This window comes from Macaca fascicularis, chromosome 17 (genome assembly GCF_037993035.2).
Source record: "Macaca fascicularis isolate 582-1 chromosome 17, T2T-MFA8v1.1".
Lineage (NCBI taxonomy): Eukaryota > Metazoa > Chordata > Mammalia > Primates > Cercopithecidae > Macaca > Macaca fascicularis.
Window position 1 is genome coordinate 59,625,877 of NC_088391.1, and position 72,089 is coordinate 59,697,965.

Here is a 72,089-nt window from a genome sequence, read left to right on the forward strand (position 1 = left end):
ATTTTTCCCTGGACTTGTTAAATAGAAGATGCTTGCATTTTGAATATTTTTGTTGAATTAGTCCATATATATCTGTAAATGCTGAATGATGATTTTTACCACTTCACCATCAATTATGGCTAAAAAATTAAACTCAAGATATATAACACTGTTTGTCTGAGTAAAACTAGAAAGAATTCCATAGGTGATCCTTTCTTCTAAATTAATTTTGTTATCATTGATTACTACTGAAGCATTGTGAAAAAGTGTATTTTCATAAATTTATGTGAATCAAGTGATGCTTATCTTATTAAAGTAAAAATATTAATTCTATGTCCAAAATTGACAATAAATTTAAATTTAAAATAAAAGTGAGTTGAATAAAATTAAAATAACTTTGAAAGTAACTTATATGATTAATATTATTTTCTCAGATTTTCAATCATCTTCGATGTAACTGTGTCAAATCCAGATTTCCTAACTAATAAACCAAAATACCATGCATATTTATGGGGTCTTACTGTGATACCACGACTTTGATAACACCTGAAGTGACCAATATCCTCTTCAATGACTCAAATCCGCTGACTATGTTATTTGATATTACAGTAAATTTAAATTGTGGTAAATATATCTCACCCTCTACTGTCAATTTGTATACTTATGATGTGCTAACAAATAATTCTCTAAGCTGGCATCTGTTGGAAGTTTGCATTTTGGGTCACACTAACCTGGGTTAATTTATTTGCCTTCTCTTACCTTTTTTTTTTTTTTTTTTTTTTTTTTTTTTTTTTTTGACAGAGTCTCCCTCTGTTGCCCAGGCTGGAGTGCAGTGGTGCAATCTCGGCTCACTGTAACCTCTACCTCCTGGGTTCAAGCAATTCTGCTGCCTCAGCCTCCCAAGTAGCTGAGACAACAGGTGCGTGCCATCACGCCCAGCTGATTTTTGTATTTTTAGTATAGATGATGTTTCACCATGTTGGCCAGGCTGGTCTTGAACTCCTGACCTCGGGTGATCCACTCACCTTGGCCCCCCAAAGTTCTGGGATTGCAGGCGTGAGCCACTGCACCCAATCTCATTAGCCTTTTGATCAGTAAAAAAATAAGCTACATGAGAGTGAAGTATTTGATTTTGTTTTTTGTTTAATATTCTGTATCCAACTCCAGTTAACACATAGGTAAATTAATTAGAGATTTAGGTTCCAGTTTTATTTGTCAATCTAAAAATTACTTATGATCATTTCTCTGCTTCTCTCTCTCATTCTAGATTAAAACCTTCCAATAGGCTACCACTGAGCTTTGTTCTTTTCACGTGTTATAAACTTCTCTACATTTGACTCACTCCTAGTTATCTTTTAGGATCCAACTTTCTCTGGTAAAACTCCCATAGCCATGTAATATGTGATTAATCAAACTTATTGTGTGCTTCTAAAACACTATATACTTCACATTATCACAAAACGTAACACGTCCTACTGTAATTAACTATTGTTTATGTATAGCTCTTGAAAGACAAATAATTATTTGTAGCATTTCTGTATGTCTAGTTTCTATCACACCATTGGGCACATAAAACTGGTTGAAAAATAATGTCTGTTGCATTAAATGAAAGATTTCATATAGGAGATTTTACAGAAATAAGTAGGGATGTGAGCAATATAGTATAGAAAAAATAGGCCTAACTCAACAGCAAAAATAGAACTAATGAGAAATACTATTATTCTCCAATATCTGTGTTAACAGAAGAATGCCATGTTTTTTTCCTACCATTTAGAAAATGGAATCCAGAGAATTGTAATTTTTCATACACTAAGAAATTTAGTGTGTGAAGGTATTCAAAAAGCTTAACCTCCAAATTAAATCTGATCTCACAAAACTCTCTGCTTTATTATTCTAGTCTATTCTTTATAGAAATTATTACAATTTGTTATAAGAACTCGCAGGGCTCAGAAGCCATTATGCTCATACAGTTTATTATAGTAAATAAATGCAAAGCAAAATTAGCAAAAAAGGTAGGTAGAGTAATGTCTGGAGAAAACCAAACACGAGCTTTCACATGTCCTCTCCCAGTTGTTTCACACAGAGTACTTAATTCTCTGAAAATGAAATGTGACAATGTCTGCAAAGTGTTGGTTAGTAGGTTAGCTAAATGCAATCTTAGGGTCCAAGGTTTTTATTTGAGCCCACTCACATAGGCGCCCTCTACCTAGCCATCGAAGAAAGAAGAAAAGCATGTTCAGCACAAAACACACCACGTATGCAAACAGTTTAGGGACAGTCAGACACACTTGTTTAATCAGCATTTTATATCAGTGTAGGGAATGGATTATCAGCCAAGTTCCCAGAGACCAAACAAGTACCAAACTTGTTTTTTCTAAGGATAGTCAATCTCAGGCTTGCTATGTTCACTTTTTGGCACAACTTTACACACTATATTAGCACAAATCATAGCTCTAAAAGGGAAATTAAGTATTTTTAGATTAAATAAATGAATGGGTTTTAGGAATTTTCAATTTAGGTGTCTAATGAATTTTTCAAATGTTTTTTTGCATTTGAATGTATTCTTATTCTGAAATGTCAGAAGAGTAGCTAGTGGCAGGAATGCATTATACAACATAGTCTTAGTATATCAATAGAACCAAGTGGAAAAAATAATTTTCAACTATGGGATATGAAAGAAGTTGCTCTTCTATTTTGAAACAGAATTGAACATGTGTTTTATTTGACTTCCCAAATTCCTGGAAAAGCAGCCAAAGGTACCCCTGCATTGACTTATCATCTAAGAAAAGACAAAGTTATATCTACTTTTAAAATAATTATTCTATGAAATATTCTGAACACTATCATTTTATCATGCTCTTAATTTTTAAACTATGGGTGAAGTTCAGCTGCATCTGTCTTCAGAATCCATGTGAAATATTTCACATGGTTCCAAACTGGAAGATGAGGAGCTCAAATGGCTGTAATGCCAGTGAATCAGTAGGAAAAAAGGATACTACTCCACATTTTTGAGTTTCAAAGTGACACTGGATTCCTACTACATAATGAGAATAAGTAGGAGTATGTCTGAAATGGAGGGGATCTCCTGGATGTCTTATTGTATTTCCGTTACTGATTATGAAGCCAAACGAAAATAATAGCAACACAATACAGGCAAACCTATTGATAGTCTTAACCTTTTGGAATAAAAATGTGTACCACCCAACATGCAAGGAACCATAATACTCAGCTGAGTTGCTTGCTTAGTGCAAAAAAACATAAATGGATAGTCAGGGAAGGCAGATTTAATTACTAGTTGTAACCACATGACCACTCAAAGATACCAGAACTATAATAATTATGAATATCTCTTATTTTGAATTTTATGTGGTTATATTATCATATGTATTAATAATTTTATTTTCTCCTCTTCCATAACCCTATCATATAACATGAGTAGTATTATTAGTAGATAACCTTGAATTTCAGTATTTAAGTTAAGGTACATCAAAGAGGGCTAGCGTAAATTAACTTAAAAAAAGAGACAAGGCCCATGGATAAAGAGACCTTGGGAGACAAGTTTAAGGCATCTTTTAATGAATGCATTTTTGTTGTTGTTGTTGTTGTTATTATAGTAGCCACTTCTTATCCATGGTTTTGCTTTTGGCAATTTCAGTAACCTGCAGTCAACTGTGGTCTGAAAATATTAAATGAAAAATTACGGAAATAAGCAGTTTATAAGTTTTACATTGTCATTGTTCTGAGCAATCTGAAAAATCTTGTCTTCCCACTCCACCCTGTCCAGGATGAGAACCATCTTTTGTTTTTTTTTCGAGATAGACTTTCACTGTTGATGCCCAGGCTGGAGTGCAATGGTGCAATCTCATCTAACTGCAACCTCGGCCTCCTGGGTTCAAGTTATTCTCCTGCCTCAGCCTCCTGAGTAGCTAGGATTACAGGCACCTACCACTGTGTCCAGCTATTTTTTGTATTTTTTTTTTTTTTAGTAGAGATGGGGTTTTGTCATGTTTGCCAGGCTGCTCTTGAACTCCTGACCTCAGGTGATCCACTCGCCTCAGCCTCCCAAAGTACTGGGATTACAGGCATGAGCCACTGTGCCCAGCTCTTTTTGTCCAGCACCTGCACACTGTATAGACTCCCCAGTTAGTCACTTGGTAGTCCTCTCGGTTATCAGATCAGCTACCCCAGTATTGCAATGCTTGTGTTCAGGTTGCCCTTATTTTACATAGTAATGGCACCAAAACACAAGATGCTGGTGGTTTGAATAGGCCAAAGAGAAGACATAAAGTTCTTTATTTAAGTGAAAGGTGAAAGTTCTTGACTTAACAAAGAAATAAAAAAAATTGTATGCTAAAGTTGCTAAAATCTACATTAAGGATGAATTTTCTATCCATGAAATTGTGAAGAAGAAAAAAGAAATGTATGCGTAGCATATACAGAGTTCAGTACTATCCACAGTTTCAGTCATGCACTGAGGATCTTGAAACATATCCCCCACCGATAAGGAGGAACTACTGGTTATGAGGAAAAGATGCATTTTCTTTGGTAGAGGTATGTTGCACCCATGTCTTTATTTGGAAGTTAAACATTGCTATATGTGGGATATATACAAGCCCACAGACAAGAGCTGGACTGTAGTAAGTTTACAGTGTGTCAGCATAGCTAAGTTGGGTGTATATTTTTCCAGTATTCCTTGCCCTGTGTATATCTAAATTCACGTAGTTACAAGGCACATTTTCTGTAAGATTTGGTAGGTGCAAATGAAATATCAGCCATACTCTTACACTTCCAATTTGGGGCAGGGCAAAAATGTTTTAGCTGACGCCGATTGCCACTTACCCTCTGGATTCCCATTTTTCCCCCTTAGTAGACCCAGAAGATCTGTTGGAAGTCCAGCTCCTGCTGACTCTCCTCCTTCAGCTTCTTTGACTCTGCAGTTATGTGAATTATCAGACCCACAGTGAAAGTTTCAGCTTTCACTCATTATCTCCTCATAATCAAAGCTGAAAACCTTAAAGTGGAAGAAAACAATTTTGATTCCAATCTATCTTCAGTGGTCCCACAAATGATCACAGTTTTATTTCTCCCCCGTCTCTATTTTCCTATTTCCCAATTTCCTGACCACCTATTGATTTTGATTTTGATTAGACTCTGACACAACTAATATGCAAAAATTATATGTGCATAAAACAAACGAGTGTCATAAACCTTTCAACTCTAATTATTAATGAGCTATCTATTTGGTAAAGTTGTTTAAAATTCTTAACACCTCAATTTCCTTTCCTGAAAAATGAGACTAATAATATCTAGCTCAAAGAATTGTTTTGACAAATAAATGAGATAAAATATGCAAAATGCTTTTGTTATTAAATAAATTATTCAGAGAGCACTCAGACAATGTCAAATATAATATATTATGCTAAAAACAATGAAAATAATTTCTTTTCAATTAAAGTGAAAATAAAAACTCTTCTAGTGGTATTTTTCCTCAACAGTGTTTTAAATGTATATGGTTCAAATATATGTGATTTCATGAACACTTAATAATACTGTTGTATATAAAAATCAATTTCTGAGCATTTTTTCAAAAGGTAGATTTGGAATGAGAGAATATTAGAAATATGAGAAATCTTTCAAAACTAGTAAATGTTTTTGGTTAAAAATGCAGGATTTATCTCCTTTAAATTTATTAGTACATTAAAATATAAATATTATTTCATTTAGAGAATAAGTAGGGTCAGAAGTCCTGATAATTTCAAATGAAAACATCAAACTCTTTTGAGAGAATCTATGATGAACATACAGAGAAACTATTTTAAAATACTACTTATACTCAAGGAATCATCAGAAAAATTCACTAAAATGTGAAATATTAAATAAAATCATCAAGTTACTTTAGAGACCTAACCATTTATTCATGTGAAAGTCATGACTTATCCACCCAGATTCATTATTATGTAACTGTATCTCAATATCTCTGTGGCTATCTTAAAATGCATTATGGAAATTATAATATGTCAGATAACAGTTTATTGTCAAAATTTTCAAATACTGTAAGTAGGAAAATGTTTTCAATATGTCAAAAAACAAAGAGAGTGGCCTTTAAATTGAAACATATTCACAACAATTTTTACACAAGTAAGGGGAAAAAATCAATAGGCACTTTTTGAATGACTCCGAAAAGTTATGCTATCCAGCATGTGTTATCTGATTTACAAGTAGACTGACATGTTTTACAGGTTGGGTGAGTTTGTGTTAATGTCACATAAAGATGTTGTACTAATTTGTTTGTGAATTCTCCCTATCATTACTTCATTGTAAAATACAAAGTGTAACTAACTTTATTTAGGTGTGTGGAGAATCACCCTCTGTCTTCTACCTATTGGTGTTTCTCCTAGGAGTCAGTCTCATTCTTCTCCGTGTACTTAAATCTACTGCAACTCCAGCTGTTTTACCTATTTTGTCATCATCTCAATCAAATAACATCAAAAAGAAAGAAACTTAAGAAAAAAATTCCAATCAAACAATATGCTAAGACTATTATGCTGAGGCTATAACTTGAGATTTAACACAGTAATAAAATGCCAAAGTTCAGAAAAACTAAAAAAAAAAAAAATGATATTGCAATTACATGCTAGAAATAATTACCGGTGAGAGAGAGGCAGAGGCAGTAATTGAGAAGGGGGTGAACGGAAAAGTGCGAGTGAGCTAAGGGTGATTTAAAAAGGTATAAAAACCTAGTGCACACCCATGATTTCAGAACTGCTCTGTGTAAGTAATATGTTTTTATAAACATTTTATTAGTACTTTTCATATACATTCTTTCATTTTGAAAGAGATAATCTCTTTCTCTTTTGTTTTAAAGATAAACATCTTAGCAACTGTTTTCAAAGTTTACTATGCATCTCATTCTCTGTAAAACTGAAGAAATTCATCCAATTATCCTATAGTACACACTAAAATAAGTCTGAGGTAGAACTTTTCCATCATAACTTTCAGGGATAATTAGACATTTAGAATCAACAGAAACCATATACATTTTTATCATCTTTATATTTGGCTTGGTAAAAGATCATTGCACTCTCATTTCTAGTATAATTTGACTGCATGAGAAAATGCTGTATTTTATTGTCTTTCTTGATACTACAAGAACATATTAAATTTTGACAAACAATAAAAACACTGCCATATACAACTTATCTTTGAACACAACATCTCAATTAAAGAATGTTTTAGTTCTGATACATATTTCTCTAATAAAGTTTATTAGTGAACATAGCAAAATAACTTTAGGCAAGAATATAGAAAAATTATAAAATGTTGATCATAAAAAATATAATTACATATTGATTGTCTATGTGGTTTTTCAGCCTCTTTTCCCTGTGGGGAGTAAATAGGAATAATCCATTTGAGAAGACAACTCAAGGAAAGTGATACTAAATTGTGTGTGTGTCTGTGTGTGCATGTGCAGACACATACCTGTGCGTATTAATAACGCTTCACTATACAGCAGAGCGTGTAGAAATATTTTCTATCCATTTTCAGTTTTAAGCCTCATGGACCATTCAGAACGTATTGACATTGTGTTACACACCAAAACCTGAGAATCAAAGAAACTATTTTGCCTTTTTAAGATCATACAGCTAGTAAGGAAGTTGGGAACTGAAAATTTAAAACATAATTTTTATGATACCCAAGCTACTTATTATTATCCCACTAAATTTTGCTCCATGATCTGTATATTTTATGACTTATTTCAGGAGGAAATAATTGAAATAGTCATACTTCAAAATGTTATTTTTATTTTATTGATAAATAATATTTTGCATATTTATGGAGTAATGTGAATGCTTTTAAAAGTAAAGGATGTGTAATGATTAAGAAAAGTGATTGAGGCTATTCATCACATTGAGTACTTATCTTTTCTATGTGTTTGTAACATGTCTTCGACTCTAGCTACTTTGAAATATATATTGTTGCAAATGACAGTCACTCCATTATGCTATTAAACACTAGGACTTATTTTATTGCTTCTATATAGCTGTAAATTTGACTCACTCACTGATATGGTTTGACTCTTTTTCCCCACCCAAATCTCATCTTGAACTGTAATCCCCACATGTCAGGGTAGGGACAAGTATAGGTACCTCTTTGAGATACCTGTATAAGAATGCTTGTTTTGTGAATAGATAATTGGGAGTGAAATTGCTAGATTGTATGGTAGTTCTTTTATTTGTTTTTCATATAAATTTTCATACTGGTTTCCACAGTGCTTGTATTAACATACATTCCCACTAGGAGTGTATAAGAATTACCTTTTCTCCACTTCGTTGCCACCATCTGCTAATTTTTTTTTCCGTCTTTTTAATAACAGCCATTCTAACTAGGGTAAGGTGATACCTTATTGGGGTTTTGACTTGCATTTTACAAATGATAAGTGATGTTGAGCATTTTTGTATATACCTGTGGGCCATTAGCATGTTTTTTTTTAAAAGAAATGACTATGCGTATTCTTATCTTATGTTTTAATTGGATTATTCTTTCTATTGTTAAGTTATGTGAATTCCTTATATATTCTGTATATTAGTTCCTAGCCAGATGAGTACTTTACAACTTTTTCTCCTATGAAAAATGTTTTCTCATCACTCTGTTGATTATTTTCTTTGCTGTGAAGAAATCTTTTGGTTTAACATCATTCCAGTTGGGTATTTTTGTTTGTGCTTTTGAGGTCTTAGCCATAAAATCCCTACGTTAATGTCCTAAAGTGTTTATTCTATGTTTTATTTTATTTTATAGTTTTGCATCTTACATTTAATTATTTATTTTATCTGAACTTAATTTTTGTGTATAGTGAGAGATAAGAGTCCAGTTAAATTCTTCTGTATATGGATAGCTGATTTTCCCAAAACAATTTATTGAAGATGATATCATTTCTCTAATGTATGTTCTTGGCTCCTTTGTTAAAAATCTTATATATTTGAATTTATTTCTGGGTGCTTTATTCTGTTCCATTGTGTCTATTTCTATACCAATATCATGCTGCTTTGATTATTATAGCCTTGTAATATATTCTGAAGTCAGGTGGTGTGAGGTTTTGAACTTTGTTCTTTTTGCTCAGGATTGCTTTGGGTATTCCGACTACATCTTGGTTCCATAAAAATTTTAGGATTGCTTTATTTTTTATTTTTTATTATACTTTAAGTTCTAGGGTACATGTGCACAATGTGCAGGTTTGTTACATATGTATACTTGTGCCATGTTGGTGTGCTGCACCCATCAACTCGTCAGCACCCATCAACTCGTCATTTACATCAGGTATAACTCCCAATGCCTCCCTCCCCCCTACCCCCTACCCCCTCCCCATAATAGGCCCCGGTGTGTGATGTTCCCCTTCCCGAGTCCAAGTGATCTCATCATTCAATTCCCACCTATGAGTGAGAACATGTGGTGTTTGGTTTTCTGTTCTTGCGATAATTTGCTGAGAATGATGGTTTCCAGGTGCATCCATGTCCCTACAAAGGACACAAACTCATCCTTTTATATGACTGCATAGTTTTTCATGGTGTATATGTGCCACATTTTCTTAATCCAGTCTGTCACTGATGGACATTCTATTTCTGTGAAAAATTGCAATGGTATTTTGATAGGGAAGGTATTGAATGTGCATTTTGTTTGGGGTAGTATGGTTGTTTCAATGATATTAATTCCTCTTATCCATGACTATAGGATGTCTTTTCATTTGTTTGTTCAATGTTTTCATCAATGTCTTATAGTTTTCCTTGAAGAGATCTTTTACCACCTTATTTAAATTTATTCCTAGGTATTTTGTTTTTATTGTAGCTATTGGAAATAGGATTACCAACTTGATTTATTTTTCAACTATTTAATTATTATATAGAAATGCCACTAACTTGTATATATTAATTTTGTCTTCTGCAACTGTACTGAATTTATTTTTAAGCGCTAAGAGTTATTTTGGTGTAGTCTTTAGGTTTTTCTAAATATAATATCATTTCATCTGCAGATAGAAACTACTTAACATTCTCTTTTCCAATTTGGATATCTTTTATTTTTTGTTTTGCATGATTGCACTGGCTAGCACTTTCTAATACTAAGTTGAAAAAGAGTGATGAAAGTGAACATTCTTGTTTTATTCTAGTGCTTAGAGGAAAGACTCTAAACCTTACCCTATTCAGAATGACATTAGCTGTGGATTTGTCATATGTAACCTTTATTATTTTGAGGTATGTTTTTTCCTATGTCTAATTTGTTGAGATTTTTTGTCATGAAGAGATATTGAATTTTATCAAATGCTTTTTCTACATCTATTGTGAGTATACGTTTTTGTCCTTCATTTTCATGACATGATGTATCCCATTAATAGATTTGTATATGTTAAATCATACTTGAGTCCTTCAGAAAAATTCCAATAGATCATGATGTTATCTTTTTGATATCCTGCTGAATTTTATTTGCTATCATGTTGTTGAAAATTTTTGCATCTACGTTCATGAGGAATATTGACCTGTAAGTATTTTTGTTGCCGTTAGGCCTCTGGTTAGTTTGGTATCAGGGGAATGTCAGCCTCATACAATGAGTTAGAAAGAATTCCCTCCTCTTCAATTTTTTTGAAATACTTTGAGAAGGATTGGTACTATTTCCTTTTTCTATGTTTGGTAGAATTCCATAGTGAATCCATTCAGCCATGAGCTTTAATTTGTTGAAAGATTTTTTATCAGTGATTTACTATCACTACTCATTATTGTTCTGTTCAGATTTTCTATTTCTTTCTCATATAATCTTGATAGGTTGTATGTTTGCAGAAATATACCCATTTTCTCTATGTTTTCCACTATTTTAATATATAGTTGTTCATAATCTCTGTTGATATTTTGTATTTCTGTAGTATTCGTTGAAATGTTGCTTTTTTCATTTTGATTTTGTTTATTTGGGTGTTTTTCTGGTTAGTCTAGCTAACATTTAATCTTTTTTTTAATCTTTTCAAAGAATCAACTTTTCATTGAACTTGTGTGTTTTTTAATGTCTTTTTCATTTAGTTCTGCTTTGACCTTTATTATTTCTTTCCTTTTGCTAATTTTTGCTTTGTCTGGTTCATGCTACTCTAATTCCTTGAGGTGCATTATTAGACTGTTTATTTGAAAATTTTCTGCTCTTTTGATATACATGTTTATTGCTACAAATTTCCCTCTTAGTACTGCTTTTGTTGAATCCCATAGGTTTTGGTATGCTGTGTTTCCATTTTCATTTGTGATAATTTTTTTATTTGTATTTTAATTTATTCATTGACCCAATGGCTGTTCAAGAGTGTGTTATTTCATGTCCATGTATTTGTATAGTTTCAAAAGTTCCTCGTGGTGCTAATTTCTAGTTATATTCCATTGTGTTCTTAGAAGATACTTAATATAATTTTTTAAAAATATGTTGAAAAGGCTTTGAAGAATAACATATGGTCTATCCTGGAGAATGTTCCATGTAGTGAAGAGAAGGATGTGTAGTATATTTTACAGTTATTAGATAAAATGTTCTGTAAATATCTGTTAGGTCCCTTTGGTCCAAGATCCAGTTTAAATTCAATGTTTCTTTTTTCATTTTCTGTCTAGATAATCTGCTTAATGCTACTGGCTCTTTGTTGATGTTCTCCACTATTATTGTATTGCAGTCTGTCTCTCTCTTTAGATCTAGGAATATATGCTTTGTTAATCTGGATGCTCAAGTGTTGGGTGCACACATATTTAGACTTGTTATATCCTTTTGCCAGATTTTTCCTTTTATCATTATATGATGCCCTTCATTGTCTTCTTTTTCCTTTTTTTTAAACTGCTTTTAACTTGGAGTCTGTTTTATCTAATCTAAATATAGCTAGTCATGCTAGCTTGCATTTACATGAAGTATCTTTTGTCATTATTTTATTTTCAGACTTTATGTGTCTTTACAGGTGAAGTGCAGTTATCGGGAAGCCTTGCTTGCTGCTGAGTCCCAGGTGTGGTCAACCATGGTTGCTTGCACCTAAGCTCTGGTGGCAGCAGCTGTCACATCTCTTGCACCTCAGCCCCAGTGATGTTGGACTCTAGCACAGTGAGCAGTCTGTTGAGGACGGGGCTCTAAAATGGTGCCTTGTGTAGCTGCTCTGGTCTCAGAGAATGTGTGGGACTCAGTGCTACCTTCCTCATTGGTGCAGTGCCTTCACACAATTTCCTTCTAGCTCCTTAAGCTCCTTATGTTAGTTTCAGGGTCCTCAAGGGTTAAGGGTCTTTCTCATGGTTAGGATTGCCAGAGTACATGATGGAAATGTAAACCTCTGAGGGTATTTCACTCATTCTTTCTCCATACTGGGGAGTATCTCTCAGCTCTCAGTCACTGCTGGCCTTGCAAGCTGTCTTGCTTCATTCTCCTTTGCTTTAATTATTGTCTGTCATGTTTCCATTGAATTTCCATGTTCTCTTGTTTCATTGATTTGAAGTGTGATAATCTATTAATAATTTTGGTGCTTCTAGTGGAAGAGTTGAGTACAAAATGCTTCGTCTCAGCTATCATTAACGCCCCTTGAAATTTTTTAAAGGAAAATATGTTTTAAGCTTTAATATTTTTTACCATTTCAAGTTTTATTCAAACATTTTAATCTGCATTGCATAGATCCTATGTGTATTAGAAATTGTAAGTTTTAAGATATTGAATATTTATCTAAAAGTAAACATAATTTTGAGGTAGCAATTAATTTAATGCTTGATATTTGGCTGGTGACTCTTATGAATTTATGCAAAATTACTTAAAACAAAAATTATATTTTGTCAAGATGACTTACTAGAGATGTTGGATACTAATTTTTCTCAAAAAGTAGAACCAAAGTTACAGGGGAATAATTGTATCTCAAATAGAATGTCAAGGGAAGGGTGGAGACTAGTAAGGAGCTAATGGTAACAAACTAGGGTACAGAGGAAGACAGAAGCATGAAGCTGGCAGAAGTTAGATAGGAACCATGAGGGATTTGGTAATTTGTTGAAAGGTTAAATGGGAATGTTTTTATCCCCTCATCCCTGTGGCAGACTGCCAGTACCTGCACTGACAGAGAGCTCCTCTGCTCTCATAAACCAATCATCACTGGTATGGGCAACATCTTGGGTTCTTCTTGAGAGCATTACACTGGACTACCAACATGTATCAGGTCCATCGCTCTCACTCTGGACCTAAGCCGTGGTGGGGGGCATTATACTGGGAAGTACAGTCATCAGGAGACTGTTTCCTAATTAGAGAATCTCTACCCTTGTGTCTCCACATCACCAAAGCCCCCACAGACCATCTCCACCACCCGCTCAACTTGCAACAACCACACAAGGCTCCCTGAGCACAGAGGAGTGCAGGGTTCCCAGTGTTCTAGCCCTTAGGGAGTGTTGCTTCTAAGGGAGATGGAGTGCAGCACACCAAGGGAGTAGCTTTTGGGACAAAAGAAACCAGAGCATATAATTTACTGTGCCTGAAAGCTCCCTGCTTAAGAGCTGAGAATGACTGTGCCACTTCCAATGGAGATGTGGGTGCTTTAGTTGGCTCTGCAAAGGAGTATTGAAATTCTCTCCCTGTGGCCAAGTGACCTCAGTATTTGAGAACAGCCTTGGGGATAGGCATTTCTCCTCCCACCTCCACCCACTGCTGCAGAAACACCTGTTGCTGCTCCAACAGGGGATTGACACAAGCATGCCAGAGGAGGATCATTCTAAGGCTCTTAGGGGCAACAGCATCCCAACTGGACCAAGGCTTGCATGAAAGGTTTGGCCCTTCTCCTTTCTACACAAAGTAGCAGAATTTCTGTAGTAGAGGGAACCTACTAGCCTGAAGGTTGAACTTCATGACCCAATACAAAAATCTGCTGACATGAGTACATAGCACTAGAAAACAAACTTTCTGACACCTCCTCCCTCCCAGCCCAGCAGGAATTTGCAAGCCTGTTCACAAGCCCAGTACATAGCTTGCTACTACAACCAATCTGAGGAAACCATCACAGTAAGGCTCTCAATAACCAAGGAACACATATACAGAGAGTGTTCAACACTGAAAGCACTTAGAACCAAAGACTAACAACCCTAGACAGCATACATTGTAGCCATGTTCCAAAAAGGGAATTTAAAAATCCCATCCAAATGTAAGCAAATTCAAATTCAAAAGTAAAAACAGATAATTTATCTACATGCACACGTATGTTTATTGTGGCACTGTCCACAATAGCAAAGACTTGGAACCATGATAGACTGCATAAAGAAAATGTGGCACATATACACCATGGAATACTAGGCAGCCATACAAAGGATGAGTTCATGTCCTTTGCAGGGACATGGATGAAGCTAGAAACCATCATTCTCAGCAAACTAAGACAGGAACAGAAAACCAAACACTGCATGTCCTCACTCATAAGTGGGAGTTGAACAATGAGAACACATGGACATGGGGAGGGGAACATCACACACTGAGGCCTGTTGGGTGGGGGGCTAGAGGAGGGATAGCATTAGGAGAAATATCTAATGTAGATGACAAGTTGATGGGTGCAGCAAACCACCACGCACGTGTATACCTATGTAACAAACCTGCACATTTGGCACATGTATCCCAGAACTTAAAGTATAAATATATATATGCAGAATGGAGAAAAAGTACAAAATCAAACCATATGCAGCTTAAAGACACCACACTAAATTATACATTCAATAAATATTCTATGTAAACAGAAACTGACTGCCAATAGGAGTAACTAGACTTTTATCAGATAAATGTACTTTAAATCAACAGCAGTATATATAAAAAAAAGAAAGTCATTATGTCATGATAAAGGGATCAATTTATTAAGAATGCATAACAATCCTAAGATATATGCAACCAATACTAGAACATCCAGATTCATTTTAAAAAAAAATTACTACTAGACCAAAGAAAAGAAATTTATTGCAACACAATAATAGTAGGAGTCTTTAATCCCCTACTCATAGCACTAGTCAGATTATTGAGCTATAAAATTAACAAAACAATTGGATTTTAATTGGACTTAGACCGAATGAACATAATAGATATTTGCATAACGTTCTACTCAGCAACAGCAGAAAATACATTCTTCTTATCAGCACACGGAATTTTTTTTTTTTTTTTTGAGATGGAGTCTAGCTCTTTCACCCAGGCTGGTATACAGTGGTGTGATCTTAGCTCACTGTAACCTCTGCCTACCAAGTTCAAGGGATTCTCCTGGCTCAGCCTCCTGAGTAGCTGGAGGTGTGCCACCACGCCTGGTTAATTTTTGTATTTTTAGTAGAGATGGGGTTTCACCATATTGGCCAAGCTGGTCTCAAACTCTTAACCTCAAGTGATCTGCCCACATCTGCCTCACAAAGTGCTGGGATTACTGGCTGAAACATTCTTTAGACTTGTTCCATGTGCTGATAATAGATCATATGTTGGGCCACAAACATATGGTCTATCTTATTAATAGATATTATGTCATATTTGATTGACCATATGTTACGTCACGAAACAGTCTCAAATTTTTTTAAATCAAAATTATGTCAAGTATCTTCTCAGGTCGCAGAGGAATAAAACTAAAAATCAATTCCCATAGAAACTCTCAAAACTATATAAATGCATGGAAATTAAACAATTTGCTCTTGAATGATCTTTGGGTTAATAACAAAATTAAGCTAAAAATTAAAAATAATTAAACAAATGTAAATAGAGATATAACATGCCAGAATCTCTGGCATACAACAAATGCAGTGCTAAGAGGAAAATTTATAGCATTGACTGCTGACTTTGAAAGAAAGAACAATAATAAATTCACAACTCAATGTAACACCTGAAGGAACTAGAAAAGGAAGAACAAGCCAGACCAAAGAGAAGAAGAAAAGAAACATAAAGATAAAAGCTGAACTAAATGAAGTTGAGGGGACAAAAAGTAATACAAAATATTAACAAAATTAAAATTTGGTTATTTGAAAAGATAAACAAAATTGATAGCCTACATGCTAGATTAACCAAAAATGAAGAATAAAGATTAAAATAAGCACCACCAGAAATGAAAAAAGAGACATTAAAATCACTACTACAAAAAATACAAAAGACCATCAGAGACATCTATGAACATCTCTATACTCACAAACTACGCATCCTGGAAGAAATGAATAATGAACCAGAAAGAAATAGAAATCCTAAACAGACAGTCACCTAACAAGTAGTGATACTGAATCAGTAATAAAAATTATTTTGTCCCCAAAAGCCCAAGATAACATGGATTCACAAATTCTACCAGACATACAGAGAAGAACTGGTACAAATGGATATGTATGTATATGTAAATGTATATGTATGTATACACATACATATATACACACACATACATATGTATGTATGTATATACATACACATTTACACATGCATACATACATGTATATGTAAAGTAAGGACTTAAATGACCTTTATAAATTGTTATGTAATATTTTGTTATATTTTTATATTGTTTGTATTTTATAAAGGTTAAAATTACATTTATTTTTGTTTTCTTTTGAATATTTTATTAGTTCTGACTTCTCAAACATGGATGAATTATTTTGCATTCACAAATGTTATAGTGGAATGAAGAAAATTCTTGCAATATAATACTTTGAATCATGCTGAAGCTGTACTCCACTTTTCGGAACCGTAATATTACAGATTAATAGTTCGTTACCGAAGGATTCATGAGTGTGAAAGAAAATCACATAAAATACACTTATCCTAAATAGAATGAGGTGGAAGCTAAACCATAAGTACATACCAGGATATAATAATGAGTACTTAAAATGAGGACAACTCCAAATAGTACTTTGAAAGCTTAACTAGAAGAATACAGGTAAGAAACTCACCTTCAGAAATATTTCTAGAACCCCAATTCCCATATGGCTTAAAAAGATTTTTAAAGTTATGCTGCAGAATCTAAAGCAAACAAGCGAGGGGATACAGACAGATAAGAACTTAAGGGAAATAGAAAATGAGAAAGAAAATAAAAGTCTAACACCTGGGATTAGGATAAAGAAACTTAAGAAAAGAAAGCTAAAAGCTTTTTATCAACACAACCTACTCTGGAAAAATCAATGAACCCAAGAGAATAATATATATGTTTTCCTGTGTGCCTCTCCTTCGTAAATTAACTGTCGTATTTTTAGCAAAATGTAATCACCCATCCTGCACCAACAGAATACAATGTACAATGAATCGTACAAACACACATGTGTACATTGTATTTGTAAAATAAGCGTGTAAAAAACAACAGCAAAATAATTACTTTTAGCTATTCAGGAGAATTGAGAGAATAAGCAATCCTCACAAAAGGGAATATTTTACTATTGCAAATGCCTTTGAACATTATCATCCTAATTATTGAACATGTTAATATAGTAATTCAAGTGGACACATAACAATTTTGCATCAGAGAATACTCAATGTATTTATTCCTTTAATATGATCACAATCTAATTTGATAAATTAAAAGAAACATTTTAGACTCATTGTGTTAAATTACTAAATCAAAATATAATTGTACCCAGACAAAAGAGGAATGGTTTCTAACGGTTGTGAGCAATTAGAACATAACTTCAAAATATACATATGTGAGATGCATAGCACCTTTAAAAATAATATATTTCCCCCCACTTTAAAACATGTTCAAATGAAATGTGGTATGTACAATATAGCAAATTCTAATTCCTAGCAACTGTTACTCATAAATCCAAGTTAATAAGCCTGCATATTGTAATCATTAGAATTACTACAAGTATTTTGGATCTCCTCTTTGTGGACACACAATAAAATTGCACTTTCCTGCACACCATAATGTTACATGTGGCCATATGACCTGCCTGGACATTGGAGTCTGAGTAGAAGAAATTCATGGCACATTTGCTTATAAACTTTCCAGGGTTAGTGCATGATTCTTTATATCCATTTTCTCCCTGCTACTGTTTCTGAAAGGACTGGTCAAGATATATACTCTCTGTCTGAATCTCTGCCAACCTGAGATGGATATTTAGCAAGAGCAAAATTAAATGTGTTGGGAAACACTTAAGGAGCAGGTTAGTACTTCAACATAACAAGTTTGTTCTTAATCATACCAATCTAATACGATGTATTATCATCAATGATAGAATCCAGCTTTAGCATCATATATCCCAAATGCCACCCCTTGGACTACTATTGTCTGCAAGTCTCTCAGAAACCTCTTTTTGTTCTGAATCACATAACATTCATATTTATTTCTGGGGACGATATTTGTAGTCACTAATAAGATACCCATTGGAAGAATATGTGTCAATCAAAATAAAAAAGCCTCATATAACATTATAGAACTTCATAGTCAGAAAAATGCAGTAAAGCCAGTATATATTTCATATTTTTATTTAATGTCTCTTGAGGCCCATGCCCAGAATATCCCTCATGATTTAAAAGATTGACCTGAGGCCGGGCGCGGTGGCTCAAGCCTGTAATCCCAGCACTTTGGGAGGCCGAGACGGGGGGATCACGAGGTCAGGAGATCGAGACCATCCTGGCTAACACTGTGAAACCCCGTCTCTACTAAAAAAATACAAAAAACTAGCCGGGCGAGGTGGCGGGCGCCTGTAGTTCCAGCTACTCGGGAGGCTGAAGCAGGAGAATGGCGGGAACCCTGGAGGCGGAGCTTGCAGTGAGCTGAGATCCGGCCACAGCACTCCAGCCTGGGCGACAGCGCGAGACTCCGCCTCAAAAAAAAAAAAAAAAAAAAAAGAACAAGTGTTCAGCGATCTTCAAAATTAAGACAGAAAATGAAAGAAAACCTTAGCTACCTATATGACCGCATAACAATCAACTTTATACTTTAGCGTGTTCATACCTAGAAACAGAGGCCATTGGTGGAATTAATTTATAATTAAGATATTATGCCATAACATGAACATTTGCTTTTCAGGAACTATCTACTTTTTTCAATTTGTTAATTGGTACATAATAATTGTTATATTTATTGGGTACATGTGACATTTTGATATTTACATGCAAATGTGTAATGATCAAATCAGGATAATTGGGATAATCAATCCTTCACCTCAAAAGTTTGTCATTTCTTTCTGTTGGGAACATTCCAAATCTTCTAGCTATTTTGGCATATATAATAAATTATTTTTAACCATAGTCACTCTACTGTGCTAACTTTCCTTAGAATCTCACAGGATTCTTGTAATTGGAGATGTTTTGAGTGTAAGTGTGCCTACTTGTACCATTCTTTTATTAAATACAATATTTGTAGTTTCAACAGTTCTAAAATTTTCCTATTTAAAAATTTCCTATTATTTATAATAATATAACAAATTTCAGAATTGCCCCATATTCAACTATAGGCCATCAATAGTAATTATTCCCATTTATACTCTCCTTCATCCCAATTATGCGTGCTATTGCAGGTAATGCTACCATACCATGATACAGGTTAATGTATAGATATGCTGTAACCCTGGTGACTGCGCCATAGTATGAATGTGGCCTCCATGTTTCAGTTTAAGTCATCTAATTGCTTCCTCTTGTCTTCCAGTATATTTTGCATTAAAATCTATTCTTCTCAAAATACATTGTTTTCTATCACAGACTATTTAACTTTAACCATAGCACACAGTCTTAGAGTCTTAGATAAAGGTTGGGTGAGATAACACTAAGCCTCAAATCATTCATCCTTTACTATTACCACATTAAAAGATTGAGTTTAATCTCATTTTTTATGTAGTTTTTGTTTTTGATATTGTTTTCAATCCATTTTTGCATTATTGGATTTTAATTTTTCCAACATAGAATAAAGGGAACATATTTGACAGGTTATTTAAGCTGGCATGTTACCTGACCTACCTATATGCTGTCATATAGGTAGTTATGGTTTTCATTTTCTGAATGCTGAACACTTGTTCTTTCTTTCTTTCTTTTTTTTTTTTTTTTTTGTAGAGATGGAGTTTTCCCATGTTGCCCATGCTGGTCTGGAACTCCTGAGTGCAGATGATCTACCTGCCTCCCAAAGGGAGAGATTGGTTTTCCTCCACCCAGAGAGCAACAATGCACCACTAGTTTTTTTTGTTGTTGTTCTCTTTTTCTTTTTCTTTTATGGCAACTACATTAATTTTATCTATTTAAATTATTGCATTATTTGTTAAATATTATGGTACTACTCAGTTAAGTTCTTTCTTGTTCTCATTATTATCATTATTTTCTGTCAGCCATTCTCCTTCTTTTGAATGACTCTAACATTGCTAATACCAATAAAGAGCATATCTGCATGGTAGCGAATTGGCTCAGGTTCCAAAATAGTTTCTCTCCCTCTTAAAAGGAAGGTTGAATAAAGTTCATACAGGGAATGAGTTCTATCCGTATCATAGCATCTACCACTGTTTAGATCAGAAGTATATAATTTGGCTTGCCTTATTACTCAACATTGCATATTCCAAACTTACGTTGTTGGTGCTTAAACATTTTGTTGCTGTTGTAACAAATTATCCCAAATTTAGTGGCTTAAAACAATATCGTGTTATTACACTACAGTTCTGGAAGGCAGAGGTCCAATGGTCTTATGGGGCTAAAATCAAGGTGTTAGCAAACCAGTATTCCTTCCCAAGACTCTAAGGAAGAAAACATTTCCCTTTATTTCCCATTTTCTGAAAAATGCATACGTTCCTTGCTTCTTGGCTGCTTTCCTCCAAAGATCTCCTCTTCTGTTGCCATACTTCTAATTTTCTTTTATATGGATCCTCTTTGACTTTGACCTTCCTGACTCTCTTTTATATGGCCCCTTGTGATTTCATTGTGTCCACTCAGATAACTAAGGAAAATTTCTCCAACTCGATATCCTTATGGTAATTATGTCTTCAAAGTTTCTTTTGCTTTTTAAATTAACATATACATAGATATAGGCAATTAGGATGCGGCAACTTTTGGGGGAGGCATTATTTTTCCTGCCATAGTTTCAAATACGCCTCAAATTTTTCTTTGCTCAATTTTGTTTACTTTGCCTTCTCATATCAATGGATATATTATTGCTAAGGGCTGACAACACTCAGAAAAATGGTATTTCATAGACATTACCTAATTTTTATACCACCTTTTTGCAATCTGTTTTATCAATTTTTTTAGATAAAGATATTTCATTTATATTCCACTGATAAGATTCACCACTGAATATCTGCTGCTTTCAGTTCTTCAAACCAAGGACAGGAGGACAACCATGCTATCATCAAAAATTTTTAAGTATTTTCTACACACACACACACACACACACACACACACACACACACACACACATATATATTAACTTAAAATTTCTTTAACTAATAGATTTTGGAGACTAACAGTCAACCCCACTTCTGATTCTACCCTGCAAAGCTCATGCTTTCAAAGAACAATGGTTATAGGTTTGGATTGACAATCTGCTTCATTAGGAAAAACAAAAACAACAACAACAAAAAACACAAAACAGGTTTCATTCCATATCAAATTGATTTAATTTATGAAAGAGGGCATTCCCTTTTATCTGAAGATGAGAGAATCAATACGTAGCTAATGTTTTAAGACTTCTAGTTACCATTTCCAAAGGTTCAGATATCCTAAAGTCAATGATATGACTTGATTCCACTCATGATGTGTGTAATCATGAGAGATGAGCATAACTGTTTGAGAAAGCAGGTCATTTCAAAAGAGCCATACAGAATATCCTTTAAAGAATACCCTTAGCTGGTCACATTATTCCCTCAAGGCTATGGGACTGGATAATTACAAAATTCTCAAAGGATTCATAACTAACCCTATTTTCTGTTTCAGTTATATCTCATGAAATCCACTTACTCATTACTTGTTAAACAATGTTGATAATGAGATACAAAGGTTTTGTTCAGTATATAACCTAGACTGAATTCTCATTTATGATTGATCCATATACAGGTTAATAATTGTTCCTTGAGTTAATGTCATAAGGTGGATTTAATGAAATATCAAATTCTCTGGTGTGTCTGATGCTAGAGGAAAAGACTACACAGCTAGTAATTAACATTTTCTTCTAATGACATTCATCAGTTTTTGAAAATTTGTATCTGTTATCTTTTCAAATAATATTTTTCTTTATTATCTATCACTTTACGTTCTTGGATTCCAGTTAACTGTATTTTGGACTTTTCACTGATTTCCACAATTCATTTTCCTCTCAAAGTCTCTTCTCTTGCATGTCCTGTTTGTACTGTTGTGGACACTCCTCCCACTGAAAAGTGATGCATAGATTCATCTTGGATTGAATGTGAGATAATTTGTAATTGCTTAGTCCCCTAGAATATGGCAAAAGGGATATATTTGGCTTTTGAAGATGCCTTCAAATGATATTGCTTCTTCCTTGCTTACTCTAAGAAAGTCATCCTTGGAATCCAAGCATCATCCTGTTAGGAAGGGGGCATGGTGAGTTCACAGGTAGGGGCCCATGTAGAAAGTAAATGAAGCCCTTCATTCCCACTGCAAGCCAGCATTCTTTTGAAGAAATGAGAACTAAATAATTTTAGCCTCCAGGCTTGGAGTCATCCCTCTTAGGCCGCAGATATCATGGAGCAGAGAAAAACCATCCTTGTTATGACCTATTTGAATTCTTAACCTGTGTAATCCAGCACCATAATAACTGATGATGAGTTCATTTGCTCACAATTTTGAAGTAAGTTTTGAAGTAATTTGCTACCCAGCTAAAGAAACTAGAATAGGGCATGGTAAGGAAATTAAGGACTGTCTGCCTCAACTGGGTGAATATGTCCTTCATTTGAATATGACAAGTAGTGAATGAGGAATATTTTTGGAAAAGTTTTATATGATTCAGTGGGAATTGGGGCATGTGTTGGGTAAATCATGAGATCACAAAATTCTGCCTCTCTTCTACATCACAAACATTTGCCATTACCATGCCAGACACAATCAAATCAGGTCTGGGCAGTATTTGTTTTTCTGGCAGAGGGAGATGTTTTGCTCAAATATTTCAACACTAATATTGCATTAAACTCAGCAGAAATCTTGGGGAGAGTGTAAACCTTCATTAAAGAAGGATTTTTAACATATTAATTCCAGTGTGCTCTGGTGTGTTTAAAGGATGTGACTGGGAATGCTGAAGGCTCAGGACAGCAAGGTCCGTTTTTGAGACTCCTATGGTCTGTGTATATAATGCAAACTCATCACTGCCAATTGTGGGGCTTACCTCTGCTTCCTCTTAGCCACTGTACCAGTGAAGGAAAAGGAGCCAGTATTTCCTCTGGTACAATTGGTTGGAAGAGTCAGATGAATGATAAACGCCATGTTGAATGAATGCAAGATGAATGAATGGTTTTCCCTAGTGATACCTGGAAACCTGTGCCAAAGAACATGTGTTCTTTGTGACTTGCCCCAAGTCATAAAGTTATGCCCCAATATAGTATGGACCTATAGTAGTGCTCTCTAAGGATTCTAAGTTATAAAATGTAGAATATATGACAAAAGAGCACTTTCTTTGCAAGAATATATAAACAATTACATTACTTTTAAGTAATTTGGAAAGGAATATTTGTGGCTTTTTTTCCCAAATAAGGTATTAGTAATTACATTAGTATTAACTAATAGTTGTTGTGTTAATTTCTACATGAATACTTTTTCAAAAGCTATGTGTATAATACAAATTATTTTGGTTTATATGTGTAGTTAAATAAAAATTAAAGTCTACAGAAAACAATCCGTAAGAGGAAAATATTTTGAATAGCTCATTTAAACTTCAAACTAATATAATATACATGAAGACTAATAGAAAGAAAGAAATTTAGCTTTGAGAAAGTTACACACACAGTTAAATGCTTCTATTAACATCTGTAGAAATTTTCAAGTAATAGTAGGTAAAATTGTGTGACAAATAGACAAGGTAGTAAAGGACTATGAGTAAGCATTCATAACCATGGGGTTATGGTTATGTTTAATGTGTTCAAGGAGGGAATTCCTAATAGTCTTAACGTATTAAACATTGAAGATGTTTCAACTAAGTATTATTTTTTTTAAATGTCGTGTAAAATGTAGCAAGCATTCCAGAGATTAAGATGGAGGTAAATCCAAACAAAAGGGTTAGATTTTTTTTTTTATTATAACCTTAGAGATACCTAAAGATTTTTGCATTTTTTGGATACTTCATGTAACTTTTACTTATAGAGTTACTCAAGATTGACTAAACATGTTTTACTTAAGACAAATGAGAATCTGAACAAAGAATGTGAAACCAAGCACCTGTAATTGCTTGTTGAGACTGAGTAATAAATAACCGGGACTGATGAGATGCAGCTTACCTGGAGAATGGAAGCTAATCTTATTGTCCTGAGTAATTATTTTCCTGAGTTGGAAATGTAATTAAGCCAAAGCAATCCCATAATTGATAATTTTCTGGAACCGAGGTTGCACATAGTGAACACATACATGTGATACAGAATGACTGGGACATCAGATGCTATGCATGAGAATCAGGAGATCATTGCTATGCTGTTCTTTGCTGTTTTCTTTCTTCAAACTCAGTAAACCCAGTAATTTTTTTTTTTTTTTTTTTTTTTTTTTCCGACGGAGCGTCGCTCTGTCGCCCAGGCTGGAGTGCAGTTGTGTGATCTCGGCTCACTGCAAGCTCGGCCTCCCGGTTCACGCCATTCTCGTGCCTCAGCCTCCCCAGTAACAGGGACTACAGGCACCCGCCTCCATGCCTGGCTAATTTTTTGTATTTTTAGTGGAGACGGAGTTTCACCATATTAGCCAGGATGGTCTTGATCTCCTGACCTCGTGATCTGCCCGCCTCGGCCTCCCAAAGTGCTGGGTTTACAGGCGTGAGCCACCGTGCCCGGCCCTTAATGTGGTTTCAGGTGGAGCTACTGTTTTTACAAATTGCATGGTCAAGCTGAATTCAAGACCACTGCTGGTAACAGAAAAGAATGGGTGATACTGAGATCAACCCATAGAATCAAGATTATCTACTAGACATAAACGACATAGTTACAAAAGTATCAAGGCATATCATAGTAGGACAATTATAAATAAAACAAATAATCTTAAAACTGCCTAGAAAAAAAAATACACACATTAGTGTCATAGTAGCTGTGTCATGACTGACAACTGAGTTTTCAACATAAATAAACTAGAACAGGTGGGATAGAATTTTTAGAGTGCTGAAAGAAAATAACTTCCAAACTCAACTTTTAAATCTTGTTAATATGCCATTCAAAATTAAGAGTTCATAAACATTTTATCTGACAAAAGTTTAAATGTTCATTTCTATCAGACTTTTAAGAGAAATAAATTTAAAAGTTATTAAGATAGAACATAATCACAGATGGAAAGATAGAATGACATGAAAAAGGAAGAGCAAGAGAATATTCAGATATAGGGATAAATGCAAATAAATGTTGACTACATATTTACTACAGGATAAGAATGATAATGTATGAAATTTAAAATGTATGTGGTGCTAATATGATATCAGCAATGTTAAAGGTGAAAGACAAAAGTAGTCAGATTGTCTTAAGCTATCCCAAAAGTCATAAAGGATATAATTTAAATTACATTGTAAGAAATCAATCATAAATTTAGATACTTCTATGGTAATTACTAACAGAATGATAAAAGATTATATAAATAATATACTGATAGAGGGGAAATTAGAATAATCAATTAAAACTAAAAAAGATAAAAAGGACACAAAACAGACATATTACACTAAATAAGTAAGATTGTAGATACAAACAAAAGTAAGTCTAAAATTAAAATGTATGAGAGGCTATTACTCCAACTAAAAGGCTAAGATTATCAGACTAGATTTGAAAAACAACAAATAATACCATTTGACATACACATGCTTTAAGTATAATGTCACAAGAGGTTTAAAGTAAAAAGATTTAAACAAAAACTGGTGATATAGCCAAATTAATATCTGAAAAATTGTCTTTAAGGCAAGATGTCTAATATAAAAATATGAATATTTTATAGTAACAGCATCAGTCTTCCAAAATCAGTATCCACTCAATGAAATAGCCTCAAATATACAAAACAAAAACTTAATAGAAATAAGATGAGAAATAAGCCAATAAAATTAGCAGGAAATGTCTATCTACTTAACATGTACAATTGAATAACTACAAGGATATCCACATTCATTTCAAGTGAACATAGGCCATTTACCAAAAGTGATTATATAGCTGTGCCATTTAACAAGTATCAAGAAATTTCATAAAGTTATAAAGTTTTTCAAACTGATCATAGACTGGCTCATAAACAATTCTGAACAAGTTTCAAAGCTTTGAAATTATGCAGAATATTGTCTTTTGACATATAATTGTAAAAGGAAAGGTAAACGCTAACACTTAATAATTTAGTTAACCCAATATGAGAAAGTATCTTGTAGTAAGGAAAATATATTCTTAAACTAGATGGCAATGGTGATTGCAAACTGTGTAAATTAAATTATCCTAAGTGTACACTGGCAATGGGAAGGTTGTGGGGTATGTATTATGAACTTACTATTTTAATCATTTTAGAATATTTATGAAAAAATAAAATAGATTTATCAGTCCATTTTAAGTTCAGGCAAACTCTCAATTTCCATACATGGTTTTACCCTGAATTCATTAATAGTTGAATCTTACATTTTCCAGTGTGATTTTTTAAAAATATATAATTGTCTATAGTAGGAAGAGAATAGTTTACTAGTAAATAGAATGTATTATGAGGTTTAGAAATGTTGATAGCTCATAAGCAAGTAGAATTTTTTTCAGGGATAATAGTACGCTTAACAGTTCCACATGTCTTAATATAATGGATGATGACTATCACTTAAATTAGGAAAATAGTCATTATTTAAGTAGGTATTAAATTTACTTGACTATGTTAAGAAAAAAATTATTGTCTTTTTAACTTTTTTATTATATATTTTTTTTTGGTCAAACTTAATAGAAGGTGAGTGGAAAAATCAATAAGAACACTTTTATGCTTTTACTCAGAATGATGTGACACAAGAATAATTCCAAACAAAAATTCTACCTGGGGAAAGAAAGGAATAATTTTAGGAAGAAAGGTCAACAAAATTTCAAGACCAAAGTGAGAGTAAGCAATAAAAAAGAATTCTTAGAAAAGAAAGGAATTATTCTTGTAGTTTATCATTCTCAGTGGTTTGGATAGGTAACATGGGTTTGGGTTTGGCAAAAGAGTTTGATAGGATTAAGTTTAGTTGTTAAAGTTATTTTAGAGCAAGTGTGACGACTTTTTGATTCTATAAGCACCCTTACAAGAGAGAAAAATATGGTGAACTCAGCTAGCATCACCCAATTCAGCAATTGTCAGCAATTTGACAAGCATAATTTTTTTAAAGTTGATGTAAAATTTACATCACATAAAATTAACCATTTTAACATAAACAATTTGGTAGGATTTAATAAATCCAAAACATGATGAAACTCCTATCTCTATCTAGTTCTAAAATATTTTTATTATCCTAAAAGGAAGCCCTGTACTCATTATGCCATTGAGCTCCATCTCCCGCTGCAGCTCCCAGCAACTATCACTGGACCAAGTATAAATAGTATGCACTTTTATGTAAATGATTTCTTAATATAGAAAATATTTACAAGCATATTATCCATTAAAATATATTCTAAAAAGGAAAATACGAATTTTGCAAAGTCTGTAAAAGATACCACATGGTTGTGAACATTGTGATGCTGAGCAAGGTAAGAAAAATTTAATCATTTTTCTCCAATTTTATAATAATGGACTATTTGGTAATACCTGATTAGATAAACATATACATTAACATATTTTTTAAAAATATTATGAAAATATGCATAATTATTTATGAATTATACATTTTAGTTGTTTAACAAAGGTTTTCACTCGTGTTCGCTTATTTGATGACCACTATAAACTTTTTGGTAGTTAATGATATTTTCTTTATTATTGATATGAGAAAATGTATTATGAGATATCTCTAAGGAGACATATCTAGAGGGTGGTACACAGTCACTTACTTTCAGATTCTCTGCCTTTAAATTGAGTAATCTTTGCACTAAGCGCAGTATGTGTTTGTGTATACACATGTTGTATGTACCTGTATGTGTTTTTCAGCAGTTTAAATTCAGTATGTATATGAAAGTCTGTAACAAATGCATCAGCATGCAGAGCTCCTCAAGTTGTCTCCTCACCATTTTGCTAAATATTTGAAAAGTGATGAAAATATGAATCACTGTTGTTGTCACAGTTATATTCAAGTATTTCCCTTAAAATTTATAGAGAATTTTTGAAAAAATTTAAAAGGAGTTAACCCTTAGCAGCTATTAAATTATTAGAAATCATTTGTTGAACATATTTTCCAGCAAACAAAACAAAACAAAAAACCAGTCCTTACAGAGGTCATGACCATAGGAAGACTAAAGTCCTAAACAAGTGAAAACATGTATGTGGATGGCTACTTCAGTGTAATAACCAAAGAACTGATAACAGCGTTATGAGTCACTAAAGGGTCATCTATACTTGACATGGCCAATTTCTCTGATGAATTTCATTTGTGAAACGTCTCTCATTCAGCGTTCCCAGTAACCACTGAGATTACATCTCTAAAGGTCACAGTGATCTCAGTGGTGCTCAATCCAATAATCGACTTTTAGCCGTCATTGCATTCATCTCGATTTAACGATTAGCAGTATTTAAAACAAAACATCTTTCACATACACAAAACATTTTTTGTCTTGAATTCCAGGTTGCTCCGCTTCACTGCTTCCCATCTACCTCACTGGACATTCCACTCTTGTGCCCGATTCACCTTATGTTTTCGAACACCTAATAGTGGAGAACCTTGAGTACAAGGTCTTGGCTTGTACTCATCTCTATTTACATTGACTCTGCTGGTGATCTCATCCAAATTTATAGTTTGAATATTTGGCAAGTGAATTTACAGTTCCAGCCCACAAGTCTTGTCTGACATTCAGGTTTGATATACCCAAATGTGAACTGAAAATATCCACTTGGCCTTCTACTAGGCACTTTACATTTAATATATCTATATTAAATTACTGATTCTCATATCCATAAAATATTTATCTCAGAGTTCTCTTTTTTAAAAACTGCAGTTTAGTGATTCCTCTCTTTCAGGGAAATAAATTTTGCTTATTCCTTAATTTTCCTTTAGACTACACCTTTATTCTCACAACACCACCTCTTGAATATACCTTCAAAAAAAATCTAAGATCCAGTTACTTCTAAATATTTCTGTTATTTCTGTTCTTTCCCAGTCAACATAATTCCCTATCAGGGTAATTGCAATATTTTCCTAATTTGTGTTTCTTTGATTCATGTACATCAATGGTCTAAATATTTTTAAAAGGTAGCCAGAAAGGTATTTTTTTTAATTTATTTATTATTATTATACTTTAAGTTGTAGGGTACATGTGCATAACGTGCAGGTTTGTTACATATGTATACTTGTGCCATGTTGCTGTGCTGCACCCATCAACTCGTCATTTACATCAGGTATAACTCCCAATGCAATCCCTCCCCCCTCCCCCCTCCCCATGATAGGCCCCGGTGTGTGATGACTCCCCTTCCTGAGTCCGAGTGATCTCATTGTTCAGTTCCCACCTATGAGTGAGAACATGCGGTGTTTGGTTTTCTGTTCTTGTGATAGTTTGCTAAGAATGATGGATTCCAGCTGCATCCAAGTCCCTACAAAGGACACAAACTCATCCTTTTTTATGGCTGCATAGTATTCCATGGTGTATATGTGCCACATTTTCTTAATCCAATCTGTCACTGATGGACATTTGGGTTGATTCCAAGTCTTTGCTATTGTGAATAGTGCTGCAATAAACATACGTGTGCATGTGTCTTTATAGCAGCATAATTTATAATCCTTTGGGTATATACCCAGTAATGGGATGGCTGGGTCATATGGTACATCTAGTTCTAGATCCTTGAGGAATCGCCATACTGTTTTCCATAATGGTTGAACTAGTTTACAATCCCACCAACAGTGGAAAAGTGTTCCTCTTTCTCCACATCCTCTCCAGCACCTGTTGTTTCCTGACTTTTGAATGATTGCCATTCTAACTGGTGTGAGATGGTATCTCATTGTGGTTTTGATTTGCATTTCTCTGATGGCCAGTGATGATGAGCATTTTTTCATGTGTCTGTTGGCTGTATGCATGTCTTCTTTTGAGAAATGTCTGTTCATATCCTTTGCCCACTTTTTGATGGGGTTGTTTGTTTTTTTCTTGTAAATTTGTTTGAGTTCTTTGTAGGTTCTGGATATTAGCCCTTTGTCAGATGAGTAGATTGCAAAAATTTTCTCCCATTCTGTAGGTTGCCTGTTCACTCTGATGGTAGTGTCTTTTGCTGTGCAGAAGCTCTTTAGTTTAATGAGATCCCATTTGTCAATTTTGGCTTTTGCTGCCGTTGCTTTTGGTGTTTTAGACATGAAATCTTTGCCCATGCCTATGTCCTGAATGGTACTACCTAGGTTTTCCTCTAGGATTTTTATGGCATTAGGTCTAACATTTAAGTCTCTAATCCATCTTGAATTAATTTTCGTATAAGGAGTAAGGAAAGGATCCAGTTTCAGCTTTCTACTTATGGCTAGCCAATTTTCCCAGCACCATTTATTAAATAGGGAATCCTTTCCCCATTTCTTGTTTCTCTCAGGTTTGTCAAAGATCAAATGGATGTAGATGTGTGGTATTATTTCTGAGGACTCTGTTCTGTTCCATTGGTCTATATCTCTGTTTTGGTACCAGTACCATGCTGTTTTGGTTACTGTAGCCTTGTAGTATAGTTTGAAGTCAGGTAGCATGATGCCTCCAGCTTTGTTCTTTTGACTTAGGATTGTCTTGGCAATGCGGGCTCTTTTTTGGTTCCATATGAACTTTAAAGCAGTTTTTTCCAATTCTGTGAAGAAACTCATTGGTAGCTTGATGGGGATGGCATTGAATCTATAAATTACCTTGGGCAGTATGGCCATTTTCACGATATTGATTCTTCCTATCCATGAGCATGGTATGTTCTTCCATTTGTTTGTGTCCTCTTTTATTTCACTGAGCAGTGGTTTGTAGTTCTCCTTGAAGAGGTCCTTTATATCCCTTGTAAGTTGGATTCCTAGGTATTTTATTCTCTTTGAAGCAATTGTGAATGGAAGTTCATTCCTGATTTGGCTCTCTGTTTGTCTGTTACTGGTGTATAAGAATGCTTGTGATTTTTGCACATTAATTTTGTATCCTGAGACTTTGCTGAAGTTGCTTATCAGCTTAAGGAGATTTTGGGCTGAGACAATGGGGTTTTCTAAATATACAATCATGTCATCTGCAAACAGGGACAATTTGACTTCTTCTTTTCCTAAATGAATACCCTTCATTTCTTTCTCTTGCCTGATTGCCCTAGCCAGAACTTCCAACACTATGTTGAATAGGAGTGGTGAGAGAGGGCATCCCTGTCTTGTGCCAGTTTTCAAAGGGAATTTTTCCAGTTTTTGCCCATTCAGTATGATATTGGTTGTGGGTTTGTCACAAATAGCTCTTATTATTTTGAGGTACGTTCCATCAATACCGAATTTATTGAGCGTTTTTAGCATGAAGGGCTGTTGAATTTTGTCAAAAGCCTTTTCTGCATCAATTGAGATAATCATGTGGTTCTTGTCTTTGGTTCTGTTTATATGCTGGATTATGTTTATTGATTTGCGAATGTTGAACCAGCCTTGCATCCCAGGGATGAAGCCCACTTGATCATGGTGGATAAGCTTTTTGATGTGTTGCTGAATCCGGTTTGCCAGTATTTTATTGAGGATTTTTGCATCGATGTTCATCAGGGATATTGGTCTAAAATTCTCTTTTTTTGTTGTGTCTCTGCCAGGCTTTGGTATCAGGATGATGTTGGCCTCATAAAATGAGTTAGGGAGGATTCCCTCTTTTTCTATTGATTGGAATAGTTTCAGAAGGAATGGTACCAACTCCTCCTTGTACCTCTGGTAGAATTCAGCTGTGAATCCATCTGGTCCTGGACTTTTTTTGGTTGGTAGGCTATTAATTGTTGCCTCAATTTCAGAGCCTGCTATTGGTCTATTCAGGGATTCAACTTCTTCCTGGTTTAGTCTTGGAAGAGTGTAAGTGTCCAGGAAATTATCCATTTCTTCCAGATTTTCCACTTTATTTGCGTAGAGGTGTTTATAGTATTCTCTGATGGTAGTTTGTATTTCTATGGGGTCGGTGGTGATATCCCCTTTATCATTTTTAATTGCGTCGATTTGATTCTTCTCTCTTTTCTTCTTTATTAGTCTGGCTAGTGGTCTGTCAATTTTGTTGATCTTTTCAAAAAACCAACTCCTGGATTCATTGATTTTTTTGGAGGGGTTTTGTGTCTCTATCTCCTTCAGTTCTGCTCTGATCTTAGTTATTTCTTGCCTTCTGCTAGCTTTCGAATGTGTTTGCTCTTGCTTCTCTAGTTCTTTTAATTGCGATGTTAGAGTGTCAATTTTAGATCTTTCCTGCTTTCTCTTGTTGGCATTTAGTGCTATAAATTTCCCTCTACACACTGCTTTAAATGTGTCCCAGAGATTCTGGTATGTTGTATCTTTGTTCTCATTGGTTTCAAAGAACATCTTTATTTCTGCCTTCATTTCGTTATGTACCAGTAGTCATTCAGGAGCAGGTTGTTCAGTTTCCATGTAGTTGAGCAGTTTTGATTGAGTTTCTTAGTCCTGAGTACTAGTTTGATTGCACTGTGGTCTGAGAGACAGTTTGTTATAATTTCTGTTCTTGTACATTTGCTGAGGAGTGCTTTACTTCCAATTACGTGGTCAATTTTGGAGTAAGTATGATGTGGTGCTGAGAAGAATGTATATTCTGTTGATTTGGGGTGGAGAGTTCTATAGATGTCTATTAGGTCTGCCTGCTGCAGAGATGAGTTCAATTCCTGGATATCCTTGTTAACTTTCTGTCTCGTTGATCTGTCTAATGTTGACAGTGGAGTGTTGAAGTCTCCCATTATTATTGTATGGGAGTCTAAGTCTCTTTCTAAGTCTCTAAGGACTTGCTTTATGAATGTGGGTGCTCCTGTATTGGGTGCATATATATTTAGGATAGTTAGCTCTTCCTGTTGAATTGATCCCTTTACCATTATGTAATGGCCTTCTTTGTCTCTTTTGATCTTTGATGGTTTAACGTCTGTTTTATCAGAGACTAGTATTGCAACCCCTGCTTTTTTTTGTTCTCCATTTGCTTGGTAAATCTTCCTCCATCCGTTTATTTTGAGCCTATGTATGTCTCTGCGTGTGAGATGGGTCTCCTGAATATAGCAGACTGATGGGTCTTGACTCTTTATCCAGTTTGCCAGTCTGTGTCTTTTAATTGGAGCATTTAGTCCATTTACATTTAAGGTTAATATTGTTATGTGTGAACTTGATCCTGCCATTATGATATTAACTGATTATTTTGCTCGTTAGTTGATGCAGTTTCTTCCTAGCCTCAATGGTCTTTACATTTTGGCATGTTTTTGCAATGGCTGGTACTGGTTGTTCCTTTCCATGTTTAGTGCTTCCTTCAGGGTCTCTTGTAAGGCAGGCCTAGTGGTGACAAAATCTCTAAGCATTTGCTTATCTGTAAACGATTTTATTTCTCCTTCACTTATGAAACTTAGTTTGGCTGGATATGAAATTCTGGGTTTAAAATTCTTTTCTTTAAGAATGTTGAATATTGGCCCCCACTCTCTTCTGGCTTGGAGAGTTTCTGCTGAGAGATCTGCTGTTAGTCTGATGGGCTTCCCTTTGTGGGTAACCCGACCTTTCTCTCTGGCTGCCCTTAAGATTTTTTCCTTCATTTCAACTTTGGTGTATCTGGCAATTATGTGTCTTGGAGTTGCTCTTCTGGAGGAGTATCTTTGTGGCGTTCTCTGTATTTCCTGGATTTGAATGTTGGCCTGCCCTACTAGGTTGGGGAAGTTCTCCTGGATGATATCCTGAAGAGTGTTTTCCAACTTGGTTCCATTTTCCCCCTCACTTTCAGGCACCCCAATCAGACGTAGATTTGGTCTTTTTACATAATCCCATACTTCTTGCAGGCTTTGTTCATTTCTTTTTCTTCTTTTTTCCTTTGGTTTCTCTTCTCACTTCATTTCATTCATTTGATCCTCAATCGCTGATACTCTTTCTTCCAGTTGATCGAGTCGGTTACTGAAGCTTGTGCATTTGTCACGTATTTCTCGTGTCATGGTTTTCATCTCTTTCATTTCGTTTATGACCTTCTCTGCATTAATTACTCTAGCCATCAATTCTTCCACTTTTTTTTCAAGATGTTTAGTTTCTTTGCGCTGGGTACGTAATTCCTCCTTTAGCTCTGAGAAATTTGATGGACTGAAGCCTTCTTCTCTCATCTCGTCAAAGTCATTCTCCGTCCAGCTTTGATCCGTTGCTGGCGATGAGCTGCGCTCCTTTGCCGGGGGAGATGCGCTCTTATTTTTTGAATTTCCAGCTTTTCTGCCCTGCTTTTTCCCCATCTTTGTGGTTTTATCTGCCTCTGGTCTTTGATGATGGTGATGTACTGATGGGGTTTTGGTGTAGGTGTCCTTCCTGTTTGATAGTTTTCCTTCTAACAGTCAGGACCCTCAGCTGTAGGTCTGTTGGAGATTGCTTGAGGTCCACTCCAGACCCTGTTTGCCTGGGTATCAGCAGCAGAGGCTGCAGAAGATAGAATATTTCTGAACAGCTAGTGTACCTGTCTGATTCTTGCTTTGGAAGCTTCCTCTCAGAGGTGTACTCCTCCCTGTGAGGTGTGGGGTGTCAGACTGCCACTAGTGGGGGATGTCTCCCAGTTAGGCTACTCAGGGGTCAGGGACCCACTTGAGCAGGGAGTCTGTCCCTTCTCAGATCTCAACCTCCGTGTTGGGAGATCCACTGCTCTCTTCAAAGCTGTCAGACAGAGTCGTTTGCGTCTGCAGAGGTGTCTGCTGAGTTTGTTTAGTTTACTGTGCCCTGTCCCCAGAGGTGGAGTCTACAGAGACAGGCAGGTTTCCTTGAGCTGCTGTGAGCTCCACCCAGTTGGAGCTTCCCAGCAGCTTTGTTTACCTACTTAAGCCTCAGCAATGGCGGGCGCCCCTCCCCCAGCCTCGCTGCTGCCTTGCCGGTAGATCACAGACTGCTGTGCTAGCAATGAGGGCGGCTCCGTGGGTGTGGGACCCTCCCGGCCAGGTGTGGGATATGATCTCCTGGTGTGCCTGTTTGCTTAAAGCGCAGTATTGGGGTGGGAGTTACCCGATTTTCCAGGTGTTGTGTGTCTCAGTTCTCCTGGCTAGGAAAAGGGACTCCCTTCCCCCTTGCGCTTCCCAGGTGAGGCAATGCCTCGCCCTGCTTCAGCTCTCGCTGGTCGGGCTGCAGCAGCTGACCAGCACCGATCGTCCAGCACTCCCCAGTGAGATGAACCCTGTACCTCAGTTGAAAATGCAGAAATCACCGGTCTTCTGTGTCGCTTGCGCTGGGAGTTGGAGACTGGAGCTGCTCCTATTCGGCCATCTTGCTCCGCCCTGTTCCAGAAAGGTATTTTTAGAAGAGTTATATAATGTAATTTATTCATTAATGCTTTGCTTTGGCTTTTCATTTTACTGTGAGTAATAACAATACACCTATAAGACCCTGTATAATTTGACACTCATTAACATTCCTGACATCATTTCCCAATACTCTCCCTGTGATTCCCCCAATTCCAGGTACAGAGAACTCTGTGTTTACTGAATGAAGCAGACATATTCTATATAGTGTACTGTACTAGATACTAGCTTGGTCTGGAACACATTTTCCTTATACATCTACATGGCTTCACTTCCTTCAGTCTTCACTTGGTTTTGTATTTTGTGATACCATTCCTTGCCATACTATTGAAAAGCACATCCTGTTTTGTAACCAGCCGCATGATTTATGACCTTTCTCAGCTAGTTCTTTTCCATGGCACTTGCCACTGTCTGACATGTTCTAAATTTTACTCGCTTGTCTCTTGTCTATGTTTACTAGAATGTGAGAATGTGAGCACCATGAGAACAAGATTTATGCTTATATATTCAGTGCTCTATCCCCAGAACCTGTAATTGTGTTGACAAATAGTATGCATCAAGATATCTTAATTAAATAATAATTAAATTGTGTATGTGCACAAATAATGAAGAAAAGAACAAAGATACAAGCATAAAAGTCATTAATAATGTTGTCTAGAATTGATCCCTTATTCAATGAGCATTCTTATTAATAACTTCTTTTGAATTTGTTGTATAAAAATATAACTACAAAGTATTAAATCATTATTTTCTTAAAAGTTGCTCTTACTATAAATTATACAGGTATTTAAGAATGACAATGTCAGTGGAAAATGATTAACCTTACTAATACAAAAATGTACAACTATTTGAATGATTCCTCTTGTTCTTTATAGTCCCACTATTTTATTGACATATATACAACAATGTTATTATTCTTGATGGAAAATAGTGTAGTAGTGCTTTCACAAAATCAAAATCCAGGCAATAATTAATTACAAATAAGTTTTGGCAGTTACCATAAATGAATAATTTGGTCTTTATCTTCTTCCCTCCAGTTACCCTCGTCCATGAAGCCATAAAAATATATAAATCCCAAGAATGACATTTCTTAAGGAATTATCAACATTCACAACATTTCTATGAGGTCAGTTTCAATACTTTGCTAATAAAATCAGATTTGTATGAGTGTATTTTTAATGCATAAGTTTTTACAGTGAAATCATTCTGAGAAGCAAATTATCTAGGTGATCATTTTTGCATTAGAGTAATCTTATATTCGTTTAAATACTGAACACCATCTGTGTATTCCAGGAAGTCTTCTGCGCACTGTGTACACAGTGGTACACAAAGCGTTTATGTTTTCTTTTGCCAATCTGAAGTTTACAGAGTATTAGAGAAGATATATAAATATTAAATATGATATTTGAGGATGTGAAAAATGGACAGATTGTTATAAAAGAAAAAAGAGTAATCAAATTATTAATGGTTGTTCAAAAAGTCCTGTCTGTAGAAATTTCATGTAAGCTAAGACCTAAAGGATGAATTGCATTAGTAAGACAAGATATTAGATGTGTTTAATGAGGCATAGGATGTGGCATATTTAAAATGTATTGACACAGATGATCCTGATGTTTTAGAGACATAATAACTGAACAGTCTGGGCAAATTGTGCTTTATATATAAACAAATGCCTATAAAAGTAGAGTTTGAAAGAGTAGGAAGTGTCTATATCACATAAATGTTATATAAGTAGGTAGACCATAAATATCATACGAAGCCAAGACAATCTTGAGAATATAATAAATCACCCTGAATAAACATGCTAGTTTCATAAATGTAAACAAAGACTGACAAGGTCAAATCACAACCCTACATCAAATCCATTATATAAATTTCAATTTTGTTAAAGCAGAAAATTTCCCTTTACACATCATATGTGAGGTCTTGGAGTTGACCACAGATATCTAAAGTAATCTGAATAAAATTGACACTATACCAGAAACAAAAGGATAAAACCCAAAAGCAATTAAGTGGTAGCAAGAACAGTGTTTAAAAAACAGGCAATCGCACTCATTTAATGTGGCTAAGGCATGCCAGTGGCTTAAAAATGACTACAATGAGCAATCGCAAAACTCAAATGCGAAGTAAAGAAATTATAATTATTTATAATTATATATTAACTGAACTACCTTTCTTACCTCAGCCCCTTATGTCTTTGATTTTTATTTTTTCTTGATTTTTTTTTAAAAAAATAAACCCATGCATTAGATTGAGAATGAGAAAGACTGAGCAAATGTGAAAATCTGTTAATCTATGAATATAAATACCCACAAAAAATATGGTGGCAATATTGTTGAATGTCTTGAAAATATTAAATCTGGTTATATTGAAAAGAGAAATAACTAAATTCCTACAAAATTTTAACATTTCTATAAATTCCCACAAAATACTTCATATAATTATGGAGTATAAGCTCTGCAATGTGTCAGATATACAGAAAATAATTAGAAACTTAGTAAAACAAAATCCCGATTTAAGTGTTCAACGTTTATATTAAATGGTTGGTGTTACTTTTAAGCAAGTAAATAGTATTTGACATTCAAATATTAATAGTATGAGTCTGTCAGACAGAGTTTCCTTCAGGAAATAGAAATCACTCTATGTAATTTAAGAAATTGCTACAGATAACTAAATGCTTACAAAACTGTTGGAAAGGCTGATGAGTGGGTTCTCACTAAGCCTAATAGAATGACTGTAAGAACAATATAGAACGGACCTACCAGGGAAGCCACTACCTCTGAAGACACTAATGAAACAATGAGTTCAAGAATACTTGACTTCTTGTTCTCTTCCTGATGACAGAAAGCTGTGATGTAGGCATCAGAAAACTGAGATGATGAAACTTCACTGCTGAAGTCAACAGGCCTTCACCTTCACATCTTATGGGCTGAAGAATAAAAACTGAATTCATGTTCCCAAAATATCTAGGTCTGGGCTTCCCTTCTGAAAAGGTGTTTTTGTACTTATTAAATTGATTTACTTATTATATGGCGATTCAGACAAATGCCACTTGGTCATGGATATTATACAACTTTTTATATATGCTGGATTTGATTTACCAATATTTGTTATGCCTTTTTGGGTTGATGTTCCTGAAGGATATTTGTGTAGTGTGTTCTTCTTATCTTGTAATGTCAATATCGTATTTTTGTATTTGGGTAATTCTGCCTTCCTATACTAAGTTGTTGAGGCTCTCATTCTCTTCTATTTTCTGAAAGTATGTATGTATATTAAAGTGATGTTATTTATGAATGAAAAGATTGATAGAATTCTTCCAGGAGCATCATCTGTGCCTGAAGATTTATTTGTGGGAATTTTTTTAGTAGACATTTTTTTTTATTATAAAGAATGTTATTTGTATTTTCCATCTTTCTTCTGTATTGGTAAGACAAGTTATTTTAGAATTTTTTTTCATTTAATCTAAGTTGTCATTTTTTTACATATAGTTTATGTTATAAGAACTATAGTATTGTTGATATCCTTTTTCTCTTTTATTTCCCTAACTGATATTGCTTTGGATTGATTTATCAATTGTATTAATATTTTTGAAGAACAAAATTTCGGCTTTTTTAGCATTCTGAAATGTTCATCTATATATGATTGCTATTTTGTTTTTATTGCTTACTTTCTTTTACTTTCTAAATAATTTCATACAGTTTGTATTTCTAATATAGATATTTAAGGCCATACATATTCATCAAAACACTGCATTATTTTCATCTCACATATTTTGATATGTTGCAGCTTTATTAATATTGTTTGAAATATTCTACAATTTTTTAATTTAATTTATATTTTGACATGAGTTATTTAGAAATGTTATACTTCATTTTCTAACATTTGGTAATTTTGTAGGTGTATACTTTTTGATTTCTAATTTAATGCAATTTTAGTGAGAAAACTCATTTAGTATATTTTTAATTCTTGACATTTATCATGTTTATTGGACAAGAATTTGTGTTTTCACTTGAACATTTAACTTGGTAAACGTTCCTGCTGCACTCAAAATAACATATATTCTTGAGTTGTTGGGTGTGTTTATTTAATAGATATCAAATATTAAATTTTATTAAGCATATTACCCAAATATTTAACATCCTTAGTGATTTTCTGTTTATCATTCTATCAATTACTAAGAAAGTAGTGTTCAAACATTGGCAGGGGTTATATGGGATTTATATACTATCCTTTCAATGTCTATGTATGTTAACAATTTTTGTAATAAAATATTTAAGTAAAAAGGAACATTTCATTTCCTAAAATATCTAAATCTGTTAATTTATAAGTTCATTGATTTCCACACTTTTTAAAATAGCAAAACTTTGAAAACTAAAGAAACAAAAATCACTAGTATATAGCAAGTAAAGATAGAGCTAAAAAAAAAAAAAAACAGATAAAGCAATGTCGTGGTGGTGCCTGGGAGATTTTCAATTCATTAGTGGTAGATCAATAAATGATTGACTTGTGGTGCAATTTCCAACAGCCTTTATTGTAACATTATATGATTTAAAAAATCTATATGGCGATGAAAGCTGTCCATATGCTACCAAATATGGTAGTCATCAGCTACATGTGGCTGTTGTATTGTGGCTAGTTTGACACCAGAAATAAATTTTTAACTTAATTTGATTTAATTAATTGATGTTGAAACTGAAATAGTTATTTGTGTCTAATGGCTATCATGTGTGTCTACTAGCTATCATATTTGACATTAGAGCTTATATTGCTTTTATAGCATACTCTTTGCAATCACTGCACAAAATTATAGAGGTAATTTGAGCATTTTTATTAGCCAATTGTTATTTTATTGCATTTAAGTAATGAACATTGTGATTACAAAACTGTGATCCAAATTATTACTCTTTCTAAATTTTAGTTATTCTACATAGAATAGCTGAAGTTAAAACTTACATTATTTTTGCTAAAAAACATTATTATTACATAATATTACAATGAGAAACTGTTTATTCTAAATATCTGAAGTTCTCATACAGGCTTTAATATTTTTTATTATGATCATCAAATACAGCCTGTGTATTTCATTTACATATTTTAATTTTTTATTTTCAAATGGAAGTGTGTAGGTGGGAGATCCTATGTGTTCGTGTTACTAATACATCTCTTGACCATCATTAATTGAGATTTATTTTCCATTAATGTCTTCAGAGTTTGGAAGAAACCGGGTATGGTATTTTAACGGATTTTCATCTACAATGTAATAAATATTTTTATTCTATATGTAATACAATGCAAATAGCAAAAATGGCAAAATCATATGATGTACTTTAATCTATTTTGCCTAACTTCTTGAGTGTCATAAATGCTTATATTGAAAACATTTTTATAATCAAAATTTATTGGAGTTTAGCATTATATTTTTTAAATGGTGAACTAATATATTTTTCTGCATATATATTCTTTCTTATATTTAACCTTGTTCTGTGAGTCTCTTACACATTGTTATTTCAAAATGCTGTTCTTTCTTTGAAAAGGGGGTATTTATTAATATGAACCAGGGCTTTGTCAATTATTATATATAAACAAGAATGGATTTCTTAGAAATAAACTGTAGACTTCAGGATTCTTCATTGCATGAACCATTTCTATGCTCTATACAGAATTTTGTATTTGAAATTTTACATTCCTTCACTTAAATAGTTTATACAGATTTTATAATCTCCAGTCTCATAAAACCCTAGTACAGAAACTAAGGAATAATTAATAGCTCATCTTTTTAATTATTAAGAATATATTTCTGAAATATCCACTATCTATTTTTATTATCAGGTTCAAAGACATGAAATGAGTACATTTAATTTAAAGCAAAAGTCATATCCTTTTTGTTTAATTATAGAGTGATTTCTAGAGATAAAAGTCTAAGTATCTAAGTAAATTTGTTACCTTAAAACCCTTTCTTTTCCTCATTCTATTGTTTTTCTTCTGGTGAAAATTGCAGGCCAACATAAAAACAATTTGACACCTGTTAGCAAGAACACTGTCAAGGTGAAAATATTTTGTCATTTTTTCTTAGAAGATAATCAAACTTAGGAGAATCATATATTTATAGTTCTACAGAAGGAAATACATTTCAGATATAAATCACTAAACACTAAAAATTAAAATGTTACCTTCCCCAAGTGAGGCACATTTTTTCAAATTTAAAATAAAAAAAATTAAATAATATTAAAAACCCCAGTGATTTTGTAAATATGGTATTCTTTTGGTATTGAAAATCATATGGCTATATATTTTTTTCTTATGTGATTATACATTTTGACACACACATTAATAAATGTAAATATACATATGCATTTAGTTTATACAGAAAATTAAATCCAATCTATATTCGCTATTTATATTATTAGCAATGATTAAAATAAAGAAAGTAGACTAGCCGGGCGCGGTGGCTCAAGCCTGTAATCCCAGCACTTTGGGAGGCCGAGGCGGGCGGATCACGAGGTCAGGAGATCGAGACCATCCTGGCTGACACGGTGAAACCCCGTCTCTACTAAAAAATACAAAAAAAAAACTAGCCGGGCGAGGTGGCGGGCGCCTGTAGTCCCAGCTACTGGGGAGGCTGAGGCAGGAGAATGGCGTGAACCCGGGAGGCGGAGCTTGCAGTGAGCTGAGATCCGGCCACTGCACTCCAGCCTGGGCGGCAAAGCGAGACTCCGTCTCAAAAAAAAAAAAAAAAAAAAAAAGAAAGTAGACTAGCTGGAAAAGTAGACTAGTAAGCAAGAAAATAAAAAAGGAAGATAGATTCTGCCAAATAATTTTTATAGAGTCATGAATAAAATTCACATAATTCTAAAAATGTATCTGCAGTTTATTCAAGTAAAATCAGCTAAACGGGAGAAGCTCTTCATATTTTGGAAATGTACTGAGGCAACAGGAGTTTACCATTATGTATTTCCAGTTGTTGGAAGTAGATGTAAACTGATCATTATGACTTTTATCTCAGAAACGTTTTAGTCCAATGTTTCTGAAACCCAGGAAATGTTGTACATTTCGAGCCTTTCAACTATTGTACTGATGAAAGCAGCTCACTCACAATAGCATTTTTAATTTGACAGGGGATTACGAAAACACTGGGTGCTCTTTAACTTTTGTCACAGTCATCTATTACATTAAGAACAAGTTGATTTTCATATTTGTCAAATTAAAAAGCATTGTATCATGCTAACCTTGGGTGTTCATTTACATAATTGGCTCTCTGCTTGCTGTGTATTATGTGACACCCTCATTTGATTACTGTTCATTTTTCTGAAATTCTGAAGCAGCATCTAACATAACCTGCATATTAATATTTCATTTTCATCAGGCCTTACTTTATGCAGTCAAGTTACAGCAAATGCTACCTTTTCATTAGTAAGCTTGTTACAAGTCTCTTGTTTCAGAGCTTTTAAAAAACAAAGTTCGATTCACATGTTTACTCTGTTCCATATAGAAAATATAGCTGGACTCTAATGGTTTGTTTAAGTAAGTAAAGGATCCTCCTGCTGGGTCGGCCTTGAGAAAAATCTCTGAAACTTGAGGAAGAAAAATGCAGTGTTTATTGGCCCCTATATCAGCCAACATTTTGTAATATACATAAAATAAAAATAAAATAAAATGTTAGTGACTTACAATAACAATTTTTTTTTTTTTTTTTTTTTTTGAGACAGAGTCTTGCACTGTTACCTGGGCTGGAGTGCAGTGGTGTGATCTTGGCTCGCTGCAGCCTCTGCCTCCAGGGTTCAAGCGATTCTCCTGCCTCAGCCTCTCAAGTAGCTGGGATTACAGGCGACCACCACCACGCTCAGTTAATTTTTGTATTTTTAGTAAAGACAGGGTTTCACCGTGTTGGCCAGACTGGTTTCTAATTCCTGTCCTTGTGATATGCCCACCTCAGTCTTCCAAAGTGCTGGAAGTACAGGCTTGAGCCACCACACCTGGCTGAATAACAAATTCTTAATTCTTTTTCTTAAATCTGCAGGTTGGCTGTGGTTTTCTGCTGGGCTCTGGATTTACAGTGAATACTTTTGTTGCCTGGGCATCTATTTTGAGTATCAGATTAATTGTCTTGTACCAGGAGCAGAATATAGACATAACTAACTGAATTTCCAGTTCTCAGCTCCCTCCCAGTTACTGAATGTGGTCAATCCAGATATCTGCCCTCAATAAGGACTTCTTGGTGACCTCCCTCTGGGACATATAGACAGAGTCTTCTGGACCAGGCCCATTGATCACCACTCCACCCCCCACCCCACCCCCTGCATGGACTGGAGACCATCGCTCAGTCACAGCAGTGTGACACTGGCAGACAGCCTATTGTCTAAGTGTCCAACATGAGTCCCACACTGCTGTGACTGAGCAGTGGCCTCCAGTCCATGCAGGGAGCTGGAGAAAGGGCAGTGATCAACAGGCCTAATGAGTTCCATGTTGGACACTTGGGGAATAGGCTTTCTGCCAAGGTAAAGGAGTATACTTTGAAAGGCACACTGTAACATCCACAACCAAATCCTCTCAAGTCCTGTCAGGACAGGCTTAGAGTCCCTGTCAAGAGAGAGACCTCGAGCATAAATTACAGAGAAAGAAAACAATCTGGCTTAAATCTGCTCCACCTGTCTCTCTTTTTAGGCCCCAGACTATAAAGCGGAGAGTGAGTACTTGGGCACTGTGATGATTAATTTCATGTGTCAATTGCCATGCGCCATGGGGTGTCCCCCAAATAAAACATGTATAGGGGTGCCTGAGAAGGTGGTTCCTGATGAAATTAGCATTTGAAATCATGGACTCGGGAAAGTAGATCACTCTCCCCAGTGGGGTTGGGGATTATCCAACCCATTGAGAGCTTCAACAGAACACAAAGGTGAAGGAAGGATAAATTTGCCATTTTTGCCTTCTGCCTGTTTGCCTTATAAGGACATAGGTTTTCACCTGCTCTTAGTCTGGAATTTACACTTTTGCCTACCATGGTTCTCAGGCCTTCCTGCTTGGAGTAAATTGAACCACACTGGCTTTCCTGGGAGTTCCAGTTGCAGATGACATATTATGGGACTTGGCCACCATAATTGGATGATTAAATTATTCAAAATAAATATTTTTTGGTTCTCTTTCTCTGGAGAACTTCAACTAATACAGATATGTTCTTTGTGTGGTGAAGGACAGGGTACTGAAAGCATAATCCAAAACATCTTAAGCACATTTGAAGCCTCTACTCAAATATTAATTAAGTCAAAGCAGCTAACATCCATTGCCAAAAGTACTCACGGTCAAGGATGAAATGTAGACTTTTCATTGACAAGAAAAGGAAGACTGAATATTTACTGAAAAATAATATAACCTGTCCCAATCCTTCAAGGAAATGTTTCAATTTACTAGGCAGTTCACACCTGCAAACTCACTTGGTCTTCATAGCAACACTGATAGACAGATTTTTGTTTGTTCATTTATTTCTCTTAAACAGGTTATGAAAGGAAATAAAGTACACCAACAATAAGAGTGAATATTTGTAAGACTGAACTGTTTACTGAGCAAAGGTTGGAATGTAGACCTATTTAGTCCAAAAAGCCTTTTAGAATTACAGCCTAGAATGGCTTTCTTCCATCTACCCAACTCATTACATTACTATCTCTCATTATATAAGCTCAATTTTTTAAAAATTGAAACACTGCTATAGATAAAGTATTATTTTTTTGTGTGTTTCTGCCTTTCTTCCTGCAATTCAAGCCACAGTTTTCTCTACAATGCATATTTACTTGTTCTGAATGAAGTATTTTTAAGAAAACATCTAGTTACTTTAGTTCTAGGAGAATTCATAGTAATAATGTTTTTGCACTCAAATAATGTCCCTATAAAGCCAAAGTGGGATGGAGATGTGAGAAAAGAAAAGAAGATAACCTTATAGCAAATCTATATGAAAAATGTGGAATAAAATGACTCCCTGCAACATTCAAATGTCAAGATTGTCTATAAATTTCCATGTCTTGTTAATTACCAAATCCCAAGATTAGCACCAAAGCATTGTGATGTTTGTTGTAAATATCTGAAATTAACACATACCAAGGAAAACTCTTTCCTCTGAGAGAATAGCTGAGGAAATCAGGTCGACAAGAAGCTGAAGGCAAGAGAGTACCTAATTCTACAAAGCTGCTAAAAAAATAAATGCTTCAGTTTTGTATATGTATTGAATTTTCCATGTCCAATCTAAACCCTTATTTAAAAAAAAAAAAAACATTGATTATAGTGACAAATAATATTCTGTAGACAATCGAAAAGTAAAAACATACCCATCTGAACTCGGGTATACATACCACCACCACTTTAGTATGCATTCACACATGTTATTTCCATGAAAATTTTCCCTTTTTCTTCACATTTTCTCTCCCCAATAATCTCAGGATAGAAGGCTGATGTAGCAAACAGTGCTAGATATGCCCATATAAATTTAATAAGGAAGATCTATAAGTTTATGTCTCATTCATTTGAATTATAGGCTTGTTGTTTTTAATAAATTACTACATTCATAAATATTAACACTTGGTAATTTTCTTCATAGTGTTTTTTGTGCTTTAGATGACATACTGTGGTTTATCACAAAATTCAACTGTTTTAAATTAGATAAATTATTTACTGTATGTAAAAGAAGCTGATTCTGCCAGATAAAGCAGAAAAGGAGCCAAAAGTGTTCAGAATAGCAAGAAATGCTGGGTTTGAGCCTAGGCTTCCCCATCTGCTCTAAAATATAGCTCTGGTTTGGATAGAAAAGAGCTGCTGCCTCTAAGAAACTCTAGATGACACTCTCTGCTACTCAAAAGTCTGCAGTCAACTCCAACCTACAGGTCATTATTACTGTCCCTGAAACAATTATCTTCTTTTTTTTTATCAGTAATTCTTGATTCAATAAAAGAAGCTGGTGCATATATTTCTGGTACATGGGAGGCAGAATTAGTGATCATCACCATTTCTAGCTCTTCTGGCAGGGAGCGGGGTGGGGGGTGTCAGCCAAGCAGCACTCATAAAGATGGTAGTTCCACAACATAATGGTCAAATAAATGACTAACTTTTGTTACATCATAGTAGGTCTAGCCAGTCATCATTGATCAGTAATTTTTAAAGATTTTTTTTTCATCTGTATGAGTTAAAAAAAAAATGGTTCATTCAGTTTGATTAAGCACAAATATTTTGTCTGCAATGTATATAGATGTTACCCATTAATGTATTTCTTAGCATTCAAGCTATTGAAAAATGAATAAAACCCATGGAAAATTATTCCATTGGTTGTAATGAAATATGGCGCATATAGGTAGACTAAAAGAAGTTTTCTACATATGTGTAGAAAGGTTTTTTGCATTCTTGGAAAATATATAGCACACACGTAGCTACAATGAAAGTTTAACTTGCAAGTGCTGAATCTAGCTGAGACTTAGGGGGCTATCCAGATGAATATGATTGTTACCATCTTTATCCCCCTTGATCCTTGTCTTGCTTGGGGTATTTCCCATCATGATGGTTTTGGGGTAAGATTCAAGGTTCAATTTCCCTTGCTGGAAATTTCTCGACTTTTGGGGTAAGGCTCAATTTCCACTGGAAATTTCTTGCCTTTTGGGGTGAGGCTCAATTTCCCCTCCGGAAATGTATTGCCTTTTCTACTACTGGAGGTTTGTGTGAGGTTCAATCTCCCCCCCGCCGCCCCCCGTAGTGAGGATGTCTCACATTTTTTTAACTTCTTAGCTCCTGCTGCTGTGTGGTTCCCCTATTGGCTAGGGTAAAACTGCACAGGCTAAACTAATTCTGATTGGCTAATTTAAAGAGAGTGACAAAATGAGTGCTTTGGTGGGGAAAAAATTGTTATGCATAGTGGAGAATAAGTCAGGGCAGAGCAGGTAGCAGGTAATCTGAATGAGTCAGGGTGGAGCAGGTAATCAGAAAGAGTCAGGGTGGAGTAGGTAATGGAAAAAGGTTGCTTTACAAGGAAGTTAAGTTTAAAAGTAGAAGAAAAAGAATTGAACATACTGACATATTTATTATTTGAAGAGAAATTTAGAACTTATATCTAACATAAATGTTCAGTCATTTTTTAAAAAAATTTCTTTTGTTGAATAACAATAAGCAAATGTAAATGTACATGTCTCCTGGATTTATGCTGTTGGATCAATAGATTTTTTAATTTTATACTTCCTTAAGAATTAATAGCTAAGTCTCAATAAGCTACCTCAAAGAAGTTCACTGATGGTAATGTAGTTTTTATGACATATCAGGTTTTATGCATGTTCTTTCACAATTTCATTGACATCAGTGAAATTATAGGTCAATATATTTAACTTCTGAATAAATATAGCTTTTAAAATCTATATTATACTTCAATTGGCTTATAAAATTTTTGAATTTTAATATAACTGATATGGCTTGGCTGGGTCCCCACCCAAATCTCATCTTGAATTGTATTTTCCATAATCCCAATGTGTAGTGGGAGGGGCTCGGTGGAAGGTAATTGAATCATGGGGGTGGTTACCCCATGAAGCTATTCTCATGATAGTGAGTGAGATCTCACGAGATCTGATGATTTTATAAGGGGTTTTTCTCCCTTTTGCTCATTCTTCTCCTTGCTGCTGCTATGTGAAAAAGGATGTGTTTGCTTCACCTTCCACCATGATTGTAAGTGTCCTGAGGCTTCCCCAGGCATGCTGAACTGTCAGTCAATCAAATAGCTTTTATTTATAAATTACCCAGTCTTGGGTATGTCTTTATTAGCTGTGTGAAAATAGACTAATACAATAGTACTGCAGGAATGCATCCGTGATATTAAATAGAAATCTCAATTTACTCAATTCATTCAAGTTAATTCATTTTTGCGAGGACACAAGGAAAAAATAGAATGAAAAGAAATGGGATTAATATTGAAAAAGTCATCTTAGAAATTTTCTAAAATATTTTTTAGCTATATGAATAAAAAGTAATCAATATTAAAATCAAAAACTTCTAAGTTATACAAACACTTTCATTTTATACTTGAGCATCCTGTGAAGGGCCATTGGTTGCTTATTAAATGTTAACTTTCCTCTCTTTATTAATAAAAACTGTATTTACGCAAGGCAACAATGACCCCAAAATGAAATGAACATGTCTTTTTTTCCCCTTGAATATATGTTACCATGCCACTAAATTCTGGCCAAGAATTTAGCCAGATGCCAGGGATTGAGGGGAATGAGAAGATGTTGGTCAAAAGATACAATGTTTTAGTTAGATAAAGAATGTTTTAGTTTAGTTCCTTTAAAAAGGATTGATCATCTTATATTGAGAAGTTATATCTAAGTTTTTTGTTTTTTTGGTTTTTTTTTAATTTGGTTACCCTATGTGCAGTTTATCAAAAGCATTAGAATAAATTAGAATAAATGCTTGGTTCATTTTTTCCATTAGTCTTTAGAGTAATGAATTATTTTACTTGCATCACTAAACCATGATCATTACATTTTTATGTTTTTTTAATGTTATTTAATATTTTAAAATTTTAGTTGTATATATTTTGGAGATAAAAAAGGAGGCTATGATATATGTATATTATGTATAATGATTGAATCGAGGTTATTAACATATTCATCACTTCAAATACTTATAATCTATCTTTTTATATCTAAATAAAACATTATTTCCTTTGACCAATATCTTCTCATTCCCCTCCATCCCTAGCATCTGGCAACTATCATTTTTCTTTCTGTTTAAGTCTAATTGTTTTAGATTTCATTTATGAGTGAGAACATGTTTTTGTTTGTTTGTTTTTGTTCTTGGCTTATTTTACTTAGCATAATGTCCTCCAGGTTCATCTATGGTGATGCAAATTATAGAATTTTCTTTTTTTAACGCTGACTGTTGGGGTGATGAGATCCAACACCAGTTCACAGGGGAGATGAAGTCCAGCGGAGTCAAACGATTGAGACAAGAGTTTGAGAGAGAAAAGTGGGACCAGGGGGCCATCGTGCTTGTGGAGGCTGCAAAGTCCTTGAGCTCTGGGAGCACACACTATTTATTGGCAATCCAACAAAGAAACAGGTGGTGAGAATGTGGGGGTCAAAAGAGTGTGTTGCATTAAGCACATAATTTACAGCTGTGATGGTTAACATTTTCTCTCCCACGTGAGATAATGGAGAGCAAGTTCTTTTAACTCAATTAAAATTGATCCTGAAGAGCAAGGACCAAGGAGTCAGCAAGTCTAGACACATTCCAGAGCCATGAGCCCCGGATTCTATCCAAGCCATGAGAGATTTTATACCCTGGGCTTAGATTATGGTGTGTCAGGGTAGCTTTCCACCCCTTAGCATGGAGTTTGGTGTTCCAAAGACCACTAGGGTTTTTAGACCCTGAACCCTGGACATGTTATGCAGTTTTCTTGAAAGTTCCCCTAAAGTTAATATCAGTATTATGGAAAATGACAATTGTTCATCCTCTAACAAGATAATACCTACTTTAAATGATTTGTCTGGTCATTTTTAACTAAAATGTAAAGACAAGTTTCATTGATTTAAAATTTAAAAATCAAAAGGTTTTCTTAGAGTGACTCAAATTAATGGAAATTTTCAAAAGAAAAATGATGTTATCCTAATAAAACTTTAAGATGTGTCTATAAAATATACTGCCTGATATTAAGTCACTCAAGCTTTTCTTTTATTTGTATGTGGATATTAAGTCACTCAAGCTTTTCTTTTATTTGTATGTGCCTTATATTTATCATCTATCTTATATATCAATTTCATCTGTTTTTAATTTGAATCTATTTTAAATTAATTTATTGTAGACAGCATACAGTGGGTCATGTTTTTCTTCCATTAAGAAAATCTCTATTATTAAAGACTTTCTATATTTAATATAATTATTGCTATAAGCTTTATATATGCCATTTTATCCATTTATTTTGTTTGTTTGTTTTCAGAGATTTTCTATTTTCCCTTTCATTTCCTCTTGTGGGCTACCTAAATATTATTTATTTCATGTTTTCATGGAAGTGTTTTGAGTATAACTTATTTGTTCATGATGCACATCTATCTTAATTTGTTGGCAATGCTCAAGTTTAAATCTGTGTATGAAGTCCTAGTCAACTTTTTGTATGGCCCAGGCATTAAAATGACCAGAAACTACATAGAACCATCTCTGAGAACTGAATGATAGTGTGGATCACTACTCAGGCTTTCTATTAACACCTGAGTAGCACACTGCTGGGAAGACTAGAATAGAAATGCAAAGAATTAGAAAAGTAAATTTAAAGTTTCTTTCCTCCTCCTCTGTCCTTTCTGTAACCTTATTCCCACTCTTTTTGAAAGATGCTAGGGTGTGGTCCCTGTTTTCAGTTGTTTACTTCAGTTGGTTGGTGGAGCTTCATCTCCAAATACATTCAGCACTATCTGGTAATGGGGGAGCACCACCTTCATTCATTAGTGCAGGGCAGGAATTGGCAGCAGGATTCTGTCTCACAGTAACCATGATGGCAGTGACCTGTGGAAAATGGGAAGGTTATAGAGCAAATATTGTCAAAAGTGTTTTGTCCTCCTGGGCTTCCCAATCCTTGTACTTTGGTTAGAGAATGAAGCAATTTCTTGTTTGCATTGTTGCTTGTTTTTTCTGAATCTGTTCCTGTTTCTAGGAAGTCACTTGTTGTAATGTCCAGGCTGGGATATATAAGAAGTAAAAATGTACCAACATATAAATGTAAAATAATGTCAAGAAAGTCCTCAGGTACTGAAGTCACTAGTCAATCTGTATTCTTTCCCTCCTTCCACAGTCTTTATAGTATTTTGTACATTTTGTTCAGGGTTTACTATTTGCAATTATTAGTAGGGGAGAGGTCTGTGGACTTACTCTGTGTTCTCTGAAGCTGGAAGTTTCTTAATTTAATTCTAACTGTCCTTACATGAGAGTTTTTAAAAAGCAGATTACTTTTACCCACATATTTATTATTTTTGTTGCCATTGATTACTTTGTATAGATATACATCTGGACCATTTTCCACTTGTCTAATAATTTGGTATTTCTTTTAGTACTGGTGTGTTGACTGTCAGATACAGTGCATTCTAGATTTCTCTTCAAAGAATCAGTATGTCAGTATGTTCAGTTGTTTGTCCTCCATTTCAAAGTTTAACTTCTTCATAGTTTCAGTAAAGAACATTTTCAACCAGTTTTAATCAGTAGTTTACATCTGTTCACCTGGTCACCTACTCTGTCCTGACTCATCCTGGTCACCTGCTTTGACCTAAGTCACCCCTGGTCACCTTCTCTGACCTAAGTCACATTTACTTACCTGTTCCTAACCATCCTTCCTGCCAGACTACTCATCCTGTCACTCTGGCTTATACCCCTGCTCTCTTTAGAATAGCAAATCAGAATTAGCTTAGACTGTGAGGTCTAACCCTAGCCAATAGGGGAACTACACAGCAGTAGGGGCTACCTGCTTTAGGAATAAGAACCCCTTCCCCTCCCTTGTTCAGGTATGCTCTCTCCATTACTCCATTCACAAGTTGCACCCTTCTTTAGAGGTGAAAATTGCTTTGCTGAGAAAATTATATTTATATTTTTTGCTATTTCTTTGTGGCACCAAGGAACAAGCATTTTGTTTCTAACATTGACCATGAATTATTTCTTTTTGTATATCTGGAATTATTTCATCATTATTTTTGTATGATATTTTGTTGTGCATAGAATTCCATATGAATGATACATAGTTAAGTAAATAATTACTTCAATATATTCTGACTTTCACTGTACAATAAAAGGCTGTTGTCATTCTTAAAGTTGGTCCTGTAGGAGTAATATGTCTTTTCATTAACTGGTTGCTTTACACTGTTTTAAGTAATTTGTTTATTATGTACCTATGTGATTTTATTTATGACCCTTTATTTACATGAGCTTCTTGGATTTATATTTTTCGCAAAATTTTAAAAGTTGTCTGTCATTATTCTACTAAATATATTTCTAGCCCTCTCTACCACAAATGGTTTCTCTCCTTTTGAGGCTTAAATTAGGTAAATAGTAAGCCACTTGGTGTTTTTCTAGAGCTTATTAATGGTGTGCTTAATTTTTTTAGTCTTTTATTTACATATGTTTCTTTTTTTTTTAACTTTTATTTTTAATTTACTTATTATTATTATACTTTAAGTTGTAGGGTACATGTGCATAACGTGCAGGTTTGTTACATATGTATACTTGTGCCATGTTGGTGTGCTGCACCCATCAACTTGTCATTAACATCAGGTATAACTCCCAATGCAATCCCTCCCACCTCCCCCCTCCCCATGACAGGCCCCTGTGTGTGATGTTCCCCTTCCTGAGTCCAAGTGATCTCATTGTTCAGTTCCCACCTATGAGTGAGAACATGCGGTGTTTGGTTTTCTGTTCTTGTGATAGATTGCTAAGAATGATGGTTTCCAGCTGCGTCCATGTCCCTACAAAGGACACAAACTCATCCTTTTTGATGGCTGCATAGTATTCCATGGTGTATATGTGCCACATTTTCTTAATCCAATCTGTCACTGATGGACATTTGGGTTGATTCCAAGTCTTTGCTATTGTGAATAGTGCTGCAATAAACATACGTGTGCATGTGTCTTTAGAGCAGCATAATTTATAATCCTTTGGGTATATACCCAGTAATGGGATGGCTGGGTCATATGGTACATCTAGTTCTAGATCCTTGAGGAATCGCCATACTGTTTTCCATAATGGTTGAACTAGTTTACAATCCCACCAACAGTGTAAAAGCGTTCCTATTTCTCCACATCCTCTCCAGCACCTGTTGTTTCCTGACTTTTTAATGATCGCCATTCTAACTGGTGTGAGATGGTATCTCATTGTGGTTTTGATTTGCATTTCTCTGATGGCCAGTGATGATGAGCATTTTTTCATGTGTCTGTTGGCTGTATGAATGTCTTCTTTTGAGAAATGTCTGTTCATATCCTTTGCCCACTTTTTGATGGGGTTGTTTGTTTTTTTCTTGTAAATTTGTTTGAGTTCTTTGTAGGTTCTGGATATTAGCCCTTTGTCAGATGAGTAGATTGCAAAAATTTTCTCCCATTCTGTAGGTTGCCTGTTCACTCTGATGGTAGTTTCTTTTGCTGTGCAGAAGCTCTTTAGTTTAATGAGATCCCATTTGTCAATTTTGTCTTTCGTTGCCGTTGCTTTTGGTGTTTTAGACATGAAGTCTTTGCCCATGCCTATGTCCTGAATGGTACTACCTAGGTTTTCCTCTAGGATTTTTATGGTATTAGGTCTAACATTTAAGTCTCTAATCCATCTTGAATTAATTTTCGTATAAGGAGTAAGGAAAGGATCCAGTTTCAGCTTTCTACTTATGGCTAGCCAATTTTCCCAGCACCATTTATTAAATAGGGAATCCTTTCCCCATTTCTTGTTTCTCTCAGGTTTGTCAAAGATCAGATGGCTGTAGATGTGTGGTATTATTTCTGAGGACTCTGTTCTGTTCCATTGGTCTATATCTCTGTTTTGGTACCAGTACCATGCTGTTTTGGTTACTGTAGCCTTGTAGTATAGTTTGAAGTCAGGTAGCGTGATGCCTCCAGCTTTGTTCTTTTGACTTAGGATTGTCTTGGAGATGCGGGCTCTTTTTTGGTTCCATATGAACTTTAAAGCAGTTTTTTCCAATTCTGTGAAGAAACTCATTGGTAGCTTGATGGGGATGGCATTGAATCTATAAATTACCTTGGACAGTATGGCCATTTTCACGATATTGATTCTTCCTATCCATGAGCATGGTATGTTCTTCCATTTGTTTGTGTCCTCTTTTATTTCACTGAGCAGTGGTTTGTAGTTCTCCTTGAAGAGGTCCTTTACATCCCTTGTAAGGCAGATTCCTAGGTATTTTATTCTCTTTGAAGCGATTGTGAATGGAAGTACATTCCTGATTTGGCTCTGTGTTTGTCTGTTACTGGTGTATAAGAATGCTTGTGATTTTTGCACATTAATTTTGTATCCTGAGACTTTGCTGAAGTTGCTTATCAGCTTAAGGAGATTTTGGGCTGAGACAATGGGGTTTTCTAAATATACAATCTTGTCATCTGCAAACAGATGTCATCTTCTTCTTTTCCTAACTGAATACCCTTGATTTCTTTCTCTTGCCTGATTGCCCTAGCCAGAACTTCCAACACTATGTTGAATAGGAGTGGTGAGAGAGGGCATCCCTGTCTTGTGCCAGTTTTCAAAGGGAATTTTTCCAGTTTTTGCCCATTCAGAATGATATTGGCTGTGGGTTTGTCATAAATAGCTCTTATGATTTTGAGGTACGTTCCATCAATAGCGAATTTATTGAGCGTTTTTAGCATCAAGGGCTGTTGAATTTTGTCAAAAGCCTTTTCTGCATCTATTGAGATAATCATGTGGTTCTTGTCTTTGGTTCTGTTTATATGCTGGATTATGTTTATTGATTTGAGAATGTTGAACCAGCCTTGCATCCCAGGGATGAAGCCCACTTGATCATGGTGGATAAGCTTTTTGATGTGTTGCTGAATCCGGTTTGCCATTATTTCATTGAGGATTTTTGCATCGATGTTCATCAGGGATATTGGTCTAAAATTCTGTTTTTTTGTTGTGTCTCTGCCAGGCTTTGGTATCATGATGATGTTGGCCTCATAAAATGAGTTAGGGAGGATTCCCTCTTTTTCTATTGATTGGAATAGTTTCAGAAGGAATGATACCAACTCCTCCTTGTACCTCTGGTAGAATTCAGCTGTGAATCCATCTGGTCCTGGGCTTTTTTTGGTTGGTAGGCTATTAATTATTGCCTCAATTTCAGAGCCTGCTATTGGTCTATTCAGGGATTCAACTTCTTCCTGGTTTAGTCTTGGAAGAGTAAAAGTGTCCAGGAAATTATCCATTTCTTCTAGATTTTCCAGTTTATTTGCGTAGAGGTGTTTATAGTATTCTCTGATGGTAGTTTGTATTTCTGTGGGGTCGGTGGTGATATCCCCTTTATCATTTTTTATTGCGTCGATTTGATTCTTCTCTCTTTTCTTCTTTATTAGTCTTGATAGTGGTCTGTCAATTTTGTTGATCTTTTCAAAAAACCAACTCCTGGATTCATTGATTTTTTGCAGAGCTTTTTGTGTCTCTATCTCCTTCAGTTCTGCTCTGATCTTAGTTATTTCTAGCCTTCTGCTAGGTTTCGAATGTGATTGCTCTTGCTTCTCTAGTTCTTTTAATTGCGATGTTAGAGTGTCAATTTTAGATCTTTCCTGCTTTCTCTTGTGGGCATTTAGTGCTATAAATTTCCCTCTACACACTGCTTTAAATGTGTCCCAGAGATTCTGGTATGTTGTATCTTTGTTCTCATTGGTTTCAAAGAACATCTTTATTTCTGCCTTCATTTCGTTCTGTACCCAGTAGTCATTCAGGAGCAGGTTGTTCAGTTTCCATGTAGTTGAGTGGTTTTGATTGAGTTTCTTAGTCCTGAGTTCTAGTTTGATTGCACTGTGGTCTGAGAGACAGTTTGTTATAATTTCTGTTCTTGTACATTTGCTGAGGAGTGCTTTACTTCCAATTACGTGGTCAATTTTGGAGTAAGTACGATGTGGTGCTGAGAAGAATGTATATTCTGTTGATTTGGGGTGGAGAGTTCTATAGATGTCTATTAGGTCTGCTTGCTGCAGAGATGAGTTCAATTCCTGGATATCCTTGTTAACTTTCTGTCTCGTTGATCTGTCTAATGTTGACAGTGGAGTGTTGAAGTCTCCCATTATTATTGTATGAGAGTCTAAGTCTCTTTGTAAGTCTCTAAGGACTTGCTTGATGAATCTGGGTGCTCCTGTATTGGGTGCATATATATTTAGGATAGTTAGCTCTTCCTGTTGAATTGATCCCTTTACCATTATGTAATGGCCTTCTTTGTCTCTTTTGATCTTTGATGGTTTAAAGTCTGTTTTATCAGAGACTAGTATTGCAACCCCTGCTTTTTTTGTTCTCCATTTGCTTGGTAAATCTTCCTCCATCCCTTTATTTTGAGCCTATGTATGTCTCTGCGTGTGAGATGGGTCTCCTGAATACAGCAGACTGATGGGTCTTGACTCTTTATCCAGTTTGCCAGTCTGTGTCTTTTAATTGGAGCATTTAGTCCATTTACATTTAGGGTTAAGATTGTTATGTGTGAACTTGATCCTGCCATTATGATATTAACTGGTTATTTTGCTCGTTAGTTGATGCAGTTTCTTCCTAGCCTCGATGGTCTTTACATTTTGGCATGTTTTTGCAATGCCTGGTACCGGTTGTTCCTTTCCATGTTTAGTGCTTCCTTCAGGGTCTCTTGTAAGGCAGGCCTAGTGGTGACAAAATCTCTAAGCATTTGCTTATCTGTAAAGGATTTTATTTCTCCTTCACTTATGAAACTTAGTTTGGCTGGATATGAAATTCTGGGTTTAAAATGCTTTTCTTTAAGAATGTTGAATATTGGCCCCCACTCTCTTCTGGCTTGGAGAGTTTCTGCCGAGAGATCTGCTGTTAGTCTGATGGGCTTCCCTTTGTGGGTAACCCGACCTTTCTCTCTGGCTGCCCTTAAGATTTTTTCCTTCATTTCAACTTTGGTGAATCTGGCAATTATGTGTCTTGGAGTTGCTCTTCTGGAGGAGTATCTTTGTGGCGTTCTCTGTATTTCCTGGATTTGAATGTTGGCCTGCCCTACTAGGTTGGGGAAGTTCTCCTGGATGATATCCTGAAGAGTGTTTTCCAACTTGGTTCCATCTTCCCCCTCACTTTCAGGCACCCCAATCAGACGTAGATTTGGTCTTTTTACATAATCCCATACTTCTTGCAGGCTTTGTTCATTTCTTTTTCTTCTTTTTTCTTTTGGTTTCTCTTCTCGCTTCATTTCATTCATTTGATCCTCAATCGCTGATACTCTTTCTTCCAGTTGATCGAGTCGGTTACTGAAGCTTGTGCATTTGTCACGTATTAATCGTGTCATGGTTTTCATCTCTTTCATTTCGTTTAGGACCTTCTCTGCATTAATTACTCTAGCCATCAATTCTTCCACTTTTTTTTCAAGATGTTTAGTTTCTTTGCGCTGGGTACGTAATTCCTCCTTTAGCTCTGAGAAATTTGATGGACTGAAGCCTTCTTCTCTCATCTCGTCAAAGTCATTCTCCGTCCAGCTTTGATCCATTGCTGGCGATGAGCTGCGCTCCTTTGCCGGGGGAGATGCGCTCTTATTTTTCAAATTTCCAGCTTTTCTGCCCTGCTTTTTCCCCATCTTTGTGGTTTTATCTGCCTCTGGTCTTTGATGATGGTGATGTACTGATGGGGTTTTGGTGTAGGTGTCCTTCCTGTTTGATAGTTTTCCTTCTAACAGTCAGGACCCTCAGCTGTAGGTCTGTTGGAGATTGCTTGAGGTCCACTCCAGACCCTGTTTGCCTGGGTATCAGCAGCAGAGGCTGCAGAAGATAGAATATTTCTGAACAGCGAGTGTACCTGTCTGATTCTTGCTTTGGAAGCTTCCTCTCAGAGGTGTACTCCACCCTGTGAGGTGTGGGGTGTCAGACTGCCCCTAGTGGGGGATGTCTCCCAGTTAGGCTACTCAGGGGTCAGGGACCCACTTGAGCAGGGAGTCTGTCCCTTCTCAGATCTCAACCTCCGTGTTGGGAGATCCACTGCTCTCTTCAAAGCTGTCAGACAGAGTCGTTTGCGTCTGCAGAGGTTTCGGCTGTGTTTGTTATTGCCCTGTCCCCAGAGGTGGAGTCTACAGAGACAGGCAGGTTTCCTTGAGCTGCTGTGAGCTCCACCCAGTTCGAGCTTCCCAGCAGCTTTGTTTACCTACTTAAGCCTCAGCAATGGCGGGCGCCCCTCCCCCAGCCTCGCTGCTGCCTTGCTGGTAGATCACAGACTGCTGTGCTAGCAATGAGGGAGGCTCCGTGGGTGTGGGACCCTCCCGGCCAGGTGTGGGATATGATCTCCTGGTGTGCCTGTTTGCTTAAAGCGCAGTATTGGGGTGGGAGTTACCCGATTTTCCAGGTGTTGTGTGTCTCAGTTCCCCTGGCTAGGAAAAGGGATTCCCTTCCCCCTTGCGCTTCCCAGGTGAGGCAATGCCTCGCCCTGCTTCAGGTCTCGCTGGTCGGGCTGCAGCAGCTGACCAGCACCGATCGTCCAGCACTCCCCAGTGAGATGAACCCAGTACCTCAGTTGAAAATGCAGAAATCACCGGTCTTCTGTGTCGCTCGCGCTGGGAGTTGGAGACTAGAGCTGTTCCTATTCGGCCATCTTGCTCCGCCCTCTATTTACATATGTTTCATTTAGAATAATTTAATTTCTGTGTTTTCAAATTTATGTAATTGTCTGCAATGTCTAATATTCTGTTAATTTGTCTATTGTATTACTTAATCTCAGATATTACATCTTTTTAATTACAATTTATTATGTGTGTGTTTTTAACCTCTTTCTCTGCTTTTCATGGTTTTCTCTGTAGTCTTGAATATGAGTATATTGATAAGACCATTTGTTAATGCCCTTGACCACCCATTTTATCATTTTTGTCATTTCCAGGTCTAATTCTACTACCTATTTTTTTCTCTTATAGTAAGCAATATTTCTGTAATTCTTTTCATGTCTTTTTTTTTTTTTTTTTTTTTTCATCATAGTAATGGTAATATATTTTGTTTCTAGGTTCCATACTTTGGATTATAGACTGAGGTCAATTACTGGAAAAAAATTGTTTGTTTTTTTCCTTCAGGGCTTTATTTTAAGCTTTGTTAGATCCAAAATAGATTTTTGGCTTTAATTTTATTCTTTTATTTTTTAAACACCGTTCTGAGAACTCTATGTGATGCCTATGTATTAGGAGTTTTTACATCTTGTCTATTAAATAGTAAAATAAAATATTCTCAACTCTATGTGAGTCTTAGTATTGTTCTGAGTGTTACTTGCTATAATTATTTTTCCAGTCTCTGTTATTTTTTAGTAGGCATTCAGTTGAAGAATTCATGGGGATTACATTCACATTTTTGGAGCTTGCTCTTGGTACTGGGCATAACAAAATAGGAATCAAATAATTAAGCACAAATAACAGTGTTTGTCTTCCTTAAATTTAATATGGTGAAAAAAAAGAAAACCAAAACTTTCACATATAACCCCCTTTTTGAAAGGATAGAATTTTAAATCCAGGATAGAAAATAATTTTTATTCCATTTTCAGGACATATGCTCATTGTTGCTCTGAACAAAATTTATTGTCAAAAGTAAATGAAGTGTTAATGGTTCATTCATTTACTGTTTAGATTTATCATTCATTGCAGGATTTTTAATAATTTTCAGTCTCTGTGTATAGGCTAAAGATACATAATTGGCTTAAGTTTCCATAATAAATTAGTTTGTGACAAAAGTAATTCAGACAATGTATCCATAAATAATTAAATAACATCTAGATGTATTTTTACTTCATTAAATTAATTTCAGCATGTGCATTGGATAATAAAATATTAATTCTTTATTGCCATAAATAAATTTTAAAAAATTATGTATATCTTTCTTTATTTGTTTTCTTGAATTATTCAATAATATTTGGTTTGCTAACAGGTGCTCAAATTTTATAGACAAACATACACACTTACCCCTTTATTGTCTTACTCACAAGCTGTAGAATATGCTTATGTAAAATGCCTTCAGTTTGTAACCAGCTTTATTAATGTTTACTGTATATTGCAACAATATAATCATTTTACATATTATATTGTTTCAAATACTGAAACAATTATAAATTAGCATAAAACATGTAAAAAAATTGTCATCATGCCAAAAGCTCCTTTGTATCTAGCCAACTTAAGGGCCTGACTCAATCCACAAACACTCCATAATCTGCCTTATCTCACTATAGTTTACATCTGTCTTTTGTAGAGTTTCATATAAATGGAAGTCTATATTACACTAGTTTCTTGCTTCTTTGGTTCATCAAAATACATTTGAGATTCACTTGTAATATCAGATAAATCAATATTGCATAGGTTTCTGTTGATCACTGTGTATGCCTAGAGGATCAGTGACGCTTGTGTATAGTCATGCTCCACATAATGACATTTTAGTCAACAACTCACCATATACATGATGGTAGTCTCATAAGATTATAATATATTCTTTTTTTTTTTTTTTTTTTTTTTTTTTTTTTTGAGACGGAGTCTCGCTGTGTCTCCCAGGCTGGAGTGCAGTGTCGTGATCTCCGCTCACTACAAGCTCCGCCTCCCGGGTTCACGCCATTCTCCCGCCTCAGCCTCCCAAGTAGCTGAGACTACAGGCGCCCGCCACTACGCCCGGCTAGTTTTTTGTATTTTTAGTAGAGACGGGGTTTCACCATGTTAGCCAGGATGGTCTCGATCTCCTGACCTCGTGATCCACCCGCCTCGGCCTCCCAAAGTGCTGGGATTACAGGCTTGAGCCACCGCGCCCGGCCCGATTATAATATATTCTTACTGTACTTTTTCTATGCTTAGATTGTTTAGATATGCAAATACTTAAACATTGTGTTAAAATTACCTACAGTATTTAGTGCAGTAACATGCTGTACAAATTTGTAGCCTAGGAGCAATAGGCCATACCGTATATCCTAGATGTGTAGTAGTCTATAACATGAATTAATAGGTTTGTGCAAGTAAATTCTATGTTGTTTGCACAAGAACTAAACTGCTTAATGGTGCATTTTTCAGAATATATCCCCATCATTAAGAGATGCACGGCTGTGTTTTATCTATTTGATTATCCAGTTGTCTCAGCAAGATTGTGTTAAAAATGTATTATTTTCCTATTTAATTTTCTCAGTACCTTTGCTATAAATAAATTGACTATATATTTATGGGTTTTATTTATGGGTTCTATGAGGTTACACTGATTTATATGTCTAATTTAAACAAATACCACACAATCTAAATATTTTATATTTTGATGCTATTGCAAAAGGGATATTTTAAAATTTCACTTTCCAAATGTTTATTGCTAGCATATAGATATACAAATCTGCATTTTTTTTTTTTTTTGTAATGTTGACCTTGTTTTCTACAAACTTACTAAGCTCACTTATTATCTCAAGTATATTTTGGTAGCTACCTTAGGATATTTTTCATATACGACTGTGGTACTTATAAATAGATACTTTCAGAATTTTTTCTGTATCCATTTTATATATTTTTCTTATTTTATTGCAATGATTAGGACAGCCATTACAGTAGTCAATGGAAGTTGGATTATTTTAGTTTCAAATACAAAGTTACTGGTATTAGATTGATTTAAATTTTATTTTCATATGACCTTGTAACCCATGACTTTTATAAAATAAATTATTACTTTTAGTGGATTTATTTTGTAGTTTACTTATGACATTTTTTGCGTACATGAGTTAAAAAATTTTAGGGTAAATATAATTGTAATTTTTATCTTTCAATCTACATGTCATTTATTTCTGCCTTTAAGGTTTTTTAAGTTTTTAGTTATTATGGGTACAAAATATTAATAGTTGTATATATTTGTGTGGTACATGTGATGTTCTGATGCAGGTATACAATGTGTAATAATTAAATCAGGGTAATTAGAGTATCTAGCACCTCAAGCATTTATTATTTCCTTGTGTTAGTAACATAATTTCATTCTTTAACCAATATTAAATATACAATAAACAATTATCAACTATATTAACCTTGTTGTGGTATAAATTACTAGATATTATTCATTCTATCTAACTGTATTTTGCACCTATTAATCCTCCACCCAACTACCCTTCCCAGCCTCTGGTAGCCATTATTCTACTATATCTATGAGTTTAATTGTTTCAAATTTTAGCTCTCACGTAAGAGGGAAAACATAAAAAAATTATATGTGCCTGACTTATTTTACTTAACATAATGTTCTCCAGTTTCATCTGTGTTTCTAGAAATAACAGAATTTCATTTATTTATGCCTGAACAATATTCCATTATGTATATATGCCATGCTATCTTTATCTATTCATCTACTGATGAACACTGAAGCTGATTCCAAATCTTGGCTATTGTGAAAAATGTTACAATAAACATGGAAGTGCAGACATTTCTTTAATATGCTGATTCCCTTTATTTGCGTTTGTACTTAGTAGTGGGGTTGCTGGGTAAAATGGTAGTTCTATTTTTAGCTTTATAAGGAATCTCCATGCCATTCTCTTTTTTTTGTTTGTTTGCTTTTTTGTCTTTTTTATTTCCATACCTAAAGTGTATGTACTAATTTACATTCCCACCAACAATGTACAGGGGTTTCCCTTTGTCCACAACCTCACTAAAACTTGTTATTGCCTGTCTTTTGGATAAAGTTACTTTTAATTGGTGTGAGATGATAGCTCATTGTGATTTTGATGTCCATTTCTCTGATAATTAATGATGTTGAGCATTTTTTACATACCTATTGGGCCATGTATGTCTTCTTTTAAGAAATGTCTATTTGGCTCACTCACCAATTTTTAAATCAAATTGCTTGATTTTTTTTTATTGAGTTGTTTGGACTCCTCATATATTCTGATTAAAAATCCCTTGTCAGATGGGTAGTAGTTAAATATTTTCTCATTCTGTGAGTTGCCTATGCATTAGTTGATTGTGTCCTCTGCTCTGAAGAAGCTTTTAGGCTTTATGTGATTCTACTTGTCTATTTGTGCTTTGGTTGCCTATGCTTTTGAAGTATTACTCAGAAGATCTTTACATAGACCAATGTCCTGCAGAGTTTCTCCAAAGTTTTCTTTCAGTAGTTTTAGAGCTTCAGGTCTTAGATTTAAGAGTTTAATTCATTTGGATTTGATTTTTTTATATGATGAGAGACAAGGGTCTAGTTTTATTTTTCTGCATGTGTGTTTGTGTGTGTATACAGTGAAAATACTATCTATCTATCTATCTATCTATCTATCTATCTATCTATCTATCTAATCTATCTATCTATCCTGTCTATCTCCAGTTTTCAAAGCACCGTTTATTTAAGAGACTATTCTTTCTTCAATGTATGTTCTTGGTGCCTACAATGAAAAATGGCTTCATTGTAGATGGATTTATTTATGGATTCTCTATGCAGTTCCATTGGTCTATGTGTCTTTTTTTTTTTTTATATCACTACCATGCGGTTTTTGTTTCTACAGCTCTGTAGTATGTTTGAAGTCAGGTAATGTGATTCCTTCAGTTTTTCTTTTTACTCAGAATGATTTTGGCTATTCTGAGTCTATTGTGGTTACACATACATTTTTAAATTATTTTTTCTATTTCCTTGAAGAATATCACTGGCATTTTCATAAGAACTGCAATAAACCTGTAGATTGTTTTGGATAGTACGCACATTTTAACAATATTGATTTGTCCAATCAAAGGACATGGAATATATTTTATTTTTTTTCTGTCCTCGGTGTTTTATAGTAGAAATTGTTTATTGCTTTGGTAAAGTTTTTTCCTAGGTATTTAATTTTATTTGTAGCTATTGTAAATAGGATTACTTTCTTGATTTTTTTAAAAGATTGTTCACTGGTGAAGTACATAATTCTACTGATTTTTGTATGTTGATTTTTGTATTCTGTAACTTTACTAGAACAGTCAGATCTAATTGTTTCTTGCTTTTTTGTTTTGCTGAAGTTCTTATGTTTTGTATTAATACATGATCATGTGGTCTAAAACAAAATAATTTGACTTCTATTCCAGTTCAGATGTCAGTTATTTCTTTATTTTGTCTAATTGCTCTAACTAGAACATCCAGTACTGGTATGGTTTGGATCTGTGTCGCCCACCCAAATTTTATGTCAAATTGTAATCCCCAGTGCTGGAGCTAGGACCTGGTGGATGGTGACTTAATCATGGGGGTGGATTGCTTGTGAATTATTTGGCACCATCTGCTTGGTGATTTTCTCTTAATAGAGTTATCATGAGATCTGATTATTTAAGCATATAGCACCTTGCTTGCCCCTCTCTTTCTCTTGCTTCTTCTCCCACCATGTCAGACACCTCATTCTCATTTTGCTTTTTGCCATGATTGGAAGTTTCCTGATGCCTCCCCAGAGATGTAAGCCACTATGCTTCCTATACAGCCTGCAGAACAATGACATAATTAAATCTCTTTAAATAAACTACCCAGTCTCAGATATTTCTTTATAGCAATGTGAGAATGAACTAATCCAGAAAATTGGTACCAAGGAGTGAGGCATTGCTTCTCCCTTGGTCCTTGGTGGCTTCCACAAACTGTTAAGCATGTAGGTACACAGAGTCCAAGAATTGAGGTGTGGAAACCTGCCTAGGTTTCAAAGAATGAGATTTCAGAGATACCTGCTCCTCAGGTATATTTATATTTCAGGTAAAGATACTTGAAAATGTGGAAGCAGTTTTGGAACTGTGTAAAGGCAGAGGTTGGAAGGGTTGGGAGGGCTCAGAAGGTGACAGGCTGATAAGAGAAAGTTTGGAACTTTCTAGGGGCTGGTTAAACAGCTGAGACCAAAATGCTGATAGTGAGACAGACAAAGAAAAACAGGCTGATGAGGTTTCAGATGGAGATGAGAAACTTTTTGGGAACTCAAACTAAGGTCACCTCTGTTATGCATTACCAAAGAATTTGGCTTTGGGAAACTTTTTTAAGGATTTGTGAAACTTTGAACTTGAGAGTGATGATTTAGGGTATCTGGTGAAGAAATTTCTAAGCAGCAAGGCAAGTAGCTGTTCTACTTTTAACCACCTATATTCATATGTGTGAGCAAATAAATCACCCAAAATTGGAACTTGCATTTAAAAAGGAAGCAGAGTGTAAAGTTTGGGAAATTTGCAGCCTAGCCATGTGGTAAAAAATAAAAGTCTATTTACAGTGGATAAATTCAAGCAGGCAGCAGAAATTTGCGTAAGTTAAAAGGAGCCAAATGCTAATAGCCAAGTGTCTGGGGAACAAGCCTTGAAGACATTTCAGAGAACTTGTAGCAGCCCATTCCATCACAGGCCTGGAGGTCTAGGAGGACTGAATGTTTCCTGAGCCATGTTCATGGCCTTGATGCCCTGAGAAGCCTCAGGACACACTCTCCCTGCATCCCAGCCACTCCAGGTGCAGTTGTGACTCCAAAAGGTCCAGATGTAGCTCAGGCCACTGCTTCAAAAGGTGAAAGCCATATTTTTTGGTGGCTTCCACACAGTGTTAAGCATGCAAGCACACAGAGTCCAAGAATTGAGGCTTGGGAGCCTCTGCCTAGATTTCTGTGAATCTATGGAAAAGCTTGGATTTCCAGGGAGAAGCCTGCTGCTGGAGTGGAGCCCTAACAGAGAATCTTTACCAGAGCAGTGTGGAGGGTAAATGTGGGGTTGGAGCCCCCACACAGAGTCCTCACTGGGGCACTTCTCGGTGAAGCTATGAGAAAAGGACCACCATCTTCTAGATCCCAGAATGGTAGAACCACTGGCAGCTTTCAGTCTCAACCTAAAAATAGCCACAGACAATGCCAGGCCATGAGAGCAGCCACAGGAACTGAACCCCATAAAGCCATAAGGACAGAGCTGCCCAAGACCTTGGGAAACCACCCTTTATATCAGTAAGTCCTGGATGTGGAAAATAAAGTCAAAGGATATTATTTTGGAGCTTCAAGATTTAACTACTGCCTTGCTGGGCTTCAGACTTGTGTAAGGACTGTCATCCTTTTTTTTTCTTTTTCTTTTTTTTTTTTTTTTTTTTTGACTATTTCTTCCTTTTGGAATGAGAGTATTTACCTATTGCCTATACCCCTGTATCAGTCTGGGTATTGGCACCAACCTCACATGTCAACAGAGCTCTGAAGGGTAACGGACAAATCCACAGTATATTAGGTTCCCCATTTTCTGTCCAGGGCTTCACAGCTCTTTGCCAGCTGCTATCTCCTCCATGTTGCAAATAGGATTCTCTCCTCCCCTGGGCCACTCTAGTAAAGGTCTCAAACTCCAGAAATCTGAGTTGCTTAAAAAAACTCCTTACTAAGAACTAAGGGTGACAAATACACTAACAGGAAGAAGTAACTCTCCTATGACCTGCTCCTTTTTACAACTTCATCAAAAAAAGATGCAGATTTACCTACAAATGTTACAAGAAGAAGAACTGGAAACCCTATTAAAAACACTCTATGTGACCATGCAGGCTCCTGAGAGTAAATTCCACAAATTACCATCTGTCTCCTTGTTTTATGTTTCCATTGTGTGCATGGGTTTGTCTGTGGACGTGTGTTGAGAGAAGTGTATATGTATGTATGTATATATGGATATATTTGTTTATGTGACTCTGTGTGTATGTAGTTCTATGCACACTTACACATACATATGTCTTTATTTATCTATTTATAACTCCTCTCATTGATACATGCCTCCTGAGTTGCTCCTGTCAATTTACTTCAGTGTGGACTAGAAGATTATAAAATAATACAGTTAGACAGGAGACATAATTCTACATTTACTTTTTTGAAAAAGCTAGCTTCCATTACTCTAGAAATAAACTGGTTATTTTTTAGCTATTCATATGTATATCACTGTTTGAATGTGGAATGTCACTGCTTTTATTAGAAATGAAGATTTGTATAATGGCAACCAATATCTTAGGCTGGGGCAAATAGTAATGCTTCCTGACTTAAGTAAACCTCTTTATTATGACCTTAGTCCCAATGCCCAATGTGTGACAGCCTTTGTAGTGGCAGTAATTTAAAATTCAACCTCAGTGCATAGGTAGTTATCCCTCTTATTCCATTTAATGTTCTACTTTGAAGACCCTCCATTACCTCCTTACTTTCACCCAGCATGATGGTGTCTCTCCTGACCCACAAATAGGGTCAAGTAACTAGAGATCTGACACAAAGGTGCAATCCAATATGATGGTGATTTGAGGTTTGGAGCACCACGTTCCATGATGAGAGAGTTCTAAAGGATGGAGAGCACCTCCAAAGCTCTTAGTTCTGTTCCTTTCTGCTGAGGGCCTCGTAGTTCCCTGACTACTCCTACCTCCTCCTTGAACCAAATAGAATTCTCTCCTTCCCTGGCCCACTCTAGTATGTATCATAGACAGAAAATCTGAGTACCTAGGCATTTGTCTGCTACTAACTAAGGGTGGCAAGACACTAACAGGAGGAAGCCTCCCTCTATAATCTATTTCTCTTTTTTCTGAAACAATTTTATCCTGAGAGTAAATCCCACTAATCTCCATCTCTTTCTCTGTCATTTTTTTGTTTCTGTGTGTTTTATTTTTTGTGTCCATTTTTATAACTCACATGTCATCAGTATCAATGGTTACTCCTACAAGTTCATTTGGATCATGGCTAAAGGACAAATATGGCCAGATATGTATCTTGAAAGTAATTAACTTGTTTTTGATTTTACAAGCTCATAGGTGGAAGGAACTTGCTTTGTCTCGGATGAGATTTGGGAATTTGAAGTTATGAGTTGTTGCTGAACAAGAGTCAAGATTTTGCAGGACTGTTGGGAAGCCATGATTGTATTTTGCAATGTGGGAAGGACATGGGTGGGGAGCAGAATAAAAATATGGTTTGAATCTGTGTTCTCACTCAAATCTCCTGTCATATTATAATCTCCAATTTTGGAAGTGCAGCCTGGTGGGAGGTGATTGGATCATGGGTGTGGAATCTTCATGACTGGTTTAGCACCATCTACTTGGTTCTGTTCTCATGATAGTGAGCGACATCTCCCAAGATCTGGTTGTTAAAAAGTGGGGAGCACCTCCTCTTTCCTTGCTCCTGCTCCCACCATGTAATATAATTTATTCTCCTTTTGCCTTCCACCAAGATCGAAAGCTTGTTGAGGCCTCTCCAGAAACGGAAGCTGCTATGTTTTCTGTACAGCCTGAAGAACTGTGAGCCAATTAAACTTTTCTTTATAAGTTCCACAGTCTCAGATATTTCTTTTTTTTTTTAATTTATTTATTATTATTATACTTTAAGTTGTAGGGTACATGTGCATAATGTGCAGGTTTGTTACATATGTATACTTGTGCCTTGTTGGTGTGCTGCACCCATCAACTCATCATTTACATCAGGTATAACTCCCAATGCAATCCCTCCCCCCTCCCCCCTCCCCATGATAGGCCCCGGTGTGTGATGTTCCCCTTCCTGAGTCCAAGTGATCTCATTGTTCAGTTCCCACCTATGAGTGAGAACGTGCGGTGTTTGGTTTTCTGTTCTTGTGATAGTTTGCTAAGAATGATGGTTTCCAGCTGCATCCATGTCCCTACAAAGGACACAAACTCATCCTTTTTTATGGCTGCATAGTATTCCATGGTGTATATGTGCCACATTTTCTTAATCCAATCTGTCACTGATGGACATTTGGGTTGGTTCCAAGTCTTTGCTATTGTGAATAGTGCCGCAATAAACATATGTGTGCATGTGTCTTTATAGCAGCATAATTTATAATCCTTTGGGTATATACCCAGTAATGGGATGGCTGGGTCATATGGTACATCTAGTTCTAGATCCTTGAGGAATCGCCATACTGTTTTCCATATAGGTTGAACTAGTTTACAATCCCACCAACAGTGTAAAAGTGTTCCTATTTCTCCACATCCTCTCCAGCACTTGTTGTTTCCTGACTTTTTAATGATCGCCATTCTAACTGGTGTGAGATGGTATCTCATTGTGGTTTTGATTTGCATTTCTCTGATGGCCAGTGATGATGAGCATTTTTTCATGTGTCTGTTGGCTGTATGAATGTCTTCTTTTGAGAAATGTCTGTTCATATCCTTTGCCCACTTCTTGATGGGGTTGTTTGTTTTTTTCTTGTAAATTTGTTTGAGTTCTTTGTAGGTTCTGGATATTAGCCCTTTGTCAGATGAGTAGATTGCAAAAATTTTCTCCCATTCTGTAGGTTGCCTGTTCACTCTGATGGTAGTTTCTTTTGCTGTGCAGAAGCTCTTTAGTTTAATGAGATCCCATTTGTCAATTTTGGCTTTTGCTGCCGTTGCTTTTGGTGTTTTAGACATGAAGTCTTTGCCCATGCCTATGTCCTGAATGGTACTACCTAGGTTTTCCTCTAAGATTTTTATGGTATTAGGTCTAACATTTAAGTCTCTAATCCATCTTGAATTAATTTTCATATAAGGAGTAAGGAAAGGATCCAGTTTCAGCTTTCTACTTACGGCTAGCCAATTTTCCCAGCACCATTTATTAAATAGGGAATCCTTTCCCCATTTCTTGTTTCTCTCAGGTTTGTCAAAGATCAGATGGCTGTAGATGTGTGGTATTATTTCAGATATTTCTTTTTATAGCAACATGAGAATACACTAATACAAGTACTATGTTAAATAGGAGTTAAAGTGAGCATTCTCATCTTGATCTAGATCTCGGAGGAAAGGCTTTCAGTTTTTTCCCCATTCGATGTGATACTGTTGGATATGGCTTTTATTGTGTTGAGGTGTATTCCCTCAGTGCCCACTTTTTATTGTTTTTATGACAAAAGAATGTTAAATTTTATCAAAAGTTTTTTCAACACCTATTGAAATAATCATATGATTTTTGTCCTTCATTCTGTTGATAAGATATATCTCATTGATTGAATTGCATGTTGTATCAGGCCATTCTTGCACTGTCATAAAGAAATACTTGAGACTGGGTAATTTATAAATAAAATAGGTTTACTGGATCGCAGTTCTGTGGCTGTACAGGCAGTGTGCTGCTTGCATCTGCTTGGCTCCTGGGAGGCATCAGGAGCTATTACTTATGGCGAAGCTTGAGCAAACATATCACATAGTGAAAGCAATAGCAAAAGAGATAGAGTGGGGTGAGGGGTGTCACACACTTTTAAACCACTAGATCTCATTTGAATGCAGAGCAAGCACTCACTTATTACCAAGGGGATGGACCAAGCCATTCATGATTAATCCAATCCCATAATCCAAACACCTCCCACAAGGCCCCACCTCAAACAAAACATCAGGGATTGAATTTCACATGAAATTTGTGTGGGGACAAATATCTAATCCACATCACAAATGCTAAACCATCCTTGCATCCCTGGAATGAATTCCACTTGGTTGTAATGAATAATCTTTAAATCATGTTGTTGAATTAGGTTTGTTAACATTTTGTGGAAGATTTTTGTATCCATCTTTATCAGAGATATTGGCATATGGTTTTCTTTTTTTGTTGTGACTTTGGTTTTGGTATTAGGGAAATATCAGTCTTATAGAATGAGTTTGGAAGTATTCCCTCCTCCTTCATTTTTTGAAATAGTTTGAGTAGGGTTGGTATTAGGGTTTCCATAAATGTTTGGTAGAATTCAATAATGAAATCATCAGGTTCTTGGCTTTTCTTTGATGGAATAATTTTATTATAATTCCCATCTCATTACTTGTTATATGCCTATTCATACTTTGGGTTTCTTTGTGGTTTGATGTTAGTATGTTGCATGTGTCTAGGAATTCATCTATTTCTTCAAGGTTGTTTAATTTATTGGCATATTGTTGTTCACAGTAGTCTTTAGTGATCCCAAATTTCTGTGGTATGAATTGTATTGTCTTTTCTTTCCATGTCAGATTTTATGTATTTGAGTCTTCTGTTTTTATTGGTTAATGTGGCTAGAGATTTGTTAGTTTTGTTTATTTTTTAAAAAACAACTTTCATTTCATTGATCTTCGGTATCATTTCCTTTGTTTCAATTTTCTTTCTATTCTGATCTTTGTAAATTTTTTTCTTCTACTAATTTTGAGTTTGGTTTGCTCTACATTTTTTTATTCTTTAATATGCATTGTTGAGTTGTTTATTTGAAGTTTTTCTACTTTTTTGATGTAATTGGTTATTGCTATAAACTTTTCTCTTAGTGCTATTTTTTGTATATCTTTACCTAGGCTAAGGTCTAGAAAAGTCTTCTGAGTTTAATCCATTTACATTCAATGTCATTATTGATAGGTTTAGGTATGTTGTGTTTTCATTTTCACTTATTTAAATACATTTTTATTTTTTAAATTTTCTTCATTGATCCATTATTCATTCTGGAACATATTATTTGATTTATATGTGATTGTATAGATTCTAAAGTTCATCCTATTATTGATTTTTAGTATTATTTCATTGTAGTCAGAGAATATACTTAACATGATTTCAATTTTTTTAAATTATTAAAATTTGTTTTGTGGCTTAACATGGTCTATTCTTGAAATAATTAATTTGCTGAGAAGCAGAATGTCTAGGCTGCAGCTATTGGATGAAATGGTCTGTAGATATCTAGTAAGCCCATTTGGTCTACAGGGCCGATTATGTCCAATATTTCTGTTTTGGTTTTCTCTCTGGATTACTGGTCTAAGGCTAAAAGTGGGGGTTAAGGTCTTCATTTATTGTATCTGGGGCTATCACTCTCTTTAGCCTAATAATACTTACTTTATATATTTTGATGCTCCAGTGTTGGCTGAAAATTTGTATAAGCTGCCTTCATTGTTATATAATAACCATTTTTATCTGTTTTTAGGCTTTTCATCTTGAAATCTGTTTTATCTAAATATAACTACTCCTACTTGTTTTTG